Below are 72089 nucleotides of genomic sequence, written 5' to 3' on the forward strand. Positions count from 1 at the left end.
ATGTGTTGGTGAGAATGTGAACAAAAGGGAATACTTGTACACTATTAGTAAGAATAACCATTTTGGAAGATGGTATAGTGTTTACCCAAAAACTAAAAATAGAATTACCGTTTGATCCAGCAGATTCCACTTCTGTGTATATATCTAAAGGAATTGAAACTGGTATTTTGAAGAGATATCTACACTCTCATATTGATTTCAGCATTATTCACTATAGTCAAGATATGGAAGCAATCTAAGTGTCTATTAACAAATGAATGGATAAAGAAAAATGTGGTATGTATGCATGATGGAATACGATACAGCCTTAGACAATACGGATATTCTGTCATTCAGGAAACATTGATAAAACTGGACAGCATAATGCTAAGTGAAATAGGCCAAGCACAGAAAGACGAATATGGTCTGTATGACCTCATTTATATGATCTGATTTGCATGGCAAATCTAAAAACAGAGGAAATCATGGAAGCAGAGAGTGAAAAGGTAGTTACCAGAGGCTTGGGATGAGGTAGGGGAAAGGAGGAAGAAAGGGAAGATGTAGATCAAAGGGTACAAAGTTTCAATTAGACTGGAGGAATATGTTCTAGTTGCACTGCATGATGTTCATAGTTAAAAATAATGATTTTTATATTTCAAAATTTCTAAAAAAAGAGATTCTTAACATTACCACAAAAGTTGATAAATTAGTATGGTGATGAATATATTAATTATCTTAATTGTATCTTCCAATACTGTATATATACATCAAAACATCACATTGTATCCCATAAATATACACATTTATTATCTGTCAAAGAATGAATAGACAAGGAGTGTTTCACAAATCAGTAAATACAAATATATATGACTAAAAGGGGCTAAATGTATTTATATATATAAATCTCTTATAAAAAATAATTAGAAAACCACAGTGTCAATAAACATATACAAAAAAGGCAGACTACATAAGAGGAAATGCAAATTGATAAAACTAAAAAAAATATTCATTTATAACCAGAAAGCTCAAATGATAAAAAAAACAGTGAATTCATATTTCTGAGGCCTATCAAACAAACAAAATTGTGAGTTTTTAAGTAAGGTTAATGAGCACTGGACAATAAGGACATAGCACAATGAACATTCCCATCTACTGTTACAAATTGGTTTGACATGGAGCTGAAAAGCTATTATAAAAGGTTTATGCTCCATACAGAGGAAAACTACTCAAGGATGTTCACATTAGCGTTATTTATAAAAGCTGAAAATTAAGATCAAATTATATTCCAGTAAAGGAGAAAAACCATGAGAATCATGTTATATCTACTTACTGGAAAGGTATACATTAATTAAAAACATTGTTTATGACAGTTTTTAATAATATGGGGTAAATGCTTAGGTCAGTTTATGCATTCTACTGAATACTAATACTTTGGTTTAGAAATTAATGTTATAGGTATAAAGGTTTCCGTTATTAAATAATTTTGAGAAACTGGATTAATTACACAAACACATGCACACCACACCACATACACACACATACACACAGACACACAGAATGTTCCTTTTCTGGAAGGTTTCTCAAAGCCCCTTATATACCATGCATTTTATTAACAAAAATCACTGGCATAAATATCAATAAACTTATATTTTGGAAGAAAATGACATCACAGGAAATAAATAGAAAACTTAAAGCCATAATAATTATCATTTAGGTATTTTTTTAAGTTTACAAAGGATTTTCTCCAAAACAGATACAGTTTATTTATTTATTTATTTATTTATTTATATGAGCTTTGTAAATATTAATACATTTGTACTTTTTATAATTAACCGGTTGAGTGAAGTTTCTTAAGTTAGAGCACCCAGATTGCCCAGATTTAAATCTCTACTAAGAGACTAATCATCTGTGTTCCTTTGCTTCATTACTTTTTCTTACTTGTAAATTGAGAACAATAATAGTAATGTCTGTCTTATCTTTTATTGTGTTTTAAAAATTAAATGAAGACTAAAACTTTTAGCAGGAAGTAAATAATTTGTGTTGGCAATTATTATTATTATCTCCAATTACTAATGAAACAGAGAATTGAAGATTCTAAAGAACTTGGCCAAATATAAATAGCCACAATTCCAACTTATACCTTCTCCGATTTCAAAGTCATTGTCAATCCAATTGCGCATAATGCTTTAGAAAATTTTAGAATTGAAATGACCTAGAGGTAGAAAATCAGAGTTTAACCCAAGCATTTTGATATAACACTGAGTATTTTTCACATTTTTTTGCTTCTTCCAAATATCCTTTTCCTTTTCTCCATGACCAAAATATGCCTCTCCTAAACGAATTCTTAGAGTGGTACTCCTGCTCATCTTTATCTTCAGCACTTGATTTGTGGACACTAATAACCAGATAGCGGGTTTTAAGCCCATGGAATTAACCAGACTAAAGCAGTCTGAAATTAAATTAAACAAATTAAAGCATCTCTTCTGAAATGTGGTGTTTCTAAAGATATAAATGCTTCTTTAAATGTTTAAGAGAAGACAGTTAAGTTCTCATACTTGCTTCTGTGTTCAATCTGTTCTATTATCACATTATCAACATTATCACACATTGTGTAGTCTCGGGAAAACTTCACTGAATAGTTGTGAGAGAATAAGAATGAAAAGGACAAACAATGTCTTAGAGTTATTACGAAAATAATTTTTATATAAAGGATCCCCCATCTGCCATTGAGAACCACTGATTTAAAATATATGTAGGTAAGATATAGAACACAGAAAGCTTATAAATATGTAAAACAAGTTCTTTTTCCAGTAACAGTACTCTTTACTTAAAAATTTAGTATTAACCTCTAAGTATGTACTAGTTATTATTTTAGAAACTGTATATAAAGATTAGTTATACAGATTATCTAATTTTAAGGGATTTAATATTGTAAGAAAAGGGAATCACAGGCTTGAGGAAAAAATGAGAGAGAACGTATTAAATGCCATAAGATGGCCCACAAAATACCAGACAGGTTCAAAGAAAAGAAAAGATCACATCCATTTGGGGAGGTTAAAGAGGCTTCCCATTTCTGAAAAATTAGTAGAATTTTGACACTATGTAATGTTTCTTGAGAGTGTATTTTCAGCCACTCACTGTTGTAGGAGCTTTGCATGTACCAAGTCATTTAATTCTAGTAACAACTCTATGAGACAAGCAATGTGGTATCTGTGTCTTTAATAAATACAGTTATCATTTTTCCAATGGGAATTTTAAAAATGTGTATGTGTACATGAGTGTGTGTTATGATAGGTCAGTAAGAAGAGGATTGGGTAATGTAGTTCTCGTTAGATACATTATAAAAAATTCAAAGAAAAATGGTAAAACGTAAGCTTAAAAAGTAATTTCAGGCCAGGTACAGTGGCTTGCCCGTGTAATCCTGGCACCTTAGGAGGCCAAGATAGGAGGATCACTTGAGTCCAGGACTTAGAGACCAGCCTGGGCAACACAGTGAGATCCTTTCTCTAGGAAACGATTTTTTAAAAATTCGCTGGGCATAGTGGTGTGTGCCAATGGTCCTAGCTACTCGAAAGGCTGAGGTTGGAAGAACTGCTTGACCCAGGAGTTCCAGGTTACAGAGAGCTGTGATTGTACCACTGCACTCCAGCCTTAGCAACAGAGTGAAACTCTGTCTCTGAAAACAAAGAAAAAAATAATTTCAGATTATACTTTGGGGACTCTTGATCAATAGATTCAGGTGTACACAGAATTAGACAAGCAGTAGAAAGACACTGAAGACATTGGGAAGACTACTAAAGTGATGAAAACTAGGAATCAGGAACATTAATCTGACAACACAGTATAAAATGGATTGGAAGAACTGGGCACATTGAAAGTTATTTTGCTATAGAGATTGAGAATGAGCCAAAGGGGTCTAGAATGTGGGTTGAGTTGTGGCAGTAAGAACAGAAGTAAAGCCGTGGTGGAAGCGGAATGTACAGGGCCCTGTACTTAATGAGATATTCGATGTTTTTAATTATTTATTTATTTTTTATTTTTTAAATTTTTTCTAGACAGACTTTCACTCTTGTTGCCCAGGCTAGAGCGCAATGGCGCAATCTCAGCTCACTTCAACATCTGCCTCCTGGGTTCAAGAGATTCTCCTGCCTCAGCCTCCGGAGTAGCTGGAATTACAGGCATGTGCCACCACATCCGGCTAATTTTGTATTTTTAGTAGAGACGGGGTTTCGCCATGTTGGTCAGGCTGGTCTCAAACTCCCGACCTCAGGTAATAACCCCGCCTCGGCCTCCCAAAGTGCTGGGATTACAAGCGTGAGCCGCCGCGCCCAGCCGGATATTCAGTGTTTTTGTATGTGCTGGAAGGGGATGAATGGAGGGAGGTGGTGATGAGAACAGTGAAAAACAATATCCTATATGTTAATCTGAGCCATGGCTCTCCAAATCTCATTTGAAGCTGTTTGATCTCTGTTTGCAAGATTAGCAGTTTCTATTTGATTTTGTTATGTTTTATTATGTTGTTTTTCATAATCTATTTTTTATTGTGGTAAAATATACATAATACAAAATTTACATCTTATTTTTAAGTATGTAGTTCAGTGGTATTAAATACATTCAGAATATTCCTGCAACCATTATTACCATTCATCTTTATAACGCTTTTCTTCTTATAACAGTAAAACTCGGAACTCATGAAACAATAACTCCCCATTTCCCGCCCCTTTCCAGCCCTTGGAAACCACCATTCTATTTTCTGTCTGTATGATTTTGACTACTTTAGCTACTTCATAATATTAGGTGTCAACTTGATTGGATCTGAAGGATGAAGGATGCCTAGATAGCTGGTAAAGTGTGGTTTCTGGGTGTATCCGTGAGGGTATTGACAGAGGAGATTATCATTTGAATCAGTGGACTGGGAGGTGAAGACCCACCCTCCGTGTGGGTGGACACCATCCAATCAGCTGCCAGTGTGGCTGGAACAAACCAGACAGAGGAAGAAGGGATAAACTGGCTTGCTGAGTTCTGGCTTTCATCTTTTTCCCATGCTGGATGCTTCATGCCCTTGGACAGCAGACCCCAGGTTCTTTGGCCTTTAGACTCTTGGACTTAAACACCTGTAGTTTGCGGGGAGCTCTCGGGCCTTTGGCCACAGACTGAAGGCTGCACTGTTGGCTTCCTTACTTTTGAGGCTTTTGGACTCAGACTGAGCCACTACTGCTTTCCTACCTCCTCAGCTTGCAGACGGTGTATTGTGGGGCTTCACCTTGTGATCCTGTGAGTCAGTTTTCCTTAATAAACTCCCTTTAATATATACATGTATGCTATTCTGTTCTTCTGGAGAACCTTAACTAATACACTCATATAAGTGGAATAATACAGTATTTGTCTTTTTGCGACTGGCTTATTTCACTTAGCATGATGTCCTCAAAGTTCATCCACCTTGTAGCATGTGTCAAAATTTCCTTCCTTTTTAAGGCTGAATAATAGTTTGTTGTATGTATGTATAATATTTTGCTTATCTATTCATCTTTCAATGGATACTTCTGTTGCTTCCATCTTTTTGTATGTATCCAGATGTGAACTTGCTGCATAATATAGTAATTCTATTTTTAATGTTGTGAGGAACTTCCGTACTACTTTCCACAGTGGCTATACTATTTTACATTTCCACCAACAGTGGAAACTCTCCGTCCCCTGGTCAGCAGGAAGTAGCCAGAAAGAACACGCCCCCTGGTCCTGGTCCTTTGTATAACTATAGGGATGGATTGACAGATTGGATTGATAACCTCCTCTCTAACCAGAGACATTCCAACTCCGCCGTAAACTTCTCCCCCACACAGAAACGTTCCAGGCCTGGGTTGCAAGATAACTCTGTCACCCTGAAACCAATAAATACTCTTAGTCTGTAAGAGAATGCTCCTGACTGAAATCGGCCGGAAGTCCTCAGGAGTATTTGACTGTTGAGCCACTTTTTGTGTTTCTTTCCTCATTCTTTAACTCTTAAAACAAGCACATCATCCAGAGTAGGGTATCCATCCTCTCAAGCATTTATCCTTTGTGTTAAATAATCCAATTATATTTTAAAGTTATTTTAAAAATACAATTATTATTGATTATAGTCACCCTAATAGTAGGTCTCATTTATTTTTTCTTTTTTTTTGGACCCATTAACCATCCCCAACTCCCCTACAACCCCCACTACTCTTCCCAGCCTCTGGTAGCAATAGTTCTACTCTCTATGTCCATGAGTTCAATTGATTTATCTTTAAATCCCACAAATAAGTGAGAATATGTGATATTTGTCTTTCTGTGCCTGACTTATTTCACTTAACACAGTAATCTTCAGTTCCATCCATGTTGTTGCAAATGACTGAATCTCATTCTTTTGTATGGTTAAATAGTACTCTATTGTGTAGATGCACAATATTTTCTTTATCCATTTATCTGTTGATGAACACTTAGTTTGCTTCCAAATCTTAGCTATTTTAAACAGTGCTGCAACAAACATAGGAGTGCAGATATCTCTTTGATATACCAATTTCCTTTGTTTTAGGTATACACCCAGCACTGAGATTGCTGGATCATATGGTAACTCAATTTTTAATTTTTTGAGAAACTTTCAAACTTTTTAAATAGTGGTTGTACTAATTTACATTCCCATCCACAGTGTACCAGAGTTTCCTTTTCTCCACATCCTCACTAGCATTTATTATTGCCTATCTTTTGGATACAAGCCACGTTAACTGGGGTGGGATTATATCTCATTGCAGTTTTGATTTGCATTTCTCTGATGATCAGTGATGTTGAGCACATTTTCATATGCCTGTTTGCTACTTTTATAACTTTTATATCTTCTTTTGAGAAATGTCTATTCAACTCTCTTGCCCATTTTTTTGATCAGATTATTAATTTTTTTCCTATAGAGTTGTTTGAAATCTTTATATATTCTAGTTATTAATCCCTTGTCACAGGAGTATTTTGCAAATATTTTCTGTGGGTTGTCTCTTCACTTTGTTGATTGTAACCTTTGCTGTGCAGAAGCTTTTAAATTTGGTGTGATCCCTTTTGGCCATGTTTGCTTTGGTTGCCAGTGTCTCCTTTTATTTGCATTTTTCTAATGATTTATATTGTTGAGCATCTTTTCATGTGCTCATTGGCCATTTGTATGTCATCTTTGGAGAAATTTTTATTCAAGTTCTTTGCTTATTTTTTAATCAAGTTGTTTGCTTTTCACTGTTGAGTTTTAGGAGTACTCTATATATTCTAGGATTTTTTTTTAATAAAATGCATGATTTGCAATATTTTATTCCATTGTTTTCTGCCCCTTTACTCTGTTGATAGTGTATTTTAATGTACACAGATTTCAAAAATTTCATGAAGTTTAATTTTTTCTTTTGTTGCCTGTATGCCATTTTATTTTATTTTATTTTACTTTATTTATGTTTTTGAGATGGAGCCTTTCTCCATCACTGAGGCTGGAGTGCAATGGCATGATCTCCACTCACAGCAACCTCCATCTCCTGGGTTCAAGCAATTCTCCTGCTTCAGCCTCCTGAGTAGCTGGGATTGCAGGCATACGCCGCCATGCCTAGCCAATGTTTTTGTATTTTAATAGAGCTGGGATTTCGCCGTGTTACCCAGGCTGGTCTCGAACTCCTGACCTCGTGATCTGCGCACCACGGCCTCCCAAAGTGCTGGGATTACAGGCGTGAGCCACTGCTCCCAGCCCACTTATGCCTTTTTAAAAATATTTTTTAGGTATGAGCCACTGCTCCCAGCCAGCGTATGCCTTTTTAAAAAGATTTTTAAAAAGTATATCTTTAAAATAATATCCTAAACGTGATATCTAAGAAATCACCTTTATTTATTTAATATTTTTGTTGTCTGAACTCTTTTGTATTTTATTATTATTATTTTATTTTACTTTATTTATTTTTAATTGTACTTCAAGTTCTGGGATACATGTGCAGAACGTGCAGGTTTGTTACATAGGTGTACATGTGCCATGGTGGTTTGCTGCACCCATCAACCCGTCATCTACATTAGAAATCACTTTTAAATTGAATACTGTGAACCCTTTGCCCTTTTTTTAATGTAATTTAATAGTTTTAGGTGTTAAATTTAGGTCTCTGATCCATTTTAAATTATTTTTTAAATTCAATGTTATATAAAGATTCAACTTAATTATTTTGTACATAGATAACCAGTTTTCCTAGGACTATTTGTTAAAAAAGATGATCCTTTCTCCATTGAATAAGTTGACATTCCGTCAAAGATTATTGGACCATATATGTGAGAGTTTATTTCTGGGCTCTATTCTATTCCATTGGACTATATGTCTGTCTTTATGCCAGTACCTCACTGTTTGGGTTACTGTAGCTTTGTAGTAAGTTTTGAAATCACTGAGGGTGAATCCTCCAGCTTTATTCTTCTTTTTCAAGATTGTTTAGGCTGATTGGGGTCCCTTGAGATTGCATATGCATTTTAGGATGAGCTTTTCTATTTCTTTATTTCTGCAAAAAGTTCATTGACATTTTAATAGAAATTGTACTGAATCCATAGATTGTTTTGAGTAGTATTAACAGCTTATTAAGTCTTCCAACCTATGAACATGAGATGTGTTTATATTTATTTATGACTTCTTTAATTTCCTTTGACAATGCTTTTATAATTTTTATTGTAGAAGTCTTTCCCCTTCTAGGTTAATTCCTAAGTATCTTATTCTTTTTGATCCTGTTGTAAATAAATGTGCTTTTGTAATTACCTTTTCAGATTGCTTATTGTTAGTGTCCAGTAATACAACCGATTATTATTATGTGTTAACATTATATTATGTTGCTTTGTTAAATTTATATGTTAGTTCTAACAATTTTGTGAGGGTGTGTGTGTAGAATCTCAGTGAATTTCCTATACACAATATTATATCCATTTTTTACAAATGTAATTTTACTGTTTTCTTTCTAATTTGTGTGCTTTTTTTAAACTTGCATATTTACTCTGGTTAACATCTCATTTTATTTCAAAAAACATTTTGATTTTGATTTGTTCATTATGTGTGAGACATCATACCAGATGCTTCTAGGGAAATAAAGGCTAATAACATGTATTCTTATTCTTTAAGGAAGTTTATGTTTAGAAACTTATTTGAGTGGAAACTTCATGAAAGCAAAGATTTTCGTCTGTTTTATTAATTGTTATTTTCTTTGCATTTAGAATAATGCTTAATACATAATAAGAGCTTATTGCCGATATTAATAAATAAATTAATTAGAAGGCTACTTGGAAAATGAAACAATAAAGAAGAAAGCCCACGACTAGACGACTGCAAAATGGAAAAGGAAATAGCCAGCATCTTGATTTAACATTTGGTCACTGAATATTATAGGATAAAGAGACAATTGTAAAATCCTATCCTCCAACCTGGATCTGAGAGCAGGAGATAGGCATGGTAGAAGGAATACCTTTAAATAGATTTTTCAAAGGCATTTAACTTTCAAAGGCATTAACCAATTTAACTGATATAATTCAATGATTACTTTAATAACTTATTTAAACAAAAATTTATTGCTATCCTACATACCAAAAACTATGCCCTCTGATGAGAAAATAATGATAAAATAATACAGAAAAGTTTTTTGTTCTCATGGAACTTTGTCTAGTAAGACAAAATTACTTTGTTGGGGAATATGGGGCATATTTTGATGTATGGAAGGAAAGTAGGAGACAAGGTCTTAGGATAGAGAGTAGGGTGGGGTCTACTTAAGTAAGGAAGGTCGATGAAAGCTTTCCTGAAGAACGTGCATTTAGGTGAGGTCTGGTTAGTATGCAGGATCTAGCAAGGTGGAGCAAGGAAAGAGTGTTCAAGATGAATGGAAGAACCTGGGCAAGGGCATCATGTGGGGAGCAGCTTGATGTCTGTTGGGGATGTTGGCCAACCCATGACTGGGGCCTCATGACCCAGGTAGGGAGTGGCATTGGGGAGTTTACAGAGACAGGCAGATCCAGGTCATAGTGTCTTATGAGTTAGAGTAAGAATTTTAAAAATTGAAAGGGTCCCCAGAAATCATCTAATTCAATTTGCAATCAAACAAAGAGAACAAGATTCAGTAATGTCACTGATGAATGACAAATGTGGGTCTTGAAAATGTGAAGATAAAAGTCAGGATTGTACTGTGATCTATTTGAAAAAGAAAACAAAGGATTTTTTCAGTGATAGAAAACTCATTATGTTATTAACAAATTTTTAAAAAAATACAGTTTTACCAAGTCAGTTAATTGGAGTTTTAGGAGCAAATGATAAAAGGTGTTCATAAAAGCCAGAGTCTTAGCTGTGCATTGTCTCATGAACCACAAATTACTATCGTATCGGAATGTAATTAAGTTCTTTTGACTGGATTGTCATTGCCATTATCTGCAATAGTTGAGAGAGACTGTGGATTTCTACATCAGTGGAAAAATGCTGTTTTCAATTCTTTGAAAATATTATTTGTTTAAACTTCCTTCTCAAATATATTACTTCAGTTTCAAAGAATAATTTACTTAGTTGCTTAAAAACAATGACCTAATTAAGCCTGTGCATTATGAATAAGAGAGTTATAAATGTTAAATCAATGTTCATTTCAAAGTTATATTGAGGTAGCCATTACATGATTAATTTATAAATATAAGGACATTAATTAGTGATTAAATTTCTAACACTTCAGTGGCATTTTATTTTACATTGTAAAAATTTCCTCCTGTGTTAGGCCAAAAACAGATATAACAGTTGTTCAACTAAATTGATCTAAAGGAACAATTAAAATAACAAAGTAGTCTTCAAGGGTGACTTTTGGCTCTCAAATATTATCTGGAGTCTTAAAGCCTGACTCATCTAATATAACTCCTAATGTAATGATGAACTGAAGGAAGAACTTTTAAAAATAAGGTAGGAACAGGAGGAAAGGCACCTGAACATTAGCTTCTAAATATATTTGATGTTAGCCAACAAAAATACTATTTTATATTATAGCCATTATATATGTGTATGTGTATGTATAAAACACACAGTATAATACACATGCAATGATATCTAAAACTGTGTATACTCTAATAAGTGGGACACTAATATTTTCATATCTGCTCTTTTTAGATATATTGCATTCCATTCCATTAAAATAAAAGCTTATCTTCTTATTTTGATCAATGAAATTATCTAACCAATGGGGTGGTAACCCAGAACTTGATGATGGCACAGCATTCCAGAGAAGATAAAAGGTTAAACAAAAAGATAGAAAACACAAGAGTGTAACTGTATACAGTAAAAGGGATTTTGTGCATTTCACCAAGGATCTGATGGTGAATTCATGGAGTGCTCCTTTTCCTGGGGTTTAAAAGCCCACCTGTGAGGAGGAAACTGGATGGGCAACATAGAAAACTAGGCCAGTTGCTTCCTAGCGAAATCTTAGCAAAGACAGAAATAAGGGGAGGAAATAAATTGAGAGCCTTGTTTGAAGAACAGAGGAGTAATGAATATTTGTTTAAGGAAGAATTGAAAGAGCTCCTAGTATCTTGTAAGATCTTGTGTCTGAGGAAGAGTCCTGGGAAACAGAAGGTGCAAGCAGCAAAAAGTGACTTTATTCTAAGAAAAGGGAATAGAGTATCAGTCAACAGCTGTGGATGCCATGTATGGGTTTCCTAATGATGGTTCCCTAGAAATTTTTAATGTCTAAATTTAGTCTACCTACTTAAAGTTTGCTATATTGTTATAGAATAATTTCTGCTAATGAAGGCACGTTATATAATTTTGTAACAAAACTCTTGTTGAGTGAAAGAAAAGTAGATTACTTTCCATCTAATAATATTTCACCAAACTGGTTAACATGAGTTATCATGAAAGTTTGCATAAATATTTGAGCTACACTGAGGCTCATTTGGGGTATTTTTTATGATTGTTTGCTTTGCTATAAATCACATCCCTGCATCTCTTGTCAGAACTGAGGTAATATCAGAGATGTGAGCACTGTGTCGCAAACTGCAGAAAGAAGGATAATCAGGTGATACAGTTGTTAGAAGCCTGATGTAGTGGAAAGAATGTATATTCCCCTGAGACATGTTTGATCTTGAGAATACCCTTGGACTATGAGTGAGTAAGTATTGAGAAGATGCCACTGATCATGTTGGTACCTCTGCAGTTTAGGAGGACAAGTAATACAGGAATCCCTTGAGCCAGAGTTACCTTTAAGATCTCCTAAAGCAGGAGTGAGCAAACTTACTCTAAAAAGGGCTCCACAGTAAGTACTTTTGCTCTGTGGCTCATACAGTTTCTGTCTCACCTTCACAACTCTGCTGTTGTTGAAATGAGCCATGGGTAAACGAATAGGTGTGATTGTGTCCCAATAAAACGTTTTATTTACCAAATCAGGAAGAGGACTGGTTTGGTCTCTGGGATGTAGTTTGTTGACTCCTACCCTAGAGAAAATCTGAATGTAGGGAGAGCTACAATATTTTTGTAGAAAACTCTTTACTTATTTTTTTTGTTAAGAGAACTCTTATTGGCCATTAAATTGTCCAGTTAGCCTCAAGTCTTGCAAAAGCTGATAGAGGAGCGAAACAAGAGCAGTTAGAGGCATATTTGCTTCCTGAGAAGCTCCACACTTAACAGCTTGGGCATTGCATGCAGCTGAGTCAAAGCAATTGTGCCTGGAAAGCCTCTTTGATGCTGCCTGAGAGTGTATTCCTCTCTCCTTGGTGTTTAGCACCTTGTTTCTCTTTCTGTCACAATTCCGTATCTCCTCTAGGCCAAAGAGGTACTTCCTATAGCCATTAGGTCCTCTATTCGGTTCTTTATATTTCAGTTGTCCAGCATCCTCTATAAATCTTAACAATTTAAAAACTCAGAGGAGAAAACCACAGCCCGAATAAGTAGGCACAAGAGAAACTGGCTCCTGACTCCAAAGACAGCTGTCTTTCCACTTTCCTTTCTAAAGATTCATTACATTCCCAGTGAAAAACCCCTACCCACAAATCTGCTACAATCCAGTCTGCACCAATATCGAGCATGACTTTACTCTCTGCTTTGAAATGAGCGATAGACTTTCCAGTGTCACAGCAGAGAAAATGTTTTCTTCCAAAGTCCATCTCCACCTTCCTCAGATAACTAGGGCATTTGGTTCTTAAGAGAATCCTTCGGTTTCCACTTTATCCATAGCTCAGATTCAAATAACAGTTCAGTAAGAGCTTTCTCTCCATTCTGACTTTCAGAAAGTAGAAACATACTTTGGGGATATTATAGAGACAATTTTGGACAACTGTGGTGAAATTATTTATAATCTCTAGTCTTCCCTGAACTTTAGGTTGGATGTCTTCACTGGATAAAATGCCAGATACATCAGATTTCTGAGCATGCGTAACATAAAAGGACAAGTATAGTGGCTCAGAGGGTAGGTTCTGGAGCCACACTCCTTGGCTTAGTAGCTGAGTCCCTCCATTTCCTCATCTGTAAAATGGGGATAATTATAATACACCATTGGGTTGTTGTGAGGATTACAAATAAAGTAGTTGGAACAGGGCCTGGCATATCACAAAAAATCAATAAATATAAGAAAAAAGAGGTCTAAGATACATATAAATAAAGGAAAAGAGGGAGGAATAGATAGCACATATTCTCATGTAAAATTATACTAGTTTTCCTCTGTGGATCCATTAAAATTAAACAGTTCACAAGTATTATATCATTTATTTCCTCTGTCTTTGATTTTTCCTCTTTCTCCAGTGTACAGAGAAGAATCTTTGATTTTTATGATGTCAAAAATATATTCAGAGTGAGGTAGAAAAATTTTAAAAGTTTCTTGTGCGTACTCTTGGTTCACAAACCAGGAGATCTCAAACCAAAAGTGATAAGAAGCCCTGCTCAGAGCAGTTACAGCACAATTTATAAAGCAAGAAAGAGGAGGTATTTTGACCTTTTCTGTGATTGGCTGTTACACATTAATATTCTTTTTTAGGGCAAGTCGAGCTGTTTAAGCTGATCTGTCTATAGCTGATTGGTTTAATCTCACTGAATCATGCTGACAAGGATATAAAGCTTACATTTTCTGTTTCATTTATGATTAGAGCTAGTGTTTGGGGGAAGTCAGGACAAGTCAAATTTTAATTACACAGTTATGAGTGGTTGGACTTTAAATATATCTGAACTGTAGCCCGTACTTTTATTTTTGTTTTTTAACAATGGGCTTCATATCATTTGAGGAAGGTGATGGCTGTTGTACTGATTTGGAAACTTTGGTATTTGAGCTGTGAATTGCTTTTTATATGATGAAGTAGAAAATGGCATCATGATCAGAAGCCGATTCCCCTCTCTGTCTTAGTTTTCTAAAGTACAGAAAAGTTTTATAATATACACCTTGGAGAATTATTGTGTATATACAGTGGCAAACACAATAAAAAAAGTTCCAGTAGTTGCTCAGTAAATTAGGGATATTATGACTATTTTATTATGTTTTTATTCTCTGGTGACCACTACTTTTCATGTGAAACTTAAAGAAAAGAACAGTAAACTAGGAGGTTTTAATCAGAAATCTGAGTTCTGGATCCACCTGTGCCAAGAACTACCTATGAGACCTTAGGCAATTCACCTGTCTTGTCTGTATATTCCTTTTCTCTTTGAGAAGATGAAGAGGTAGTGTTAACCATGTTACCCTAAGTGAGGTATGGTGAGGCCAGATGCACATCAAAAGAGAGAAACCAGAAAGAGTTTCATAGTTTTGTTATTCACATTTCCCTGGGAAAAACACAGCCTTGCCACACTGGGAATGAGGGAAACACGAGGCAGGGGAAGAATGGGATGCTGTGAACAAGCACCTTTTTTTGTGTTTTCTGCAAGAAGAAAGGGGTGACGCAGGGCAAACAAGTTCAGTATTGGCTAATTTGCATAATATCAGCTGGCTCTGGTCATAAGGTTTGCCTCTTGTTATCTGGTACCTGGCCATGGGGCAATTAGGGCAGGTGCACAGTAGCCTGGACTGTGAGAGTCAGATAAGGGAAGTGGTTGAGATGTGAGCTTAATTGACTACTCAAGAAAGGTAACAACTGGCCTCTAGCCAGGGCCTCAAAGCTGGGTCAAGTCAGCACACAAAACGTTGTATTACGGAAGCTAAATTAGATGAATGTAAGATCCTTTCTAGGCTTATGTTCTGATTTGAGAATCAGTAAGTTGCTTGCTTGGCAATTGCTGGGCCAGAATATACTTGCCACACATGTGCAAGCAGGGATGACATGGTCTTTCCTTGGTGGGATCGGCCAGGACTAGTGCTTCTGCTTACAGACTTGCCCACAGGAAGCAATGAGGATCCTTTCCTCTGGGAAAATAACTAGTCAAGAAGATCTGGCTTGGAGACAATAGTCATTTTCCAGGTTACAATAAGTTCTAGTTTCTCATCTTGTTCTGTGTCCTACAGACTGTATTCCAGAAGGACTTTCTATTGACTTTCTAAATAACAGTAGAATCTGGCCTCAAGTGCTCAAAGGACGTTATACACTGATTACAAACTAATTGATATGTCAACCCATTCCTGAAACTGCAGTTCCCTTCAGGGTAGAAGGTAGCAAGCAGTAAGCACTGTGCAGCATCATAAAATAGCATCCTGGCTTGCAAAATAAAGACTACCTGATCTAACTCAAAAGTTGACAGAATGCAATTAATGACAATTTGAATCTAGCCTGGGGTGAAAGTGCAAAGTTTAAGAGAGAGCATAGCTTAGATAATTTCCAATTTACATTGGATCTTAGTATTTTGCTGGCATAATGTCTGCAATTTCCTAATTTCTGTACTTTGAAACATGTAACGTTGGCATTTTAACTGTTTTAAGTGGAGGAAATAAGCTTAAAATGAAATAGAAAAATAATATTAAAAGAGAGCAAAGGCAGATCTCTTTTGGGAAATTCTAATTACAGTAAGTCTGGGCTCCAAAATACAAATTATACTAATAATCACATTCTAACTCTTGGCTTTTTTTTCCCATAGTATCTTTTATTAGCTGATAAATGCTTATTGTTATCTATTTGAAGATTAGTTGAGTTCCCAAACTAGAATGAAAGCAGGAATTTTATTTGTCTTGTTGACTATGGCACCTTTACCACCTACCACTTAATCGATAATTCAAAACAGTTGTTAAATATTTATATGCAAAATAATATTTACACATTTTAGCTACCATTAACACTAATAAAAATCTTTATTTGCAATAACAAAATTTAACAGTGTTGTTGCTGCACTTTTATTAACATATGATTTTGCTATGAAGATAGTCATACATTTGTAGACCCAAACATCTAAGTGAGAGCCTGGCAAACTTCAGTGAGGCACACCCAGTTGTTTTGCAACTCTCAAGTCAAAACCAACCACACGTGATATCAATAGATGGCCATTCTCTTTGTTGACTCATTTAGTAGTTCATTTGCTTTATTTTTGGGAGAATTAGCCTCATTCAGTGAATATAATTTTCAATTTTTTAATCTAACTCAAAAAATAGTTTTTTCTGGAGAAATGAGGATGAACTTTTAAGTATTAAGGTAGAGAATATGTGTGAATGTTGGATACCTATCCTAACTTGTCCCATGGTAAACACATCACACTCAACATAATAACTTATTTTATTGATGAATCATGGTCACAGTTATGAGCAAGCAATGATATAATACATATCTATCTGGAGATGGAGATGAATATGATGTGATGCATTGGGATATAGCCGCTTGTTCCAGCAGTGGCCTGAAACTTAATATTTTCTAAGAAGACCTCCATGAAAACTGGTTCTTTGCCCATTTTCTTTTCTCTTGAAGATGTACAGAATCCTAACATCCTCGGAACTACAAAGTTGACTATATTTTTGAAAATGAATTAGCAAATTGAAGACTAAAATACTTATTGGTTTTCTTATGATTCAACAATTATTTTATTGACTCTCTAAAAACGATAATTTGGCAGCACCAGGGAGAGGCCATTTCCTGATAGTCCACACCTATTAACATCAAAATGTTAACTGAATGAAGACCCCAGGGAGAAGCAACTTCCTGGGCATGCAAATTAAGAGACAAAAATAAGGAAGTGTGATCTGGGTACATCCACCCGAAAAAGGAAGAAAGACTCAGATGGGCATGCATGTAACTCCCTAAACACACTGGGCATGTTCAATTCCCTAGGGTAAGGACGACACTGCACATGCAGGAAGCCTACACTAAGGGAAGAATCATGGGAAAGAGGTGAACTTATAAAGTCCCAGGATCAAGGTTAAAGGCTCTTCTCTTCTGTTTTCTCTCTTGGACCTCAGTGGCCATTTGGATCTTTTCCAAGCATACCTCCCTTTCTTTCCTGTTCTAAAGTCTTTTAAAAAAAACTTCCACTCGTGCTCTGGAACTCACCTGAGTCTCTTTTTCTGCTTTATGCTCTTCAGTCAAAGTCTTTCTTCTGAGGAGGTAAGGACTGAAGTTGCTATGGATTTATATGGACACACTGTCAGTAACTCAGGGTAACTCAGATCTCTTCTACCAGTAACATACTCTATTCTAGGACCTATGCCAACTGTTAAAGATGTTTTAATAAGCTGGTTTCAATACTATGTATTTTGTTGAGAAATTGGTTATCTGAGTTTTAAAAAAATGTATATCTCATGGTTTGATGATTGAAATAAACATTTAGTGTCATATCGCTGGATAAACAGTCTTGTAGAAAGAATAAAATGAGATCATTTATTGAGTTTAAGAAGATAACAAAATATGAGTGGATTGAAGAGAAAAGAAAGTGTATGAGAGACACAGTAGAGAATTAAGAATAAGTAGGTGATATGTAAAACGTTTGTTTAGCAACAGAGAGAGCCCAGATGGAGATAAAAAATAGATGAAATGAACATTTTTCTGTGCCTTTCTCTAGTATCTCTGTGCAATTAGATAGGTTTCTTATCTGGAGGATTTATGGGGACAAAAAATAATGTGCTTTCTTATCTCTCAGGGAATTAGACCCCATGAAAAAACTTGAGAATCTCATGAGCAACAGAAAGAGAAGGGGTTGAAATAGTGAATTTTTGAAAAATATTCAAATTTTTTGAAGTTCAAGAAGATGATAGATGTTGAGAAAAATTTCAGAGCAGACATGTGGAAATTTGTCTATCATAAATCTAGCATATACATGGCTTTGAGGGGCAAATCACAGTGGAAAATAACATAGGAAGTGATGAGGATTATTGGATGGAAATGAGAGTTCCAAGAATAGTAGGAACTTAATGATACAGTATTTTGAGAGGAAGAGCAGAAATACAGTCTGTATTATGGGCACGCTGAGAATAAACAGAATATTGGGGATGGCGAGACGTTTGGCAGAAGATGGGCTTGAATATATATTTTAAGCAAATAATCTTCCATCAGTGATGTCAAGAATATATGAGACTATGATATTTTGTTTCTGGGTTCTAGGAAGAATTCCTTAAAAAACAAGCAAAACAACAACAAGAGGAAATACTTGACATTCTGGTATCTGTCGCAACTGGCTGGATATCTTCTGTCATTCAAAATCAGGATCATCACAAGTACTTTTACAGGGGCTAATAATGAATGATCTTTATATTTCACTGTGACCCAGAGAAGGGTCTGCATTCAAAGCATGGGCAGCCGTAACTCTTAGTGACTCCTAAGGCACTACATCTCTCAATATGTAACTTGTTCTCTCTATTCCAGAAAATGCAGGTTGCATTAACACACCAATTTCTTCTTGTTAAATGACAAGTGCTTTATACTTGGTAGAAAGAAATTCTCTGTGTCAATGATAATTCCCAGTCTGGAGAGCATCAGATTGTTTTCAGCTTCCCCTGTTCTATTTATTCTACACAGTCATTTAGCCTTTAAGGAACAACTAAGAATACAAAACTAGAGCTTGGTTCTGGGCAAAGTCTAGACTCAAGAGACATCAAATAATTCATTATCTTTGTATTTACCAGTCCAGTCAGTTTTATAGTCCCTGTGCAACTGAGATTGACACTCATTAGACTTCTAGTTTGCTTTTGTAAAATATCCCTTCAGTTGTTAGCAAGCAAAGGGAAGAGTAGTGACATCAAGTATTTGTTGAACTCTGTAGGATAAAGGAAGTCTGGAATAGCTGTTGTTTTTGCAATATTGGTCAGCTTTCTGTTACTGGGACCCAAGAATTTCCCAGAGAGTAGAAACTTCATGTATCTTTGAAGGATCGGAAGAGTCTGGGAATGGGGCTACAGTTTTGGAAGGATTATTAATATACTTTTAAATGCATAGCTCGAATTCAAATGGTACAAAAAGGATATCATGAAAAGTAGAATTCTGCTCTCCATATTTCGCCAGACTTCTCTGCCCAAGCCTGTATCATCTTTCAGTTTTCATTTCATTTTATTTATCTCGAATTCAAATGGTACAAAAAGGATATCATGAAAAGTAGAATTCTGATCTCCATATTTCCCCAACTTCTTTGCCCAAGCCTGTATCATCTTTCAGCTTTCATTTCATTTTATTTATCTGTGTGATGTCTAGAGATATTCAATGCATATAAGTATAGACCATGTATTTATATTTATACCTTTAGTAATAATAAATGGCAGCATGACTTGTAATAATAAATTCTTTGTATTTAGCAACCTTTTTGGAGATTATTCTTAGTCATCACATAAAGTTCTGCCTCATTCTTTTATAATGGGTTAGAAAGAATCCTAATTTATTTTCCCGTTATCTGTTGGTGAATATTAGGACATTTCCAATCCTTGATGTTGCCTGCAATACTTCAGTGAATATTTTTGTATCTATATCATTTTCTCCTATGTGAATATACTTGTAAGCTAAAGTGCTAGAAGTCAAATTTCTGGGACAAATGTTATATGAGTTTGAAATTTTTGCCAAACTCTCCTCCATAGAAGTAACACAGGATTGCTGGGAAGGGAAGAGCGTGGTCCCTTTAAATGATACGGAAGTGGGGAAGGGAAGTGCTGGGTGGAGGAGGGCGTGGTCACTGGCTAGGGCTCCACCCCCATGGACCTAGCTGAGGTCAGGCACTTCTGCCTTCCACCCGAATATTGCATTTCCCAAGACCACCCTGGCCCTCCATGCCTCCATCCTGTGCCTATAAAAACTCCAGGCCCTAGCAGGCACACACGCAGAAGTGGCTGGACTTCGTGAGGAATACATCGGCGAAGAAGATGCAAGTGGCTGGTCATGGAGAGGAGTTTTTGAGGAGCACCGGCAAAAGAGCACAGCGAAGAAATCCCAGGATACAGAAAGCCTTCTATACTTGCAACAAGGTAAAGAGTCTAATTGAGCTGATTAACACAAGCCGCCTGTAGACTGCAAACTGAGAGAACGCCCTGTAACACACGCCCACTGGGGCTTCAGGAGGCCTACACATTCACCCCTAAACACTACCATGAGGTTGGAGCCCCACACCCTGCCCGTCTGTATGCTCCCCTAGAGGTTTGAGCAGCGGGGTGCTGAAGAAGGGAGCCACACCCCCATGGCATGCCCTAGGAGGGGGACAAGGGAACCTTTCCCGTTTCAGAAATAGCAATTCAAGTTTTTCACTAGCACTGTGTAAGATTATCTGTGAGTACATCCTTACCAACACAAGGTGTTTTCAGATGTTTTGATGTATTTTAATCTGACAGATTCAAAATATATCTCATAACTTTAATGTTTTAAACATCTTTTCCTATGTTAGGGTCACTTAATGTTCCTTTTCTATAATATTTTGTTCATTTCATTTGCCAAATTCAGGGAGAAAAACAGGGTGCCTTGAGAACAAAGCATTCTTTCTCCAAATTGTAAGAATTTAAAAATTTGCATAATTAGGCGTTTGCAACATTAACAAATATTATATTTATTAGGACAGTTTAGTAGATTGCTAAATTGAAGTTTTCAATAAACTCCAGTAGTACACAAAACTTTTTAAAAATGAATACCTAATTTAGTGGTTCTTTATGCCAATTTTATGTATTAAAAGCAAGTAACCATTTCAGACCTAAGACAAAAAGGAAATATTAGGAAGTGAATATCACTTGCTCCAAAGAATGAAATAAAAGGGTTGAATTGGGAATCAGTTTATACTTTGTTGATGGCTTTTCATTACCCTACCACTGCCTAATCTTTGAGAAATGCTATTGTACATGGAAATAAGATCAAAGTATTTGCCAGAATATCAGACCACAATTCCTGTTTTGTAGTGAAGTGACTTTATGGACATGACCAAATCATCTAAGTTTCCTGGTTCCTACTTTAGCTATAAATATACAGAGTTGAATTTTGATGCTTGAAAAGTCCAAAGTTGGCAAACTTCACAAAAAATATGTCATAACTCCAGATGTTCTAATAATAAGACATAAATTATTCAGTGGTAGTCACTAAACGTTAGAAATAGAACTAGTGTCATGAATATTCCAAACCCAATTTCTCCATACTCTAGGTAAATTTAATTATTCACTTGCTACTCTGAACCCCTATACTTGTACAATATTATTATAAGTTATCTGAAAAGTCTTTGTGCTTTGGTAGTAAGCAAAATGAATTCGCATACAGAATTTGTGTGACCGGATTAGTTGACTAGACACAAATGTTAATAATTATTCTTCCTCTAACAGTTTGTGTCCACACAATTGACTAGATTAGGATTGTCTCAATATGTCTAATGCAGTGATTTTCAACAATGAGAAGTTTTGCCCCCAGGGGATACTTGGTAAAGTTTGGAGAACCTTTTTGCTTTCACAAGGGCAAAGAATGGGGGTCCTACTGGCATCCAGTGCATGACAGCCAAATATGCTATTAAGCTGTCTACAATGCAGAGGATGGCCCCCCACAACAAAGAATTATATGGCCCAAAGTGTCAACAGATCTGAATTCTAATGACAGAAGATTCAACTAGTTCTTAGATTACTAGATTACTATGAAAGAGACTGATATAACTAAATATCAACTTTAACATAAACATGGAGAATTTGGGTCCAGTGGTTTTTCTTCCACAAACTGGGGCACATGTTGTCTTAAAAATGTGTGCCACTTTTTGCTTGCTAGAGTTGGTGAACTGAGATTTGTTACATTTGATGTAATGATACATTCTAGTTATTCAACCATTAAACATTTCCCCAACCTCAAGATGGTAAATTATGTCAGAGCCAATATTAAAACTCCAATCTGACACATATTTGCCAGTTATCCTGGTAGTTTATAATCAACCTTTGGAACTTTCTCTGGTATCCTTCTGACCTCCCAGCTACTCCTTTCCCACTCCTAACCAGCCTACCTCCAGCTGTGACTTCTTTCAGAAGATCTGCTTTCATTATTGCACTGTGGATGTCCTAGGGAAAGAAAAATATAATAATTTATTTAGTGAACCTGTAACAATCAGAGCATGTTTGCTTAAAGTGATAAAGTGAAAAAAGTTCTGTTTTTATTCTATTAACATAACAAACTAATGAAACAATCCAAAACAGGCCTAGGTAATACAGCCACTTGTAGAGGTAAATGTTTGTATGTGTATAATATATTGAATCAACTGTGTGTTTGGCTTCATGAAGAAACAGTGACAGAGCGGTAATGGAATTTGGTTGTTTAATGCATAGTATTCATATTGCTAATCTTTTAAAATTAACATATGCTTCAAGTGCATCTGGTTGTTTTAGAAATAGCACAGAAAATTCACAGTTAAAGCACATGTATGGTATGTATACTTGTAGAAGTGTGAAATCATTATAAGAGAATAATTGAGCAATTACAAGTTTTTTATGAGAAGTTCGATAAAAAGAATAGTTCTGTGCAATTATATTAGTCCATTTGCGCTGCTGGAAAGAAAGACCTGAGGCTGGGTAATTTATAAAGAAAAGAGGTTTATCTGGCTCACAGTTCTGCAGGCTATACATGAAGGATAGTGCTGACATCTGCTTCTGGTGAGGGTTTCAGGGCCCTTACGGTCATGGTGGAAGGCGAAGAGGAGCCATTGTGTCACATGGCAAAGGAAGGAGCAAGAGAGAGGGAGCAAGAGAGAGAGAAGGAGGTGCTAGTCTTTTAAACAACTAGATTGTGTATGAACTCAGACTGAAAACTCACTGATTACGTCAAGGACAGCACCAAGATATTCATGAGGGACCTACACTCATGATCTAAATACCTCCCATTAAGCCCCACATCCAACATTGGAGGTCACATTTCAACATGACATTTGGAGGAGACAAAACATCCAAACCATTTCAGCAATCAAAAGAACACATTTTAACAACATATGGCACAAATTTTCATGGTTTTGATTTTTCATGTTTTCCAACTCCCCATAGAAAGAGAAAAGAGAAAACTTGTTTTATGAGTTTTACAAATAATGGGCAGTTGAGAAAAAGTGTTTTTTTCCTTTTTTAAAAATTATGGTTAATACATTGTATTTGATAATAAAATTTCTGTTAACATATGTATCCTGCAGTTTACAATTTAGCTACATGTAGGTTCACAAGAATTCTAAACTATTGTTGCTAAGTTTTGTGCTTCTTTAGGAAATGATGGTGAAACTATGTATTGATATTAATAGTCTATGATATACCATCTGCATAAAAAATCACATTTTTAATAGCTTCTGGATCTCTCAGTAGTTCTGTTCATTTTATTACCATAGAAAACATCTTAAGGAAATGATGTTCAAAAGATTCTTGTGACCTCTGGGAAGACATATGCCTATGCATCAGAATCCCAGTGGGGAATTTGAACTACCCTGGTATTTGGAGATAGCTAAAATTTTTCTGAGACTTTCTACAATCCTTCCACTGTACATTTCATTCCCTTTTTAAGGATAAATGTTCAATGAACCAAGGAAATTTAATGTATGTTTTAACATGCTTGTTGCCTTTATCGTATTTGTATATTTGGCTAAATAGCATATTTGATTCCAGAAAATATCTCTTGAATAGATAGCAAAGATGCTTTGCAGAAAGAAAATAAAATTTGAGCATTGCAAACAATAAAATGAAAATAAAAAGCATATTAAAGGTAGAAGATTAGTTACTTACTTTGCTGAAAAATAAATTCCTAGGTCATAAAAATTTCGAGTGTGATATCATGATGCTTCATATGGAATTGAATAAAGCCTGCAGATGGTATTACTGTCAGAAGATTAGCAAACTGAGAAAAAAAAATCAAAATTCGTATGAAGTATCTATTCCAGCGAGGACAAATTGCTATCTCATGTATGAAAAAAAAAGTCTAGTATAATTAACCTTCTACTAGCTGGCTGACTGATCCCCTAGGGTTTGTTACTTATTAAAGGATCAGGTCAGACACAGCTACTGGCAAATTGAACATTCAACTGTACTAGTAGCCAGGTCAGTCTTGGAGAGGGAAAATCTATTGAGTCCATGCATAACATCTGTTCTTTTCAACATGGACCCTTTGCTAATAAGCTTAATGAACACTCACTGAGTTGGCTGTACAATGAGGTAGATTAATATCCACAGAGCAGATCATTATATCCATTTGATTATTGAAAGCCTCATTTGCAGTGGAGACATTTTTAGAAAACGTTCACATAGTATAAAAATATTCCTACATTTAAGACCCAGTATACTGTATAACTTGTTCTCAAACCACCTTGTCTTCAATCATCCAATCTTACTCATTCCAAGTTCTTGTTTATCTACCAAACTATTAATTACGCAGGAATCAATGAATCACAACTGTAACTATTGGAATTTCTGGTTACCATTAATATTTTCTAACATCAGTGTGCCCTTCATGGTCACATAAGCGGGACCGCTACATAAACCTGCTTCTATCAAGGGCCATTGTGTCCTGCTGAGAAACCTGAATAACTGGCTCAAATGTTTTCTTCTCAATTATCTGATCATAGGGAACCCCATGAAACTCAAGCTCGGGGTCAAGACTGGGTTGGCAGTGGAAGTTTAGGCACAACATTCACAGGAGAAACCTGCTTATGAAACTCCCTTGTGCATTTAGCACCTACCTATACTTAGTCTCATATACACTACATTCACTTTGTATGCTGCTGAGGACGTCACAGTTGTGAGGCTTGATAAGATAATACCCAGTTAATAAAGGTAGTTCAGGTTCATGATTGTCTCCTAGAAGCTAAAGATTCCATTTTTATTGGAGCTTAGAAGCAAGGCAAAAGCTGCCTATCAAAAGAATATTTACTTTCAAACTTTAGGGACATCTGCTGTAAATTTTTTACCAAAATGCGAGAGTCATTATTCAGCATCACAATCTGGCATAGATATTTCAAGAACATTGCATCTGTGGTCTAGTCATATCAGTCATAGCAGGGAGCCGTCTTCTGTTAAAGACCCATTCAAAGCTGGCAGCCTTTGGGTCATTCAACAAATGGGTTGTAACAGCATATCCAAATGTGCCATTTGTTATCTTGAAAATGGAAAAGAATTTCACCAAATACTGTATATCCTACTTTGAGTTAGAATTCGCAAGATAAATGCTTTCTGGAAGGCTTATATAAAATTTTAAGTAAACCGTCTCACATAGAAACAGAATATTGGTACTAAGAAATGAGATGTTGCTATAAAGATACCTGCAAATGTATAAGCAGCTTTGGAACTGGGTAATGGGCAGAGGTTGGAAGATTCTGGTATGTTCAAAAGAAGACTAAAAGATTAGCAAAGTTTGGAGCATCTTAGAAATTGGTTGAGTGGTTGTGACAAAATGCTTATAGAAACATAGTAAAGGTCATGCTGGTGAGGTCTCAGATGGAAATGAGAAACTTTTGGGGAACTGTTGAAAAGGTAAACCTTGGCCTGGCACAGTGGCTCACGCCTGTAATCCCAGCACTTTGGAAGGCCGAGGCGGGCAGATCATGAGGTCAAGAGATTGAGACCATCCTGGCCAACATGGTGAAACCCTGTGTCTACTAAAAATACAAAAATTAGCTGAGTATGGTGGCACATGCCTGTAGTCCCAGCTACTCGGGAGGCTGAGGCAGGAGAATCACTTGAAACCAGAAGGCGGAGGTTGCAGTGAGCCAAGATCGTGCCACTGCACTCCAGCCTGGGCAATAAGAGCGAAACTCCATCCCCCTCCCCCCCAAACCCCCCCCCCAAAAAAAAACAAAAACAAATGAACAAAAAGAAAAAAAAGAAAACAAAATGTAACCCTTGGTATACCATAGAAAAGCACTTCACTGCATTGTGTTCATGCCTTAGGGTTTTCTGGAAAGCTGAACTTAAGAGTGATGATCCAGGGTATCTGGAAGAAATTTTTAAGCACCAAAACATTTAAGCAGTGGTGTGATTACTTATAACAGCTTATGATAAGAAAGGGCAGCAAAGCAATGACCTAAAGGTGGAACTTATAATTAAAAGAGAGGTAGAGTGTATAAATTGAAAAAAATTTACAATGTGGTCATGTGGTAGAGAAGAAAAGAAAGTTTTCAGGAAAGGAGTCCAAGGGTGCTATGAAGAAACCACTTGCTAGATAGTTAGCACAGATAAAATGATGCCAGGTGCTACTAGTCAAGACAGTGAGTAAAAGACCCCCAAAGGCATTTCAGAAATCTTTGAGGATGTGCCTCCCATCAAAGATCCAGAGGTCTAGGAGAATAGAAGTGTTTCAAGAAACAGGCCTGTGGCACTGTTGCCTTGCACCACCTCAGGATGCTGCTACCTGCATCCTGGTCACATTGGCTCTATCTGCAGATGACCCCAGGTACTGCTTAGGCCGCCACTCCAGAGGATACAAGCCATAAGATTTAGTGGCATCCATGTGGTGCTACATTTGCAAGCACCCAGAATGCAAGAGTGGTGGATGCTTGGCATCTTCCATCTAGATTTTAAAGGTTGCATTGGAAAGCTCCACAGGGCAGAGCCACTCCAGAGAGCCTCTACTAGGGAAGTACCTAGTGGAGCTGTGAGAGCAGGGCCAGTGTCCTCTAGACCCCATAATTATAGAGCCACTGGCAGTGTGAAACCCCACTCCTAGTACCAGTATTCTGTCAGTCTGTTGTTTTGTTATAAAGGAATGCATGAGGCTGGGACATAATAAGGACAAGGTGTTTATTTAGCACATGAGTCTTCAGGATGTACAATGAGCATGGCACCGGCATCTGCTTTAGGTGAGGGCCTCAAGTTGCTTCCATGCATGGTAGAAGGTGAAAGGCCTACTGATGTGTGAAGATCACATGAGAAGAGAGGAAGCAAAAGAGAGGAGGAAGATTCCAGGCTCTTTTTAACAACCAGCTTTTGAGGGAACTAATACAGTGAGAACTCAAACCCAAAGGGAGGTATTAGTCTTTTTGTGAGGGATCCACCCTTATGATACATATACCTCCCAGTAGGCCTCATCTTTGACATTGGGAATCAAGTTTCAACATAAGATTTGAAGGGGGAAAACATTGAAACTATAGCATGCCTTATGGGAAGTCTATAAATAATTGGGACTGGACAATGCTCAATATATGCCCAAGCAGATAATTTTGAGGTATGTTTCAGAGCTCCACAGACAGCAGGACAGTACCATATATTTCTTACATCCTGTCCTGTGGCAACTCTGACCATATGGCATGGAACCCAGTGGAAACATACTCAGATTTCATGACTTCACAATTTCATGACTTCACAGCTACATATGTTGACCAATGGGAAATGGAGCTGGTAAATAAACTGTTCTCTTTCTATTCCTTAGGGAAACAGTTCAGAGGCACACTTTCTACAACTTAGAAGGTCTAAGGTGAATTGACTCACTCAATAAAATGGTTCTCTTTCCTTTCTTGTTTTACTTTTCCAAGTCCTTCACTTCTGTTTCCTTGGATCACTTTCTAAATAAGCTACCTGCATTCTTCAGACTCTGCTTCATGAAATGACACAGGCTAAGAAAAATGGGAGACATGCCTTGGACTCCTTGGCCATTAACTTAAGTGGCTAGTGCCATGTTATCACCTACTTTCTGACACCTGTCTTACAAAGGCATCTGGAGTTTCATTTTCTGTTTCGCTACATTTTCTGAGCATGATGTCATCACCAAAGAAGATCAGCATGATGCTTTGGAGACTGTGGGATGATCAAGCATCCTGTGGACTAAATTGTGGTCCAGTTGTGAAGAGCTAGTGAAAACCTGCTGTAGCATGCTAGGTGTGTGCAGCTGTCCCTGTCAGGTTAAAATAAACAGCTTCTCAGATTTTCTAACTCAGACGGAAGTGGAAAAAAAGAGTCAGATCAATAAATGCATATCAGGTACCCAGAACTGTGGTGATTTCCTCCAGGAAATAGTGCCCATCTGGAATAGCAGCTGTGATTAGAATCACTACCTGATTACGTTTATGTTAATTACATAAGATTTTCAAGAGCCCTCTGTCTGTACAGGCCAGTCAAGTTAAATGGTGATATGTTAGCAATCATCATGCCTATTTTTTCCAGTCTTTAGTGGTGATTCCCACAGAGATGTATAGTATTTTTGGTTATTATTTTGATAGGGGGTGCTCAAGAGGCTTTTCTTAGCTTTATTAAAATATTCTTAACTCCCTTAGTGAATGCTGGTTCAGAAGTTTATCTTTTTATCTACATTCTTGAAAAAAGCAAGATTTTAACACAAGTTGGGCTTGGGATCCCATTGGGCCCCAAATGAGATGAAATTTATTCAAGCTCCATTTTGCACCTGAAGCATGATTTGTTCCTGCTTCAGTATTGCTCTTTTCTGCCAGAGCCAAAACAGTATTCAAATGCTTATCCTTTCTCCAGCTATGATGATGTGACAGTTCTGGCTAAGGAGAATTCAGAAGCACTTGAAGAGGGCTGTACTTCCAGAATAAAGCTGACAAAGTCAAGTGAAGAAAATATTTGACTTTGTCTTTTGCCTTTCTTTTTCCTGCCTAAATGCAGATGCAGTGCACAGAAGTACAGATCCCTGATCTACCTCCTTCTAAACTGCTCATTACGTAAAACACATGAGAAAGGGTAGCCTCTGACATGCCATTTCACCAGTTTGGTAGATTTTTCTCATAATATGATTCACAACCCAATCATTTTGGAATAGTGTGTGTGTGTGGTTTTTTTTTTTCCCCTTTTACCCATTCCACAGTTACACCACTATAAGATAAAAGTTATATTGAAAAGTGCCAGAAGAAAAATTTACTATACAGACTGTTATTATTACAAGTCTTTCTTTAGCTTTATCTTTCCCTTCTTGTATCCAAGGAACTCTCAGTCCTGAACTGACTCAAATCTGGGATTAGGCAAGGGGCTGTGACTATTGTTACGGTATTAATATTACGTCTCCATCATCAGACTGAGAATGTATTTACTTATGTGAAGTGCATAGACCTTAATTGGCTTTGCATCTATTTGAACATGTTGATTTCATGGCAAATAATGATTTCAATAATCTCTATAGGTGGTATTATTTTGATTACCACACCATCCCTACTGAATGTTACAGGAGTCATGGTTAATTCTGCCTACTAATTAAGTAGCACAATTTGGCCTTTGCTAGCCAATAATTCCTTCATTATCTTTAAAATAAAGAAGACTGGCCAGGCACGGTGGCTCATGCCTGTAATCCTAGCACTTTGGGAGGCTGAGGCGGGCAGATCACATGAAGCCAGGAGTTCGAGACCAGCCTGGCCAACAGGGTGAAACTCCGTGTTTACTAAAAATATTTAAAAAAATAGCCAGATGTGGTGGTGGGCACCTGTAATCCCAGCTGCTTGGGAGGCTGAGGCAGGAGAATCGCTGGAATCCCGGAGGTGGAGGGTATGGTGAGCTGAGATCCTACCACTGCACTCCAGCCTGGACAACAAGAGTGAAACTATGTTTCAAAAAAAAAAAAAAAGAAGCCCATTAATATCAGAATCTTCTACCAGTATACTTATCTTACAAAAATTACCCACTATAACATTTTTCAAAGATTTAAGCCCTTCCATCTCCAGTGTATTTCTCAGTGTTATGGCGAAAAGATCATCTTCTGTCTTATTACTGGGACAAATTTCAATATGAATCAATATTCTTAGTTGTAAAATCATAGTAAGTTTTACATAATAAATTTACAGAACCTTTATTTCTCCATATACTATTGGATTACTTTAACTCTTTAAATTTCTAGCATCTCAAACTTTAGTTCACTAGGAAGTACATTTTTCAGTAAAACAATGGAGAAAATTAAAGCTACTTTCACCTACCTCAGCTAGTACACTGAAACCGAAATTTCTTATAAATATGTCTCTCTCAATAAATTCAATCAAATATAAAAGTGCTTTTTCTTCTTTATTCCCCTTCTTTATTTAAGATTGGTGACTCTTAAAATCCATTCCCACCACATAGTTTCCAAATATTAAATGATATCAATTAATAATTGTATTAGTTCTCACGCTGCTACGAAGAAATACTAGAGACTGGTTAACTTATAAAGGAGAGAAGTTTAAATTGACTCACAGTTCTGAATTGCTGAAGAGGGCTCGGGAAGCTTAAAATCATGATGGGAGGCAAAGGGGAAGCAGGCACCTTCTTCATAGTGTGGAGGAACGGAGTGAGTACAAGCAGGGGAAATTACAGACAGTTGTAAAACCAGCAGATCTTGTGAGAACTCAGTTACTACCATGAGAACAGCATGAGGGAAACTGCCCCCGTGACCCAGTTATCTCCACCTGGTCTCACCCTTGAAACATGAGGATTATGCAGATTATGGGGATTCCAATTCAAAATGAGATTTTGGGTGGAAACACAGCCAAACCATTTCAGTAACATATTGAGTAAATCTTTTCATCCCAGAGTCTAGAAACAAGGATGTCATAGGAGAGGGCAAGGAGAAATTGGACTGATTTTGTGTGGCAGAAGCTGTTAATTGTATATCACAACATTTATACCTTTCCCCACTTTTTAGATGGAAAACCATATGTCCTAAGGCAAATATTTCATTTCACCAACCTTTGCACCTAGACTTTCTGTATGACCAAATCTTGTCTATGAGAACAATATAGAAGTTACATGGTCTTTCTGAGAAGCTTCCTCAAAGTTGGAGGAGTTCATCCTTGTTTATCCCTTTTCCTCTCATGCAGTCTTGTGTTAGAACTAGGACTGGAGCTTAAGGTGTCATCTTGGACAATGTGACAGTACACTAAAGATGAGAAATAGAAAGATAATTGGATCCTGGGATGCTAGTGACCATGAAAAATCCATTCCAAGTTCTTGACTGTTTTTAGACTGCTTTTAGGTAAGGGGAAAAACAATTCTATTTTGATTAAGTAATTTAAGATGTTTTCTGATAATGAAGCTAGACTTAATTCTAATGGTTTCACTTTTCAAGCTAACTGTACGAATAAGGTTATCAAAGTGTCTTCAAGCAAGGCTGAAATAGCCACATCTACCATCTTCAAGCAAGACTGAAACAGCCACATCTACCAAGAGTCCAGAGGATAGTTCTGCAGTAAAGGGAAGCTCAGTCAAACTAGAGAGTTATTACACAAAGCTAGTGATTTCAACAGGAGTGCTACAGGCATTTTAGGTGGAGCAATTCTTTTTCGGGCAGGATTTCCAACCCCCAGACCCATATTTTAGGGCATTTAAAATCCTTAGTACCCAAGTGCTAAAGGCTAGTAGCATGCCCGAGTAGAAGAATCTCCACGTACTATAGGAGCCCTCTGGGTCTGGCAGTACCTCCAGTTGTAAACCATGCCTTTAAACTATGTGTATCTTTCCACAAATTCTGATTTCATTTCTTGGAAAATATACCATTCCCAATATGTCATTTTCAACATTTACATAAGAGATTTGGCAAAGTTGTAATTCAACTGATGGTATAAATTGATAACCATAGAGTTGTATGCCAACTTTTATTTTTTGCATTCTTATTCCTATGACTGCAAGTGATAAGAAATTCATTTAGCACAGTCACCGAAAATCCCTGATTTTTTGACTCTGCCTTGAATTAAAAAATTTAGAACTTTGAGTTTGCCATCCTCTTTCTATACTTCTCCAGTGCTGTCAGGAAGCCATTAATCCATTTCATAGTCCTCATGCTCATTACAGGGTTTTATATAATTAGACATTGAGTCTTTCAAACTCTTGCCATCAGTGGTCACTTAGTGCCAAGTGACCACAGGTGATAATAAATGAGAAATCTGTTTAGCCAGAGCATGTTATAGTCATGGAGTTCCAATTTGTAGTAGAAGTTATAATCTTACTACCTCAGGTCCAACAAAACAAGAAAAATAATCCCAGATTTAGATTTATTTATTTCAGAATCAGTTGTCTGCAACTAAACTAGCACCAACTTCTGAAATAATCAGTATACTTAGTTACAACAAACAGAATTCTCTCAAGATCATTTCAAATAAATAGTAATAACCAAGATTAATCTCAGAGAATATGAAGAGAGGATCAGTTCCCCAGTTATACCATAGGGGTTGCTGCAGCAAAGAAACCACCACAGCTGCAGGTGAGCACAGTACAGGTACATTAGCAGGCCCCAGTGAGTAAAGGGACAGGATGTCAAAGTTCCGCCATCACAATTCTTGATAATGGATTCCACGGTGTAACCAATTTCAGGTGACTGCTTCTTAGCTGAGGTCTTACATGAGTTTGTCTGATAAAATACACTATGACCAAATGCTTTTTCATAATGTTGATAGACTTGTTTCAAGTTTGTGGTATTTGGGGTGGTTATGGAAGCCCCTTTACCATCACAGATTATTATCACTTCATAACCATTAGAATCTCCATCAGCTAGATAGTAATAGTATTTACTGGTTTTCATGTTTCAACATCTTTGTTGACATATGGTATCTTTTAAAAAATATTCACTATTTTGATTACTGTGAATATTGAGAAATTGTTATATATCAATCTCTCATTTAAATTTTTCTCTAGGAATATTTATGCTTCTCTCACTAAATTTTCAATTGTAATGTTGCCTGCATTCTTTATCTATAAAGTATTTGTTTACTTATTGATAATATAAACTTTTCTCATCACATTTGCTGTAAATATATATCCCCAGTTCTTTGGGATTATCTATTTTTGATTAAATGTAGTTAAATCCATCCTTCATTTTCTTTATAAGATCTTCCATTGATTTTATTGCGAGCAAATCTTTCTTAATTCCAAACTAATTAAATTTTTGCTCATTTTGTTTAAAACAAATGACTTATTTCAATTAGCAATTTAGTCAAGGTGGATTTATTATTAGAGTACATGGTACAAATTGCAGTTATAGCTAAGTTCTTTCCCCCAAATTTCACAATTTTCTAGTAACCAATGATAAATATTTTATTGTATGTCTCAGCTTTTTAATTATTTATGTATTTTAAAATTTATATTTATTTTTTAATTTTAACTTTTAGTGGGTACATAGTAGGTATATATATATATATATATATTTATAGGGTACTGGGGGTGTTTTGATACAGGCATGCAATGTATAAGTATTACATTATTACATATCATGGACAATGGGATATGCATCCTCTCAATCATTTATTCTTTGTGTTACAAACAATTCAATTACTTTCTTTTAGTTATTTAAAAATGTACAATTAAGTTATTATTTATTATAGTCACCCTATTTGTACTATCAAATAGTAGATCTTAGTCATTCTTTCTACTTTTTTTAACCCATTAACATCCCTACGTCCCCCTCAACCCCTCAGTTACCTTCCCAGCCCTACTCTCTATGTCCATAAGTTTAATTGTTTTGATTTTTAGATTCCACAAGTTGGTGAGAACATGTGATGCTTGTCTTTCTGTGCCTGGCTTATTTCACTTAACATAATGATTTCCAATTCCTTCCATGTTGTTGCAAATGAAAGGATGTCATTTGTTTTTATGGCTGAAAAATGCTCCATTGTGTATATGTACTGCATTTTCTTTATCCTTTCATCTGTTGATGGACACTTAGGTTGCTTCCAAATCTTACTTATTGTGAGCGGTGCTGAAACAAATATGAGAGTGCAGGTCTCTCTTTATACTCATTTCCTTTATTTTGGGTGTATACCCAGAAGTGGGATTACTGGATCATATGGCAACTTTAGTTTTGTTTTTTTGAGGAACTTCCAAATGGTTCTCAATAGTCATACTAATTTACATTCCCACTAACAGTGTACCAGAGTTCCCTTTTGCCCACATGCTCACAAGCATTTGTTATTGTCTGTCTTTTGGATAAAAGCTATTTTAACTAGGGTGAGCTAATATGTCATTGTAGTTTTGATGTGCACTTCTTTGATGATCAAATGTGATCATAACAAGTTTAAGAGCTTCTACACAGCAAAGAAAACCATCAACAAAGTGAAGAGACAATCCACAGAATGGGAGAAAATATTTGCAAACTACCCATCTGACAAGGGATTAATAACCAGAATATAGAAATAGCTCAAACAACTTACAAGAAAAAACCTAATAATCTGAACAAAAAAAGGCAAACAATTTGGATAGACATTCCTCAAAAGAAGACATATAAACAGGAAACAAGCATATGAAAAAGTGCTGAACATCGATTATCAGATTTATCGAAAGTATAAATAAGTAAAAATGGAATGATAATTACAAGAGTGTTATTTTTCTACTGTTATGTGTATTCAATTTTGTATTCATACTATTTTATATATTACAATTTTATTGTATTTCAAGTGTTGATAAAGTAATTCTCTGTCAAGATATTCATTTTTTCAAAACTTTTATAATTATTTTATCTCTTAATTTTTCTTAGAACACTATTTACTTAATTTGCTATATTACTCTTCCCTATAATTTGATTGAAATTTTAATTATCTGAGGATTGAGTCTATAAACCAATTGGAATTGCTGTAATTCTAATACTGAGAAATTAGAAATGTCTACTTATGTAAATCACAGCTTTTAGTAATTAATAAATTTTTTTAAACTACAGGTCGGTTGCAAACATTTTGTCCAATTTCTTTCTACCTATTTTAGCATCTTTTAAAGTTTGTTTTTGTTACTGTAAATGGATTCTATGTTGCATAAAAACAAAATTGATCCTGACTGGCATAGAAAAGTGCCAGTCACTAGAAAAGTGACTGGGTTTTCAAAACTTATGACACATTCAAGACTTTATGCTCAACTCACTTGTTAATTCTAGGACTTTTTCAGGTTTTTTGGGGTGTTTTCAATATACCCATATTTTACATTAATTTCATCACCTTTTCTCCAATGGCTACTCTCCATGTTTATGTTTGGTTTTATCTAGATCTTTCAGAAAAAAATGTCATCAAATAATAATCATAAGGAATTTTTATGTGAATGTTGATATGAACTGGAATTTAGTTAGTGTTTTATTATGTATCTGTTATTTAAAAAAAGGTAATACTGGAGGCAGAGCAAGATGGCTGAATAGAAAACTCCATCAAAATTACTAATGCTATCCCTCCTTCATCCTCAGCAACAGTGACTTGGTGCAGAGGCATTGGACTGAGTGCAGTTCTGTTGGAGCAGAAAGAAGACCCAGACTAAACTCAGCTGATGCTCGCCCACAGCAGGCCCTGGGCAAGAACTAGCACTGTGCTAGCTTCAGGTCTGACCCAGCACAGTTATAGTGGTGATGGTCACAAGGGTGCTTGTGTCACTCCAACCCCAGCTTTAGGTGGCTCAGAACAGAGAGAGAGACTCTGTATGTTTTGGGAAAAGTAAGGAAAGAGAACAAGTGGCTCTGCCTGGTAATCCAGAGACTTCTTCTCTATCTTGTACAAGATGATCAAAGAGGTACCTGTACAAGTCTGCAGGAACAACAGGATTACTGAGTTTCGGGTGCTCCCTAAAGCGGAAACAGCTTAGATTGCAACACACTAGACATTTCAAGTATCTAAAAAGCCTTCTTAAAACAAATGGTTTGTATCCAAAAGACAAGCAATAACAAATGCTGGAAAGGATGTGGACAAAAGGGAATCATGGTACACTGTTGGTGGGAATTAAATTAGTACAGCCACTACGGAGAACAGTTTGGAAGTTACTCAGGAAGCTAAAAATTCCAACCATATGATCCAGCAATCCCACTGCTGGGTATATGCTCAAAAGAAAGGAATTCAGTATATCCAAGAGATAGCGACACTCAATAGCTATCAACTGGAAGCAATCTAAGTGTCCATCAACAGATGAATGGATAAAGAAACTGTGGTGCATGAACACAATGTGTATTATTCAGCCATATAAATGAATGAGATCCAGCCACTTGCGACAACATAGATGGAAGTGGAGATCATTATGTTAAGTGAAATAAGCCAGACACAGAAAGACAAACATCACATGCTCTAATTCATTTGTGGGATCTAAAAAACAAAACAATTGAACTCATGAAGATAAATAATAGAAGAATGGTTACCAGAGAATGTGAAGGGTAGTGGGAGGTTTGGGGGTAGTTGCAGATGGTTATGGATACCAAATATCAAAAGAATTAGTGAGACCTATTATTTGATATCACAGCCAGGTGACTATAGTCAATAGTCACTGTACATTTTAAAATAAGAGTGTAATTAGATTGTTTGCAACTCAATGGATAAATGCTTGAGGGGATGGATACTCTATTTTTCATGATGTGCTTATTTCACATTGCATCCCTGTGTGAAAACATCTCTTGTACCCCATAAATATGTACACCTACTATGTTTCTACAAAAATTAAAATTTAAAAAATTAAAAAATAGACAATTTTTTTAAAGAGATGATATTTACCAAGTTTAAATAGTAGTTTAGTTCCAGTTTTATCAGATTCCTTTTAAGATTAAGAATCAATTCTGATTTTATTGCCTTTTGACATGTATTGTCACTAATTATTACCAATTTATGAATATTATTGATCAATACATTGATACAATAAATAAAAATAATGTATTTTCTTCTCTTACATGATCATTACATTTCACTATCAAGGCCCATGTTATTTTATGAATATTCCATTAATGTGGCCTTAGTACAGTAAACATAATAGAGTTTTCTTAAATACAGTAGAATTTCAGATATTGTATTTTTTTTTTTTTTTGGTTTGTTTGTTTTTTTGTTTTTTTTAGATGGAGTCTCACTCTGTCGCACAGGCTGGAGTGCAATGGCGTGATCTCGGCTCACTGCATGAACCTCTGCCTCCTGGGTTCAAGCGATTCTCCTGCCTCAGCCTCCTGAGTAGCTGGGATTACAGGCATGCGCTACCATGCCTGGCTAAATTTTTTTTTTTTTTTAATACTTTTAGTAGAGACGGAGTTTCACCATGTTGGTCACGCTGGTCTCAAACTCGTGACCTTGTGATCCACCTGCCTCAGCCTCCTCAAGTGCCAGGATTACAGGCGTGAGCCATTGCGTCCAGCAGTATTTCTAAGTTGTAATTACTCATTGTTTTATACTTCTATGATTGGTTTCTGGTTTATTGCATTGTGGGCAACTATTATAGTTGAGATAATGTTTTAAGAAAATGCAAAAAAATTTAGCGGGGCGTGGTGGCAGGCACCTGTAGTCCCAGCTACTCCGGAGGCTGAGGCAGGAGAATGGCAAGAACCCTGGAGGCGGAGCTTGCAGTGAGCCCAGATCGCGCCACTGCACTCCAGCCTGGGCGACAGAGCAAGACTCCATCTCACAGAAAAAAAAAAAAAAAAGAAGTTACTGATACTGACCCTGTGGCCTAATATAGCATCCATTCATTTCAGAATGGGGATACTTGAAGAGAAAAGTTTTAGTGTTATAAGATATACATTTTCAAGATTAACACATTACCTTCATGCTTTATATCTATTTATTGTATGTGTATTATGTCAAAGTTGTTTGAGTATAGTTAAATCCATCACAAAACTATGCTTCCATTAATAGCTTATGTGTTTACAGAGTTTTTACTGTGCATAATTTGATGCATTAGTATCTTTGTATGACATTTCTTAAATTTTATATGAAGAATCCCACCTTTTTATTGTATACGGTTGCCCTTAAAAATATGTTGAATCATTGATTATATTTTCCCTTGAATTTGTTTTTTTTTTTTAATTTATTTATTATTATTATACTTTAAGTTGTAGGGTACATGTGCATAATGTGCAGGTTTGTTACATATGTATACTTGTGCCATGTTGGTGTGCTGCACCCATCAACTCGTCATTTACATCAGATATAACTCCCAGTGCAATCCCTCCCCCCTCCCCCCTCCCCATGATAGGCCCCGGTGTGTGATGTTCCCCTTCCTGAGTCCAAGTGATCTTATTGTTCAGTTCCCACCTATGAGTGAGAACATGCGGTGTTTGGTTTTCTGTTCTTGTGATAGTTTGCTAAGAATGATGGTTTCCAGCTGCATCCATGTCCCTATAAAGGACACAAACTCATCCTTTTTGATGGCTGCATAGTATTCCATGGTGTATATGTGCCACATTTTCTTAATCCAGTCTGTCACTGATGGACATTTGGGTTGATTCCAAGTCTTTGCTATTGTGAATAGTGCTGCAATAAACATACGTGTGCATGTGTCTTTATAGCAGCATAATTTATAATCCTTTGGGTATATACCCAGTAATGGGATGGCTGGGTCATATGGTACATCTAGTTCTAGATCCTTGAGGAATCGCCATACTGTTTTCCATAATGGTTGAACTAGTTTACAATCCCACCAACAGTGTAAAAGCGTTCCTATTTCTCCACATCCTCTCCAGCACCTGTTGTTTCCTGACTTTTTAATGATCGCCATTCTAACTGGTGTGAGATGGTATCTCATTGTGGTTTTGATTTGCATTTCTCTGATGGCCAGTGATGATGAGCATTTTTTCATGTGTCTGTTGGCTGTATGAATGTCTTCTTTTGAGAAATGTCTGTTCATATCCTTCACCCACTTTTTGATGGGGTTGTTTGTTTTTTTCTTGTAAATTTCTTTGAGTTCTTCATAGGTTCTGGATATTAGCCCTTTGTCAGATGAGTAGATTGCAAAAATTTTCTCCCATTCTGTAGGTTGCCTGTTCACTCTGATGGTAGTTTCTTTTGCTGTGCAGAAGCTCTTTAGTTTAATTAGATCCCATTTGTCAATTTTGGCTTTTGCTGCCGTTGCTTTTGGTGTTTTAGACATGAAATCTTTGCCCATGCCTATGTCCTGAATGGTACTACCTAGGTTTTCCTCTAGGATTTTTATGGTATTAGGTCTAACATTTAAGTCTCTAATCCATCTTGAATTAATTTTCGTATAAGGAGTAAGGAAAGGATCCAGTTTCAGCTTTCTACTTATGGCTAGCCAATTTTCCCAGCACCATTTATTAAATAGGGAATCCTTTCCCCATTTCTTGTTTCAAAGATCAGATGGCTGTAGATGTGTGGTATTCTTTCTGAGGACTCTGTTCTGTTCCATTGGTCTATATCTCTGTATTGGTACCAGTACCATGCTGTTTTGGTTACTGTAGCCTTGTAGTATAGTTTGAAGTCAGGTAGCGTGATGCCTCCAGCTTTGTTCTTTTGACTTAGGATTGTCTTGGAGATGCGGGCTCTTTTTTGGTTCCATATGAACTTTAAAGCAGTTTTTCCCAATTCTGTGAAGAAACTCATTGGTAGCTTGATGGGGATGGCATTGAATCTATAAATGACCTTGGGCAGTATGGCCATTTTCACGATATTGATTCTTCCTATCCATGAGCATGGTACGTTCTTCCATTTGTTTGTGTCCTCTTTTATTTCACTGAGCAGTGGTTTGTAGTTCTCCTTGAAGAGGTCCTTGACATCCCTTGTAAGTTGGATTCCTAGGTATTTTATTCTCTTTGAAGCAATTGTGAATGGAAGTTCATCCTGATTTGGCTCTCTGTTTGTCTGTTACTGGTGTATAAGAATGCTTGTGATTTTTGCACATTTATTTTGTATCCTGAGACTTTGCTGAAGTTGCTTATCAGCTTAAGGAGATTTTGGGCTGAGACAATGGGGTTTTCTAAATATACAATCATGTCATCTGCAAACAGGGACAGTTTGACTTCTTCTTTTCCTAACTGAATACCCTTGATTTCTTTCTCTTGCCTAATTGCCCTAGCCAGAACTTCCAACACTATGTTGAATAGGAGTGGTGAGAGAGGGCATCCCTGTCTTGTGCCAGTTTTCAAAGGGAATTTTTCCAGTTTTTGCTCATTCAGTATGATATTGGCTATGGGTTTGTCATAAATAGCTGTTATTATTTTGAGGTACGTTCCATCAATACCGAATTTATTGAGCGTTTTTAGCATGAAGGGCTGTTGGATTTTGTCAAAAGCCTTTTCTGCATCTATTGAGATAATCATGTGGTTCTTGTCTTTGGTTCTGTTTATATGCTGGATTATGTTTATTGATTTGCGAATGTTGAACCAGCCTTGCATCCCAGGCATGAAGCCCACTTGATCATGGTGGATAAGCTTTTTGATGTGTTGCTGAATCCGGTTTGCCAGTATTTTATTGAGGATTTTTGCATCGATGTTCATCAGGGATATTGGTCTAAAATTCTCTATTTTTCTTGTGTCTCTGCCAGGCTTTGGTATCAGGATGATGTTGGCCTCATAAAATGAGTTAGGGAGGATTCCCTCTTTTTCTATTGATTGGAATAGTTTCAGAAGGAATGGTACCAACTCCTCCTTGTACCTCTGGTAGAATTCAGCTGTGAATCCATCTGGTCCTGGACTTTTTTTGGTTGGTAGGCTGTTAATTATTGCCTCAATTTCAGAGCCTGCTATTGGTCTATTCAGGGATTCAACTTCTTCCTGGTTTAGTCTTGGAAGAGTGTAAGTGTCCAGGAAATTATCCATTTCTTCTAGATTTTCCAGTTTGTTTGCGTAGAGGTGTTTACAGTATTCTCTGATGGTAGTTTGTATTTCTGTGGGGTCGGTGGTAATATCCCCTTTATCATTTTTAATTGCGTCGATTTGATTCTTCTCTCTTTTCTTCTTTATTAGTCTTGCTAGTGGTCTGTCAATTTTGTTGATCTTTTCAAAAAACCAACTCCTGGATTCATTGATTTTTTGGAGAGTTTTTTGTGTCTCTATCTCCTTCAGTTCTGCTCTGATCTTAGTTATTTCTAGCCTTCTGCTAGCTTTCGAATGTGTTTGCTCTTGCTTCTCTAGTTCTTTTAATTGTGATGTTAGAGTGTCAATTTTAGATCTTTCCTGCTTTCTCTTGTGGGCGTTTAGTGCTATAAATTTCCCTCTACACACTGCTTTAAATGTGTCCTAGAGATTCTGGTATGTTGTATCTTTGTTCTCATTGGTTTCAAAGAACATCTTTATTTCTGCCTTCATTTCGTTATGTACCGAGTAGTCATTCAGGAGCAGGTTGTTCAGTTTCCATGTAGTTGAGCGGTTTTGATTGAGTTTCTTAGTCCTGAGTTCTAGTTTGATTGCACTGTGGTCTGAGAGACAGTTTGTTATAATTTCTGTTCTTGTACATTTGCTGAGGAGTGCTTTACTTCCAATTACGTGGTCGATTTTGGAGTAAGTACGATGTGGTGCTGAGAAGAATGTATATTCTGTTGATTTGGGGTGGAGAGTTCTATAGATGTCTATTAGGTCTGCTTGCTGCAGAGCTGAGTTCAATTCCTGGATATCCTTGTTAACTTTCTGTCTCGTTGATCTGTCTAATGTTGACAGTGGAGTGTTGAAGTCTCCCATTATTATTGTATGGGAGTCTAAGTCTCTTTGTAAGTCTCTAAGGACTTGCTTGATGAATCTGGGTGCTCCTGTATTGGGTGCATATATATTTAGGATAGTTAGCTCTTCCTGTTGAATTGATCCCTTTACCATTATGTAATGGCCTTCTTTGTCTCTTTTGATCTTTGATGGTTTAAAGTCTGTTTTATCAGAGACTAGTATTGCAACCCCCGCTTTTTTTTGTTCTCCATTTGCTTGGTAAATCTTCCTCCATCCCTTTATTTTGAGCCTATGTATGTCTCTGCGTGTGAGATGGGTCTCCTGAATACAGCAGACTGATGGGTCTTGACTGTTTATCCAGTTTGCCAGTCTGTGTCTTTTAATTGGAGCATTTAGTCCATTTACATTTAAGGTTAAGATTGTTATGTGTGAACTTGATCCTGCCATTATGATATTAACTGGTTATTTTGCTCGTTAGTTGATGCAGTTTCTTCCTAGCCTCGATGGTCTTTACATTTTGGCATGTTTTTGCAATGGCTGGTACCGGTTGTTCCTTTCCATGTTTAGTGCTTCCTTCAGGGTCTCTTGTAAGGCAGGCCTAGTGGTGACAAAATCTCTAAGCATTTGCTTATCTGTAAAGGATTTTATTTCTCCTTCACTTATGAAACTTAGTTTGGCTGGATATGAAATTCTGGGTTTAAAATTCTTTTCTTTAAGAATGTTGAATATTGGCCCCCACTCTCTTCTGGCTTGTAGAGTTTCTGCTGAGAGATCTGCTGTTAGTCTGATGGGCTTCCCTTTGTGGGTAACCCGACCTTTCTCTCTGGCTGCCCTTAAGATTTTTTCCTTCATTTCAACTTTGGTGAATCTGGCAATTATGTGTCTTGGAGTTGCTCTTCTCGAGGAGTATCTTTGTGGCGTTCTCTGTATTTCCTGGATTTGAATGTTGGCCTGCCCTACTAGGTTGGGGAAGTTCTCCTGGATGATATCCTGAAGAGTGTTTTCCAACTTGGTTCCATTTTCCCCCTCACTTTCAGGCACCCCAATCAGACGTAGATTTGGTCTTTTTACATAATCCCATACTTCTTGCAGGCTTTGTTCATTTCTTTTTCTTCTTTTTTCTTTTGGTTTCTCTTCTCGCTTCATTTCATTCATTTGATCCTCAATCGCAGATACTCTTTCTTCCAGTTGATCGAGTCGGTTACTGAAGCTTGTGCATTTGTCACGTATTTCTCGTGTCATGGTTTTCATCTCTTTCATTTCGTTTATGACCTTCTCTGCATTAATTACTCTAGCCATCAATTCTTCCACTTTTTTTTCAAGATTTTTAGTTTCTTTGCGCTGGGTACGTAATTCCTCCTTTAGCTCTGAGAAATTTGATGGACTGAAGCCTTCTTCTCTCATCTCGTCAAAGTCATTCTCCGTCCAGCTTTGATCCGTTGCTGGCGATGAGCTGCGCTCCTTTGCCGGGGGAGATGCGCTCTTATGTTTTGAATTTCCAGCTTTTCTGCCCTGCTTTTTCCCCATCTTTGTGGTTTTATCTGCCTCTGGTCTTTGATGATGGTGATGTACTGATGGGGTTTTGGTGTAGGTGTCCTTCCTGTTTGATAGTTTTCCTTCTAACAGTCAGGACCCTCAGCTGTAGGTCTGTTGGAGATTGCTTGAGGTCCACTCCAGACCCTGTTTGCCTGCGTATCAGCAGCAGAGGCTGCAGAAGATAGAATATTTCTGAACAGCGAGTGTACCTGTCTGATTCTTGCTTTGGAAGCTTCCTCTCAGGGGTGTACTCCACCCTGTGAGGTGTGGGGTGTCAGACTGCCCCTAGTGGGGGACGTCTCCCAGTTAGGCTACTCAGGGGTCAGGGACCCACTTGAGCAGGGAGTCTGTCCCTTCTCAGATCTCAACCTCCGTGTTGGGAGATCCACTGCTCTCTTCAAAGCTGTCAGACAGAGTCGTTTGCGTCTGCAGAGGCTTCTGCTGTGTTTGTTATTGTTTACTGTGCCCTGTCCCCAGAGGTGGAGTCTACAGAGACAGGCAGGTTTCCTTGAGCTGCTGTGAGCTCCACCCAGTTCGAGCTTCCCAGCAGCTTTGTTTACCTACTTAAGCCTCAGCAATGGCGGGCGCCCCTCCCCCAGCCTCGCTGCTGCCTTGCTGGTAGATCACAGACTGCTGTGCTAGCAATGAGGGAGGCTCCGTGGGTGTGGGACCCTCCCGGCCAGGTGTGGGATATGATCTCCTGGTGTGCCTGTTTGCTTAAAGCGCAGTATTGGGGTGGGAGTTACCCGATTTTCCAGGTGTTGTGTGTCTCAGTTCCCCTGGCTAGGAAAAGGGATTCCCTTCCCCCTTGCGCTTCCCAGGTGAGGCGATGCCTCGCCCTGCTTCAGCTCTCGCTGGTTGGGCTGCAGCAGCTGACCAGCACCGATCGTCCGGCACTCCCCAGTGAGATGAACCCAGTACCTCAGTTGAAAATGCAGAAATCGCCGGTCTTCTGTGTGGCTCGCGCTAGGAGTTGGAGACTGGAGCTGTTCCTATTCGGCCATCTTGCTCTTTCCCTTGAATTTGAATTGGTAATTACATACCAATGTAATTTTCTTTACGTTGGTATGCATTTGAGAAAGCTCTATGATTTTATGTTTAACAATTGTCATTTTATTGTAGTTATGTTTTTATCAGCAAGAAAGGTTAGAAATAAAATGTTGTTTATTAAAACTTTTTTTTGTTTTGTTTTGTTTTGAGACACAGTCTTGCTGTGTTAGCCAGGCTGGAGTGCAGTGGCACAATCTCAGTTCACTGCAACCTCCGTCTCCCGGGCTCAAGCAGTTCTCCTGCCTCAGCCTCCCGAGTAGCTGAGATTACAGGTGTGTGCCACCATGCCCGGTTAATTTTTGTACTTTTAGTAGAGATGGAGTTTCACCATATTGGCCAGGCTGGTCTTGAACTTCTTACCTCAGGTAATCTTCCCGCCTCGGCCTCCTGAAGTGCTGGGATTACAGGCGTGAGCCACCGTGCCCGGCCAAAAGTTTTCTTACCTTTAAAGATTTTTCTCTTACTTAAAAGTCTTATCTATGCTGTTCCAGCAATTAAATTATTTTTTATTTATTTCACTATGCCAAAGAAAATATTAAAAATTTATAATATAGTTTGTATGCTTCAAATCTCATATTACCACTCCTAAATTATTATTTTTATTTTTACGTTGCATATCTTACAGTGGACATACATTGTTTTATTTTTTAAGCACTGCTTCCTTATTAAAGAGTCTCTTATCTTGGCCAATTACTTCTTTCTACCCTGCAGATACATCTTTCCAACAGGAATGTTGTTGTAGTGTATTGTCTAGGGGGCCATGGTTAATTTGCACTGTGCTTGGTCCCTAAGAAAAGACAGGCTAACCTGAATTCTTCTTCACAAATTTTAGAAGTGTGTCAAAAGATGATGTTAAACTATATTTAACTTGTAATATATAAAATATATTATGGAGCAAAAATGTGAATTATGAAGTATAAGAAGTGCAAGGGCTTACGATTCTGATTCTAGACCTTTGAGAAGATGTCAGTCTAAGAGAAGAAATGGAATAATAATCGAAGAGAAACAGAGAGAGAGATAGAGATGTGGTCTTGTTGTTGTTTGAACCCCAAACTTCTAACATTCTTGAGCTCCAGTTGTTTGTCTTTCCTGTTGCTGTGTTAACCATCCAGTCAATTTCCTAGACTTCACATGAAAAGATGGCTTCTGATGTGGCCAGTGACTTCTGATCCAGGCCAGTGGAGTCTGAATAGCTCTCTAAATAATTCAAAAGCATTGAGGATAACCTCTTGATTAAAACCTTATATAACTAAACCCACTAGCAAACACAGGCAAATTCAGGAAAAAAGGTATGTATATGCCTTTACACATATACATACATAAATGTGTGTGTTTGTATTATCTCTATATATACACACATGTCATATATATATAACATGTATATATAACATATATAAACATATACATACACACATACTTTCTGTTAAACAAGCACACTTTTGTTTCTAGCATCTTAGAGCACTTTGGCCAAATTGTTAGCATATATTAAAGGTAATTTAAGATAAGACATTTACAATGAGTTACTATCTTATGCATTCTTTTTATTAAGGATACATTTTGTTTGTTCATAAATTTGTGTTAGCCCACACTTCCTGTCTCTCATTATATACATACACACACACGCACACACATATGTATGTATATATGCACAGGGTACACAGTTTAATTGTTCCTCCATTCATTGCATTGTGTGAAAAATCACTAGATAATTCTTCCTCTGAATGATTAAAAAAATAAAAGGCTGATGGGTTGAAGAAGTTTAATTTGGATTGATTTGAACTTATACTAAGCAACTTTATTAGGTGAACAAAATTTTGTTCATCCCTTAATAATTCTGAAAACATTTCTGAAAATAAGTAACACCACTTCTGATCTTAATGAAATCTTAATAAAAGTGGCAGAGTACTTTTATTTGAATTGTGACCTTTTCTAAAGTTGATCCATTGTAGTTCATCACCATTTTACATACATGATGCAGTTTCACTAACTAGTGTGAAGTTTAACTTGTTTCATTTTAATTTGGAAAAATGTGCCATATTTTCAAGACTTAAATCCTGATTGGCCTAGATCCGAATGCTATTACTTACTGCTTGTCTAATAACTGCAGCTCCATTAAGAAAAATAAAAAGAATAAAGAAAGCAGTATCCACTTCACTGTAGTGTAGTAAATGAGGATTTTTATCTCTAAGCAGGTTGTAATTGAGTAATTTGGGCAGCTTTGATAATTAATATCCAGAGTTATGTGTTTTTTCCACAGTTGTAAGTCCAATATCTTAGTAAAGTGTTACAGAAAATTTATATATAGATATAGAGTTAATTTTTCTGTGATTTTGAAAAGCAAAGACACAAATTATAGAAAGGTCAATTTATAAGACAACTATAATTTTTAGAACCTAGTTGAGCTTTTACTATTTTGGCTTTCTCATAATTATTTTAAACCAGGTGTCCTTAAATTGGATTCAGTCATTTAGAAAGTCCTTGAATTTGGAAAGGAAGAAATGAATTTTTATTTTCACTAATTTTGAATTGAAATTTAGATTTTTAAACAATTTAGGTAAAATATTTAAATAATATTACTAATAGTAAAATAGCAAAGACATGGAATGAACCTGAGTGTTCATCGTTGGATGAATGGATAAAGAAAATGTGGTACATAAACAGCATGGAATTCTACACAGTCATAAAAAACAATACGGTCATGCCCTTTGCAGCAACATGGATACAGCTGGAGGCCATTATCTTAACTGAATATATGCCGGAACAGAAAACCAAATATCGCATGTTCTCACTTACAAGTGGGAGCTAAACATTGAGTATTCATGGATGCAAGGATGGAATCAATAGACCCAGTGGACTACTAGCAGGAAAGGGAGGAAGGGAGAGTTGAAAAATTGCCCTTTGGATATTATGCTTATGACCCAGATGACAGGATTTATACAAACCTCAGCATCATGCAATATACCTATGTAACAAACCTGCATATGTATGTTCTGTATCTAAAATAAGGTTGAAATTATAAAATAATAATAACAGTAATATTATCAGAGTCTATAATTTTGTCATCAATAGAAATTATATTTCTCCATAACATAGAACAGAAAGTACTATTTACATTTATAGACACTTCAAAGTTATAGTAATTATTAGACCATCTCTGATGTCTTGCAATTTTGTGCTTTAATAAAGAAGCATATATATTACCATACCACAAATGCACATACATTTTGAATGTTTTGATACCTGCACTTCAAAATTACTGTTTATATTTATAATTTTTTTTTTTTTTTTGAAACGGAGTCTTGCTCTGTCGCCCAGGCTGGCGTGCACTGGTGTGATCTCGGCTCATTGCAACCTCTATCTCCCAGGTTCAAGCGAGTCTCCTGCCTCAGTCTCCCAAGTAACTGGGATTACAGATGCCCGCCAGTACGCCTGGCTAATTTTGTATTATTTTTAGTAGAGATGGGGTTTCACCATGTTGGCTAGGCTGATCTCGAACTCCTGGCCTCAAGTGATCTGCCTGCCTCAGCCTCCCAAAGTGCTGGGATTACAGGAGTGAGGCACTACACCCGGCCTGTATTTATAATTTATATAATTTATATGTTATTTTATGCATGTAAAAACATTATGGTCCGGCATGGTGGCACACATCTGTAATCCTAGCACTTTGGGAGGCAAACGTGGGCAGATGGCTTGAGCCCACAAGTTTGAGATCAGCATGGGCAACACGGTGAATCCTCATGTCTACAAAAATAAAAAAATTAGCCAGATGTGGTAGTGTACATCTGTAGTCTCAGCTACTTGGGAGGCTTAGGTGGGAGGATCAACTGAACCCAGGGTTCAGTTGTGCAGGGTGCAGTAAGCGGAGATAACATTATTGCACTCCAACCTGGGTAAGAGTTGAGACTCCATCTCAAAAAAAAAAAATAATAACAATATATACATAGATATATATAGAGCGAGCGAGCTATATAAACTATATAATATATATAATATATAGTTTCTATATCTATTATACTATATAATATAATGTATATTATATATTATATAATATTAAGTATATGTTATATATAGAGATCTATATATATTATATATATGGTATATATATATGCTGTGGTCATAACAAAACATTAAGAACCCTTGTTACAACTCATGAAAAATGAAAAAAGGAAAAGGGAGAATAAAAGATATTTTTCAAGGACCATTTCATTTTATTTTTATTTTTTATGAACATATTGCTATTTTTACTTCAAAAATGTTTATATTTTTATTAGAACTAGAATGCAAATGTTTATATTTTTATTAGAACTAGTATGTACATTAGTTACATACCATGATTTACATAATACATTCTATAAGTAAGATTACTTAAGAAAAGTTAAGATTAACAAACTACTCATGGATCTTGCCTTTACCAATAGAAGTTAAAATTCATCGATAAAAGCAAAAACACTCAAAACAATATTTACTCTTTTGCACTTATAGATACATTTTATTTGACAGTGACTGGGTGATAATCAATTTTAAAAGTCTGTTTAAAAAATGCACTGTAGATGTGCACAACTTTATAAAAACTCAACATTAAAAATTACAGTTTTCATAACGGCTACTTCAGGCCTGACTACAAAAGCATATTCTGAAAAGTTTTAAAAATGTCTTCTTTTTGTGTAACTTCTTATTTAAATCTCATTAAAGAAGGGAATGTTTATTAACACTTCAAGCTAATATATTTAATGTTTCTACCAGTTGAAGATGATATTTTCAGCAGAATTAAATGACAAATGTTTGAGGTGATAGGTATCTCAATTATGCTGATTTGGTCATTATACATTGTATGTATATATTAAAACATCACATGTATCCCATAAATATATACAATTATTATGTATCAATAAAAATAAAACATAAATTTATGATATTTCTACATCTAATTTAAAAATTACATTCAATTTTCACAAGACCAGATATATTGCATAAATCAGAGCATAACTCAAAACTCTTTTTACAACTTTCAATTACTACAAATACGTAATACTTAGACATATTTATAGGGCACATGTAATATTTTGACCCAAGTATATAATATGTAATGATAAAAATCAGGAAAATTGGGATATTTATCACCTTAAATATTTATCATTTTTATTAGGAACATTCTAATTCCACTCTTTTAGTTATTTCAAAATATACAGTAAGTTAACAATAACTTCACCTCATGTGCTACTAAACACTAGATCTTATTTCTTCCATCTAACTGTATTTTTGTACCCATTAACCATGCCCCTTTCCTCCCCTCCCCATTACTCTTCCCAGCCTCTGGTAACCATCATTCTACTTTCTATTTCCGTGAATTAAATTACATTTTAGATCCCATATGGGAGAGAGAATGTGTGATATTTGTCTATCTGTGCATGGTTTATTTCACTTAACATAATGTCCTCCAGGTTCATTCATGTTGCCATGAATGACAGGATTTCATTCTGTTTTATGGTTGGATAATAATCTATTGTGTGTATGTACTACATTTTCTTTATTCATTCATCTAATGATGGACACTTATGTTGATTCTGTTATCTTGGCCTACTGTTAATAGTGCTGCAATATATTTGGGAGTGCAGACATCTCTTCGATAATACTGATTTTCTTTCTTTTGGATACATACCCAGTGGTTGATCATATGGTAGTCCTATTTGTAGTTTCTTTTAAAAAAATTACCTGCTGTTCTCCATAGTGACTTTATTAATTTACATTCCCACCAACAGGGCATGAAGGTTCCTTTTTTTCTACATCTTCACCAGCATCCATTATTGCCTTTTCTTTCCCTTTAGGATTTTACTTTAGTTTTAATCGACATTTTGCACAAAAACACAGAACAGTAAATATTTCAATGGTAACATTAATGGTTTACTGTTACAAGATTACAGAATTCTTAAGTCAAACAGTTACAGTATCCTACATCAATTATTTCACATTGAATACCTGATAAATAAATCTCAGTGCTTGAATGAAGCACAAGAGAAGCACTTCAATTTAATAACACATAAAATTGAATCTAGCATGTTAAAATAAATGTCGATAACCACTTTAAGTATGAAAGTATCATTTCAATAGGGGGAAAAATCCAGATCACCAAGGATACAAACTAATAGCAGTATTTTCAAAGCTGAGATGAAATTTGTGTCAACACACACTGGTCCATACAGTGAACATGTACTTCTGTTGGTTGGGCCCTCCCAACATAGGGCTGAAAGGAGATCCTGCTGGCCCTCTCTTACATTCCAAATATGAGAAAATCTGCCTCAGGTTGCAGACCATGGGCTGGAAACACTTAAGTGCAGCATAAAGAGATTAATGTGTCTGAGCAGGTTGGAGCCCTTTTTGTGATGGGCCGACTAGTATCATTTCCAATGCATACCTACAGTCTTCCAAGCCAAGGGTGCACATAGTAATAGGTCATCTACCTGATGTGACCCTGACTTCAGGGAGAGACCTGAGTGTAGGACAGATACAGATGAGGATTGGTTGATGGCCCAAGTTCCCCACAGCTGACACCACTTTTCAATCAGAGCATTCTAGGCCAACCCAGATGGAATAAACACACACACACACACATACACACACACACACACACACACACCCATTTGTGATGACCAAATGGCTCTTAAATAGAGAATGTCTACATTGCAACTCTCCCTTTTATTAGTATTTTCAAGCATTAATGATTAGTTCTTTCCAGTGTGATTCTTATAGATACTCACAAGCTAACCATATTTTCTTTCTTGTAAGCACTCCATCTTTAACACTGAACTTTGGCAACTTCAGGTCTTACTTTTAACAAGTACAGTTAGAAAAGAAACACCAAGAAGCAGACTCAGTGGTAAATTATTAAGGTGATGCAAAAGTAATTGTGTTTCTGTCATTGTTTTCAATGGCAAAAAGTGCAATTACTTTTGCACCAACCTAATATTTATATTACAGTGTTAGGAAAATTAATTGCTAGTGGATTGTTTTTTTCCTAGATAATTTAGGTTTTAGCATTTAGCAACTGTTCAGACCAAAGGGCATTTCCGAGTAGGAAAGCTCTTTATCCAGCTTCTCCACTGGCACTTATGCAATAGAACTTAACCTATTCCCAAATGCTTATGGAAGAACTTACTTACTTGGCTGTTACTGATGCTAAATGGGCTTATAGACCCAAAATGCCATAAGGATAACTGTTATAAGGAGGATGCTAAAAATGCTTCCTATCAACACCAGGTTCTGCCTGCGCAGCACTTCATATGGCCAGCTCTGCTCTGGAGGACCCACAGGGCTCAGGGCATCTGCCTGCTCCAAGAGGCTGCGTAGGTCAAGGCATAGCCACCATAACACTAGATGCAGCATCTTCCCTGTCCCCTTGACTTTTTTGGATAAAAGCCATTATAACTAGGATGGGATGATATCTCATTTGTAGTTTTGATTTGCATTTCTCTGATGACCAGTGATGTTGAGCACCTTTTCATACGCTTGTTTGTCATTTGTATGTCTTCTTTTGAGAAATGTCTATTCATATATTTTGCCCACTTTAAAAATCAGATTGTTTTTCCATGTTGAGTTGTTTGACCTCTGTATATATTTTGACTTTTAATCCATTGTCAGTTGGGTAGTTGGTAAATATTTTATCTCATTCCATAGTTGTCTCTTCAGTTTGCTGATTGTTGTCTTTGCTCTGCAGAAACTTTTTAACTTGATGCGATTCCATACTTCTATTTTTGCTTCTGTTGCCTGTGCTTTTGACATCTTATTCAAGAAATTGTTTCCTAGATCATTTTTCCAAAGTGCTTCTCTAATGTTTTCCTTTAGTAGTTTCACCAAGAGATTAAAGGACAAAGTCCATATGATCATTTTAATAGATATTGGAAAATCTATTTTTATAAAATTCAACATCCCTTTGTCATAAAAACTCTCAAAAACCAGAGTGGAAAATGGACATACACCAACACGATAAAAGCCATACACAACAAACCCACAGCTAGTGTCATACTTCTTTGGGTAAAACGGTCAGAGAGCCTTTCCTCTAAGACAGAGACACACACTTCTACCACTTTTGTTCAACATAGTATTGGAAATCCTAACTAGAACAATTAGACAAAAGAAATAAATAAAATACATTCAAATTGGAAAGGAACAAGTCAAATTATTCTTGTCTGTCCATGACATAATCTTATATTTAGAAAAACCTAAAGACTCTGCAAAAAAAAAAAAAAAAAAAAAGAAGTGATAAACAAGTTCAGTAATGTTGCAGAATAAAAAAACATACAAAATTAGTAGTATTTCTATATGCCAACAGTGAACAATCTGAAAAAGAAATCAAGAAAGCAATCCCATTTACAATAGTTACAAATAAAATACCAAAGAATAAACTGAACCAAAAAAAAAAAATCTATACAATGAAAACAATAAAATATTGATGAAAGAATTTGAAAAGGATACACAATTGGAAAGACATCCCATGATCATGGATTGGAAGAATGAATATTGTTAAAATGTTTATATTTCCTAAAGCAATCTATGTATTCAATGCAATGCCTATCAAAATACCAATTACATTCTTCACAGAAATAGAAAATAATCATCTTAAAATTTACATGAAACCAAAAAAGACGCAGAATAGCCAAAACAATCTTAAGCAAAAAGAATAAAGCTGGGAGGGTTCAGCGGGATGGTGGAATGGAAGCCTACGTCATTTATCACCCTGCAGGAACACCAGATTTTAACAACTCTCTGCACATAGAAAAGCACCATTGCCATAACCAAAAATCAGGTAAAAAATCACAGTATCTAGTTTTAAATGAAAATCTCTAAAAGAGGTATTTAGGATAGGGTAGACAGTTTTCAATTGCCACTACTTCCCCATCTCCTGGCAGCAGCCATGTGGCCTGGAGAGTTTGTGCACTTAGGAGAGGGAAAGCATAGCAACTGGGAGACTTGACGTTGAACTTAGTGCTTCCTTGTCATAGCAGAAAAGAAAGCTGCTCTGGGTTCAGCCAGTGATCACACACGGGGGGAGCATTAGGACCAGACCTTGCCAGAAGGGAATTGTCTATCCCAGTGGTCAAAACTTGAGTTTCTCAGCAAAGCTTGCCACTGCACGCCAAAGTGCTCTTGGGTCCTATGTAAACTTGAAAGGCAGTATGGAACACTAGGACTGTAATTCCTAGGCAACTTTTAGTTCTGGACTGGGCTCAGAGCCAGTGAACTAGGCTGGCATGTGACCTAGGGAGATAACGAGCTGACATGGTTAAGGGAGTGCTTGTGCCATTTCACCCCCTACTGCATGCGGTGCAGACTTCTTCCTTCTGTTTAAGGAGAGGAGAGTGAACAGTAAAGAGGACTTTGTATGTATCTTTGATACTAGCTCAGACACAGTAGGATAAGGGCACTGGGCAGGGTCATGAGGCCCCCATTCCAGGTTTTAGCTCATGGACAGCGTTTCTGGACACACCATAGGCCAAAAGCCAAAACGGAATCTGCTACCTTGAAGGACAGGAACTATGAATAGTTCTGGCAGGATTCATCACCTGCTGACTAAAGAACCCTTGGACCGTGAATAACCAGCAGCAATATCCAGGTAGTACACCATGGAACTTGGGCTCTGAGCTATGCTTATTTCAGGTATGACCCATCACATTCCCAGCTGTGGTGATTGTGAAGGACTCCTTCTGTTTGAGAAAAGCAGAGGTAAAGGGGACTTTGTCTTGAACCTGAGCTACCAGCTACAGTGGGGTAGAGCAACAGGCAGGCTCTTGGTGTCCCTGAGTCCAGCCGTAGCCTCTTGGAGAGTATTTCTGGACCTGCCCTGGGCCAGAGGGGATTTCACTGCCCCGAAGGGTGAATCATAAGCCTGGTGGCATTCACCACAAACTGGCTGAAGAACTTCAGCAGTGTCATGGCAGAAGCCCCCATGGGCTGGTGGTGGTGGTGGCCACAGGGGGAGGTTCCTCTGCCTGTGGAAAGGGAAGGGAAGGTCAGGAAGGACCTTGTATTGTGGTTTGGATGCCAGTTTAGCCACAGTAGCATAGAATATCAGGTAAATTTCTAAGGTTTTTGATATTAATCCCTGGCTGCCAGGCATCATCTCTGAACTTGCCTGGGGCCAGAGGAAGCTTGCTCCCCTGAAGGGAAGAGCACAAGCATAGCTGGCTTCATTACCTGCTAATTATAGAGCCCTAGGGCCTTGAGTGAACATATGTAGTAGGGAGGTAGTGGTTACAGCGAGCCTTGTGTGAGAACTAGTGCTGTGGTGGCTTCAGTTCTGAATCAGCTGAATCATTGGTGATGGCCACAGGGGTGCTTGCATCATGACACCACCAGTTGCAGGCAGCTCAGCCCAGAAAGAGAGACTGTTTGTTTGGGAGAAAGTAATGGAAAAGAAAAAGAATTTCTACCTAGTAATCAAGAGAATTCTTCTGGATCTTATCCAACACCAAGAAGGCTGTTCCTCCATGAGTCTGCAAAAGTCACAGTGTTAATGAACTTGGGGCCCAAGTCTCTTTGAATACCTGGGAAGCCTCAAGAAGAAAAGACACAAAACAGCCCAGTTTGTGAAGACTACAATAAATACCTAACTCTTCAATGCCTGGACATATGCGCATCCACAAGCATCAGGATCATCCAGGAAAACATGACCTCACCAAATGAACTAAATAAGGCACAAGGGACCAATCTGAAGGAAAGAGAGATATGTGACTTTTCAGACAGAGAAGTAAAAACAGATGTCTTGGGGAAACGCGAAGAAATTAAAGATAACACAGAGAAGAAATTCAAGATTTTATCAGATAAATTTAACAAAGAGATTGGAATAATTTTACGAAATCAAGCAGAAATTCTAGTGTTTAAAGTGCAATTGGCATACTGAAGAATGCATGAAAGTTCTTTAATAACAGAGTTAATCAAACAGAATAAAGAGTTAGTGAACTTGAAGACAGGGTATTTGAAAATACACAGATAAGGGATATAAAAGAAAAAAATAATAAGATACACATCTGAGATCTAGAAAATAGCCTCAAAAAGGCAAATCTAAGAGTTACTGGCCTTTAAGAGGAGGTAGAGAAAGAGATTGGTGTAGAAAGTTTATTTAAAGGGATAATAACAAAGAACCTCCCAAACCTAGACAAAGATATCAATATCCAAGTACAAGAAGGTTATAGAACATCAAGCAGATTTAACCAAAAGAAGGCTATCTGATGGGGTTTAATAATCAAACTCCTGAAGATCAAGGATAAAGAAAGGATCCTAAAAGTAGCAAGAAAAAAGAAACAACCTGCAATGGAGCTCCAGTATGTCTGGCAGCAGACTTTTAAGTGGCAACCTTACAGACCAGGAGAGAGTGGCATGACATAAAGTGCTGAAAGGAAACAATGTTTACCCTAGAATAGCGTATCTGATGAAAATATCCTTCAAACATAAAGGAGAAATAAAAACTTTCCCAGAAAACAAAAGTTGACGGCTTTCATTAACACGAGACCTGTACTAAACTAAATGTTAATGGGGGTTCTTCAGTATGAAAGAAAAGGTTGCTAATGAGTAAGAAGAAATCATCAGAAGCTACAAAACTCACTGGTAGTAGTAAGCACACAGAAAACCATATAATATTATAACATTATAATTGTTATATGTAAACTACTCTTAGGCAGAAAGACTAAATGATAAATCCGTAAAAATAATAACTACAACGTTTTTAGACACAGTACAATAAGGCTAAAGAAAAACAACAAAAATTAAAAAGGAGGGACAAAGTTAAAGTGTGGAGCTCTTATTAGTATTATTTTCGTGTATTTGTTTATGCAATCAGTGTTAAATTATCAGTTTAAAATAATGGATCATAAGATATTATTTGCAAGCCTAATGATAGCCACAAATCAAAAAATATACCATGGATATAAAAAATAGAAGTGAAGAAATTAAATCATGCCATGAGAGAAAAATTACGTTTTCTTAAAGGAAGACATGGAGGAAGGAAAGAAAAAAAGGCCACAAAACAACCAGAAAACAAGTAACAGAATGGCAGGAGTAAGTCCTTACTTATCAGTAATAACACTGAGTTTAATTTGACTGAATTCTCCAATCAAAAGACATAGAGTGGATTAAAAAAAAAAAAGACCCAATGATTTATTGCCTACAAAAACACATTGCACCTAGAAAGATACACATAGAATAAAATTAAAGGGATGTAAAAAGATAGTTCATGCCAATGGAAACAAAAAAAAGCAAGAGTAGCTATATTCATATCAGACAAAATAAATTTCAAGACAAATTTGTAAGAAGAGACAAAGAAATTCACCATTTAGTGATAAAGGGGTCAATTGAGCAAGAGGATACAAAAATTATTACTATATATGCACCCAACACTGGAGCACTCAGATAAATATATTATTAGTAGAGTTAAAGGGAGATAAATCTTATGAGCCCAAGAATCTGAGACAGGTTGCAATTAATTTAGAAAATTTATTTTTCCAAGGTTGAGGAAACACACGCCCATGACACAGCCTCAAGAGGTCCTGATGACATGTGCCCAACGTGTTCAGAACAGAGCTTAGTTTTATACATTTTAGGAAGACATGATACATCAATCAACATATGTAAGATGAACAGTGGTTCAGTCTGGAAAGGCAGGACAACTAGAAGCAGGGAGGGGGGCTTACAGGTTGTAGGTAGAACAGAGAAAAATGGTTGCATTCTTTTGAGTTTCTGATTAGCCTCTCCAAAGGCAGCCAGATATGCATTTATCTCAGTGAACAAAGGGGAGACTTTGAATAGAATGAGAGGCAGATTTGCCCTAAGCAGTTCCCAGCTTGACTTTTCCCTTTAGCTTAGTGATTTTAGGGCCCCAAGATATTTTCCTTTTACAATATCAATACAATAATAGTTGGAGCCTTCAACACCCCACTTTCAGAATTGGACAGATTTTCCAGACAGAAAATCAACAAAGAAATATCAGACTTAATCTGCACTATAAAAGAAATGGACTTTATAGATATATACAGACTTACAGATTCTTTTCATCAGCACATGGATCACTCTCAAGGATAGACCATATGTTCAGTCAAAAAACAAATCTTAAAACTTTCAAAAAATTGAAATAATATCAAGCATCTTCTTTGACCACAATGGAATAAAACTAGAAATCAACAACAAGAGGAATTTGGGAAACTATACAAACACGTGAAAATTAATATGTTTGTGAATGACAAGTGGGTCAATAAAAAAATTAAGAAAATTTTAAAATTTATTGAAACAAATTATAATGCAAACATATCATTTCCAAACCTATGGGATACGGGGGAAAAGTCCTAAGAGGCAAATTTATAAGTGCCCAAATAAAAAAGAACAAAAACTTCCAATAATCTAATCATGCATCTTAAGAAACTAAAAACGCAAGAGCAATCCAAACCCAAAATTAGTAAAAGAAAGGAGATAATAAAGACCAGAGCAGAAATACATGGAAATGAAGTGAAGGAAACACTATAAAAGATCAACAAAACAAGAAGTTTATTTTCTGAAAAAATAATCAAAACTGACAAATCTTTATCTAGACTAATAAAAAAAAGTGAAAAGACCCAAGTAAATAAAATCAGAGTTTAAAAATGAGACATTACAACTGATTCTGAGAAATTCAAAGGATCATTATTGTCTACTATGAGTAACTATATACCAGTAAATTGAAAAGCCTAGAAGAAATAGTTAAATTCATGGAAACATACAACCTACCAAGATTAAACAAATCCAAAACCTGAACAGACCAATAACAAGTAATGAGATTTATTCTGTGATAAAATTTCTCCCAGGAAATAAAAAGGTCAGGACCCAATAGCTTCACTACTGAATTCTACCAAACATTTAAAGAACTAATGCCAGTCCTACTCAGACTATTTCCAAAAAAATAGAGAAGGAAGGAATACTTGGAAACTCATTCAACAAGGCCAGTATTACCATGATACCAAAACTAGACAAGACACATTAAAAAAAAAAAAGAAAAAGAAAAGAAAACTATAGGCCGGTATCTCTGATGCATACTAATGCAAAAGGACTTTAAAAATACTAGCAAAACAAATTCAACAATACATTAAAAAGATTATTTATCATATCCAAGGGTGATTTATCCCAGGGATGCCAGAATGGTTCAATATATGCAAATCTATCAGTGTGATATATCATATGAACAAAAAAGGACAAAAACCACATGATCATTTCAGTTGATGCTGAAAAAGCACTTGGTAAAATTCAACATTTCTTCATGATACAAACCCTTAAAAAATGAGTGTAGAAGGAATATACCATAACAAAAAAATGCCACATAAGACAGACCCACAGGTAGTAGCATTCTGAAGGAGAACACTGATAGCCTTTCCTTTAAGATTCAAAATACAACAAAGATGCCCACATTCAAAACTCATTCAACAGAATAGTGGAAGACTTAGCTGGAGCAAACTGACAAAAGAAGGACAGGGCATCCAAATTGAACAGGAAGAAATAAAATTATCCTTGTTTGCAGATGAAACAATCTATATTGAGAAAAACCTGAAGACTCCACAAGAAAGCTATTGGAACTGATAAACAAATTCTGTAATGTTGCCAGATACAAAATCAACACACAAAAATTAGTTTCTTTTCTATATATCAACATTGAGCAATCTGAAAAAGAAATTGAAAAGTAATCCCATGTACAATAGTCATATATAAAGTTAAATACCTAGGAATTAACCAAAAATTGAAAGATGTCTACAACTAAAACCATAAAACAATGATGAAATAAACAAGACAACACAGAAGATTGGAAACATATTTTATGTTCATGAATTGGAAGAATCAATATTGTTAAAATGTCCATGGTACCCAAAGCAATCTACAAACTCAATGCAATCCGTATCAAAATACCAATGACATTCTTCACTGAAATAGAAAAAATAATCCTAAAATTTACATGGAACCACAAAAGACTCAGAGTATCAAAAGCTATCCTGCAGAAAGAGAATGAAACTGGAACAATCACATTACCTTACTTCAAATTATACTACAGAGCTATAGTAACCAAAGCAGCATGGTAGTGACATAAAAACAGACACATAGACCAATGGAACAAAATAGAGAACCCAGAAACAAATCTGTACCCTGACAACTAATTTTTGACTCAGGTGCCAACAATGTATAATGGGTAAAAGATAATCTCCTCAGTAAATGATCCTGGGAAAACTGTATGTCCATGTGGAGAAAAATGAAACTAAATATCTATCTCTCACAATATACAACAATAAAATCAAAATGGGTTAAAGACATAAATCTAAGACCTCAAGCTATGAAACCACTACAAGAAAACTTTGGGGAAACTTCAGTGCATTGTACTGGGCAAAGATTTCTTCAGTAATATCCCATAAGCACAGGCAACCAAAGCAAAATGGGCAAATGGAAAAATGAGAATCCTTGTACACTGTTGGTGAGAATACAAATTATTAAAACCATTATGGAGATCAGTGTGAATTTTCCTCAAAAACTTAAAAGTAGAGCCACCATGTGATCCAACAATCCCACTGCTGCATATATATATATCCCCAAAATGAAGGAAAACAGTACATTAAAAAGATACCTACACTCACATGTTTTTTGCAGCACAACTCACAACAGCCAAGATTTGGAAGCAAGCTGAGTCCACCAACAGATAATGGATAAAGTAAATGTGTTACATATACACAATGGATTATTATTCAGCCATAAAAAAGAATGAGATCCTGTCTTGTGATAACGTGAATGGAACAGTCACAGAATCCTTAGGATATGGCTTTACCAGCCAGAAACTTCTATGCCTGGCGGCACCTCTGCTTGGGTTTGCTTATGCCCCCAAGCTCAAAGACTCCAGGATGGTCGACCCCCAAAGACAGTGTTACAGTATGTCACAGCCCAGGACTGGGAAGCCCCAAGGTCTGGACCCCAAGAAGGGCTACAGCTCTTCTCTCCTTCTTGCTGCCTGCAGCACAGTGAGCTGGAGGGCATGTTTCAGGGGGGTGTGTTTCAGCCCATTTGTGTTACAGCTCTTTCAGTCCCACCACCCAATTCCAGCCTGTGGCTCCTGGGCTGGCCTGGCCCTGTCACTGCTTCTCATCGTGTGGGTAGCCACCTGGCACCAGTGGAGGGCAGGAGGGCTATAGTATTATAGCAGCTCTTGCTCAGGGAACTCTGAAGTCTGGGCCCATGGAAGGGTTGCCATTCTTCACTGCCGCAGTCTGGGAGTGTGTCACTACTTGCAGCTCAGTGAGCTGACCAGGTACATGTTACAGCTCCTTTCACTCCCAGTATTCAGCAGGTCTCAAGTTGTCCCATGTCCAGGAAGAATGAGGTTATGCAGACAACTGGAGGGTGAGCAAGGTGGAGAGGTGCTTTATTGAGCAACAGAACAGTTCTCAGGAGATGTGAAGCGGATAGCTCTTTTCCTCAGGCAGGTCATCCCAAAGAATGTCTAAATCTGGCTGAATGTGGGCTCTTTATGTGCTCAGAATGGAGGAAGTGTGTGCTGATTGGTTCATGGGCAGCCATAGGCAGGCCTGGAAAAAGCACCATCTGATTGGCCTAAAGGCGTCAGTGAAGTTCTGGCTCCAGTCCCTACTCCACACAAAACTGGCAGGCTGGCCTCCAACCTTCAGGCCATCCCAGAATGAAAGGTTGAGTTTCACTGGGGACCCACTCCTTCCTGCCTAAGAATCTTTCTGCCTCCCACCACCATCCACATGCCATCCATGGTGCCTAGGCTGTCTGCACCAAAGGGTACCCTCAAGCACATGCCAAACTGCCCCCAGCACCCCTTACCTCCCTTCCCCACTCCTTGGCACCCAAAGTTCAGAGGGGACCAGGGCGGTAGGGGGCTAGTGTTTCAGCACTGCCCTGAGTGCACTTAAACCTGGCTATGTCACAGCAGCACCCAGGCTCGACCACAACTTTGCTCCACACCTGTTTGGGGCCACAACTTTGTTTCACACTTGTTTGGGTGCTGGGAGTGGAGAGAAGCCAGACAGCAGGAGCATGCACTTACGAGCCTGCAGGGGTCAGAGGCTTCTCAGGCCCCCGAGAGTACAGGAATGCCTGGGGCCAGAGGTGTGGCTTGGCACTTACAGCTGTGCCCAAGAGCATGTTCTCCTGACCCACTCGGTAGAGTGGGGGGGCTCCCACTGGAATCACCTGTTCCCAGCCCCTGCTGGTCTGCAGAGCGTGCAGCCCAAGTGGTGCCTCCGCCACTGCAACTGGAGTCCTCGCAGCAGCCACTCCAAGATGGGCCACCACCGCCATCAGAACTGGAGGTCATTGTGTTAAATGAAATGAGCTAGGCACAGAAAGATGAAAGTTCTCACTTGTGGGATTCAAAAATCAAAACAATTGAATTCGTGAACATAGAAGAATGGTTACCGGAGGCTGGGAAGGGTAATGGGAAAGTGGGAAGGAGATGGGGATTGTTAATTGGTACAGAAAAAAAAAAAGAATCATTAGGACCTAGTATTATTTGATATCCCAAAAGGGTGGCTGTAGTCAATAATAATTTAACTATACATTCTAAAATAACTAAAAGAATATAATTGGATTGTTTATAACACAAAGAATAAATTCTTAATTGGAAGGATACCCTATTTTACACGACTTTATATTATGCAATGCATGCCTGTATTAAAATATCTCATTTACCTTATAAATATATACACCTAATATATACCCACAAAAATTAAAAATCAAGAAAAAGAATAAAGCTAGAGTATTCACATTGCCTGTATTCAAGTTACACTGCAAGCCTATAGTAACCAAGGCAGTGTGGTATTGGCATAGAAACAGACACATAGACCAATGGAACAGAATAGAGAACCCAGAAATAAATCCCTGCATTTACAGTCAACTCATCTGTGTTAAAGGCACCAAAAATGTACATTAGGGAAAGGACAATGTCTTCAATAATTGGTGCTGGGAAACTGGATATCCACCTGGAGAAGAATAAAATAAGGTCCCTATCTTTCTTCATATACAAAAATCAAACCAGAATGAATTAAAGACAAATCTAAGATATGAAACTACTAGAAGAAAAATTATATTTTAATATTTCATGAAAATATAAGTAAATTAATGCTTTAAAGACAAGCCATTATAGTATTTTAGTTATGCTTTCTAGTTTGCCTGATAGAGTCCTGTTTTATGCCTGTTTTCCTAGAATAATTATTGAAGTATTCTTTTTCACTCTCAAGTCTCAGGTTGATGATAAATGATATAAGTATGTGGCATGATATGTTCCTAAATGCATAAGAGAGAAAGTTTGACATTTAATTTATTATAATATGAAGGAAGAATAAATAGAATATTTAGTTTACTTTCACTTTTTTCGCTTTCCCAGTTTCTTTCATTTGTTAAATGCAGGAAAACAACCAAATAAAGTTTTCTTTGATATTTTCTTTTAAACTCACAAGTGTCAAGATGTCAGTTTCTTTGGTACTCAAAATATTGGAAAACAATGGAGGATTTTCAATAAGTTTCTATGATTAATTAAAAGCCCTCTAAAGTAGAACAGAAATATTCATTGACTTACCCTGTCCTGTCTCCTTTTTTTCTAGTTTAATATAATCCACACAATAATTATAATCTAAAATCTAGAATAAACATAAAAAGTCCATGCAGTAGAATATAGACTGTTATTCACATTGGGATATTATTCAAACATCTAAAAAGTCATCCAACGTTGACTTTATTTTGAAATAGGTTTCACTCAAGAGTGCATGTGAAACAAGTTCTTACCAAACAGGAGAATATGAGGATTGTATATGAATAAAACATTTATTTGTAAAACTGTAGAATAGGGTTGCAAGAGTTCATGATATAAAACTTGAGAAAACCTTTTAAAAAACAGACTCCTAAAAACTATTTTATAATCTAGTTTTATCATGTTTACAGATTAATAGAAAATTTCCATGGTAAGCAGAATAAGCAATTTATGCAACAATGGTACTATTTTATTGGTAAGAAAATACTCAACAGCGGAAATTGGCAAATGTTGACTCAAGTAAATGTAAAAGCTCAGTGTGCTTTTTTGTTAATCATTAGTGTTTTTGTTCTAATGCTTGTAGAAAGAAACTACAAAGCATTTATGATCTCTCAGCTGGCTTGTCTTCAGAAACAAGGGTATTCACCTTTGGCAGGTGAATCATAGAATTCACTTTCCATATTCTTTGGTTGCCTTAAAATAGACTTTTTGTTCTCACATTTTTGCTTTAATCAGGAATGGGTCAATTGTGTTTTGTCCTTGCTTTCCTTCTTATTTAGATGGCGGTTAGCAAAGATTTTGTAGTTGTTATTGTTCTCCTAATCTATTTCTTTGTAAATACCACAAACTTCCAAATGAAAATCTATATACCGCTATTACTTTAAAAGTGAAATAATGTCATTCCAAAGAGTGAAATTTCCTTTATGAGTGATTTAAGACAATTTTAAAAAAGACAATAGCGTGTTATGAAAGGCATATAAGAAGCAAAGTTGTCTTTCCAAAATAAATTGAAAGAAAAGCAAAAGTGTGTGTTTAAAAAATCAAAAGCAGCCATAGCAAGGTGTAAACCAAATATTCTATGGAGTCTAATCTGAAATACTGTGATGAGGTTTTGTAGAAATATGCTTTTGAGGGACACTCTTAGTAAATTAGTGGACTTTTGTTTTGTTTTATTTTTGTATTTGAATCATTAAATCATTGAGAAACAAGTGAAGTTAAACATATCAGAGAATATTACAAAATAGAATAAATTTATAACATACACACACATCAAAATATGTTTCAAAATATTTGTACAAGGTCAAAAGAAAGATTTCCTATTAAGTAAAAATTTTAAACATTACCCAAAAGATGAGTTAACCAACAAGCATAGAAAACAGAGAGAGAGAGAGAAAAAAGGTATAACAAAATTACTACTGGAATAATGCAGGAACCAGATTTTTTCAGTGAGTTAAAACAAACAAACAAAAATTGGTGTGAAAGATACTTCGTATACTATGTAAATTCATCTAGAGTATAAAATGATAGATGTAGAAAATATTTTCACCATTATAAAGTAGGTTTGAGAGCTTGAAACAAAAACAAAACTAGAGATAATCTTTTATAAAAATTAAAGAATCTTAAATATGCAAATAAAATTAAATCCAACTGCGTACTTTAGAATGAATTAAATGCAAAATCTCAGTATGTTATTAGAGAAAAACTTCATTACTGTCTACAAAATGGATAGTTATAAAATTTTACATCCATAGATGCTAAAAATATTTTAATGCAAGAATGGGAAGAAGATAGTTACACACATACACACATATATATTCTTTTACATATATTTCTTTTATACACACATACACATATACTTATATGTAATCCAAAAATATATGCACACACATATATATACATATACACAGTGTAAAGCTATATACATATAATACTTTATATATACATAGTATGTGCTAAATTTGAAAGGTGAATGACTAAAAAGCTACAAAATATTATAAACTCATCAAAGTGAGCTTGACTATTTGCAGAAACATTTCAATGGGATTTCAATAGAATTCAATAGAATGGACCATTCAGTAAAAATGTGAACTTGGACAAGGGACTTTTGCAAATTATCTGAGAAAATACATGGATAGAGGGCACAAGACAATTCTGAAAAACTAAAAAGGAGATTTATGTTTCTTTTAGACAGTCACATATTTTTATAGAGGAAAAATAAATGATGTGATGTTTCTGAACAAATAGACAAAGTATTGGAACAGGCCAGAAAGCCTTAAAATATTCTTTATTTATACTTAAAAATAGTATTTGTAAAGAAGGATTCATCAATACATGGAGCTGGAGTACTTATAAATTACCTGAGCACCAAAATATATTCCAGATGGATAAAATACTTAAGAGCAGAAGGTAAACCATAAGAAAGTAGAGATACATATGATTATTTTTTTATCTAACTTTCTTAGCTTAATGGGTAAGAAAATAAATAAATAAAAATTGATAGGTAAATCTAGTTCAAACTTTAAAATGTTCTCTTTAAGATGTAACACAAATATTTTAAGAAATTAAAAATCTAAATTGTGTGTTATATATACTTAGTATATTTAATATATAAAGAACTGTTATTACACATTAATAAGAAAATTATGAAACTCCAGAGAGAGATTGTGAAAGGCAATTCATAAGGGAAAAGTAAAAATTGCTAAACTTTGATTTTAAAATTACTATTATACAAACATATAAATTAAACATAATTTGTATTTTTTTTTAATTAAAAAGAAAAATTATAGTTTTGGTGTAGTTGTGCTGAAACTGGAAATATAATACCCTGCTCTTAGAAATGTAAACTACTAGAACCTTTCAGATAAGAAATACAATACTCAGTATCAAAAATGTAAAATTGTTCATATCTTTTCTGAGCATTTGAATCTTATCTTAAAAATAAAAAAAAGAAAAAGGAAAGAAAATAATATAACAGGATCTTTATCCTATATTATTTGTCATAATACAGATAAGCAATAAAATGTTCAATCAGAAAATTATACTGTATCCACATGAAGTGTGAGGTACATATTATAGATCATAGTCTTTAAAACAGGAAGGATAAACGCTATAATGCAAAAATTTTATATACATTTATACACATCAAATATAATCCTCAAAATTGCATATATTATCTCAAAAATGTGTACATACATATTTATATTTAAATGTAACCAGAAGTCTACTTTATTAGAGTATCATAAATTAACTATGAATAGTATAATAAAGTATATTATTTTCTTGTTAAAATTATCTCAACTTTGGGAATTTTCTACATTAATATATTTTATAATCAGAAAATGTAATGTGATACTGCTTGTGGCTATTATTCTCTTTCTAATATGGTGTTAACTTTGCAGAAAATGATTTGGCCTATCACAGGATGGTTAGAGGATATAGTGCACCTGTTATAAGCAATAGTTTTCTACCACTTGGCTAAAGTGCTGTAGTCGGTCCGGTGGCTTTCTGACAAGAAATTAAAATGATTTTGAAATGACATTTGGCTGTGAATAGAAAGAATTATAAATTTCTGGTGGATAAAAATCGTATTTAAATAACCAGTTTTCCTCTTTTAACATATTAAAAGACAGTTTGCCACCTCCAATCTTTCTAAAAGTTGAAAATACTATGAATGAATATTTTATTTAAGCAAAAATAAAGTTCAAGATTTCTATCAATAAAGTTGGAGAGAATACAAACTAGGCCCTCTTTACATAAAATTTTAATTAACTATATTTCTCATTTAGTGAGATTCATTTATTAAAAATTCCAAAAAATTTTTAAATGTGGTTATTTTGGCATAATTTACAATTTTCTCTGTTTTCAAGTTTGGATATACTCCAAAATATGCAATTTAAATTCCAATGTAAACAAAGGTTTAGCTGATTTTATTGTTCAGCATATCTTAGTTTTGCTATACTTTATGACATTCTTGAGTGAGTTTTTGTTAGCTATATATACGTGTGTGTGTGTGCATGCATGTGTATATGTGTAGTTTTGACAAAGTGAAAAATTAATTTGAAATGTCTAAAGTTGTTATATTTATTTATAAAATAAATGCAAATACCATGTCATCCTTAAAATTAATATATGTAAAGCTCATAAAATATTAGGAAATATGAGTCAACGCTTCACCTGTTCCAATTCAAAACACTCCCTCTTCCAACCTCAGACTTCCAAACAATAACAATTACAACAAAATGCATGTAGCTAAAACAATGCAACTATCACTTATACGAGTAAAATTTTGCATTTGTTTGTCTCCAAATGTTGTTAACAAAAATTGCAACAATTAATGCCATCTTCTTCAAGTCCAGATTCTCATAGTGGTTTTATTCCTCCTCTGGTTGTTGCTTTTGGGTATTCTCTAAACTATGACCTAAAAACTGTTAAAACTAGCTACCACCTACATACCCTGCATCTAAGAAGAAAGGAACAGAGAAAGGGAACAAATATAAACAAGTTAAAATCACTTAAATCGGATCATGACACTGAAAGGATACAGATACAAGTAGATACCACAGCCCATGAGTACACGATCAAGTCTATGTGCTAGTACATTCAGAGGACATACCTGTACTCTAAGCCTTCAGGACTGATAAAGTTTGACTGTGTCCCCACCCAAATCTCATCTTGAACTGTAGCTCCCATAATTCCCACAGGTTGTGGGAGAGATCGGTGAGAGATAATTGAATCATGGGGGATTTCCCTCATTCTGTTACCGTGTTAGTAAATAAGTCTCATGAGATTTGATGGTTTTATAAGGGGAAACCGCATCCAATTGGATCTCGTTCTGTCTTGCCTGCTGCCATGTAAGATGTGCCTTTCACCTGCCTCCATGATTGTGAGGCCTCTTCAGCCACATGGAACTGTGAGTCCACTAAACCTTTTTCTTTGTCAAGTTCCCAGTCTTAGTTACGTCTTTATCAGGAGCGTGAGAACCGTTTAACACAAGGACTTACCATACATTAGGATAGAATAGCTCTGAACACCCACTAAGCCCTGTCTATTATGGACTTCACATCCTAACATTACAGATAGCGTCAGCCTCCTTCAGTTCAAGGGCCGGGTTTTTGTCAGGCTCTACTGAGTCTACCTGCCCCAGCGCCCAGGTTCATTACAAATGAAACCACTAAGTCTCTGACGTTTCCAAAGTTAGTAAGGGGCTGATTAACACAAGCTGGAAGAGAGGGGCTGTTATCTACCCATGGGTTGAACTTTGACCAGTGAAAGAAAGGAGGGTGTGAAGTACCCAGTAGATTCATTGTGTCCCCTTCCTGCCTATAATGGACTATTCCTAGAGGTAATGGTTTTATATGGTTTCTCTAAAAAATCCCTTAACCTAGAAATAAGCTGGGTTCTTTTAAGAAATTGAGAAAGTTATAAAATGCGCTACTCTTTTTTTGCTTCTCCTTCTTTCTGACTCATTTCTCTTTTTTTCGCTTCACTATTGCTTTACTGGAATTGAACACTCATCCCTAAAACATTAGTATATAAACTGTGCCTTAAGCTGTACTTTCTAGAGAACCCGAATTAAGACATTATGTTTCTCCTGTTGTCACAAGGCTACTTCTGATATTTATGCTTTCATTCTCCATTAATCGTTTAATATTTCATTTTCCCTCATCAGCCAACACTGCAGGCATTTGAGGCTTTTTCCATGATGAGGTAAATCCAACTATGATTTCTGAAGAATAGAATGTATTGGCAGTACTACCTGTATGAAGTTTCTGCAGTCTCTGAGGTTCCCGGAGTCTTCCAATAAATTTTACTCCTATATGTATCAGAGTAGGAGGCACCCAAGAGAAGACCTTGGGGTCTAAATATACTACAACCCTATCCCCAGCAAACCTGTTTCCATACCTTCTATTTTGCATCTTTGTCCTGCAGCATGAAGAGCTTGAAATGGACAAATGGCAATTTGAGACTCCAATTCAGTGAGACCATTGTAGGGTCCTCTGATGGAGTAACTTATCCTTGTGTTCTAAAACTTCTTGTCAAGGCCCTAAGACAGGCTAGCTAGCAGGACCCAGAAATGGAAGAATGCAAACATCTTGTGAGGGTTTCATTAGGTATGAGAGCGACAGGTCTAACATACACTCTGGCCTGATTCAGAGAATATATACATTTCACATTGGATAGCAGTCTAATTTATTAGATGTTACCTATGGTCTTACTTCCATTCAGTTTTCAGACAATTTCAACTCTGTAAGGCCAAGTGATTCTATGGGATAAGGTACATGGTAAGACAGTAAATTGTATGATTTTTAGGCCATTATCTTAATTGTATCCACATAAAATTAGTTATTTTGTCAGAAGCAACATTGTAAATAAAGCGTTACATAAGCCTAGAGAGGGAGTTGCTGGAAAAAGCATGTCAGGAATGGAAGAAAAATCCTAATCCAGAGTAAATGCCTAGTCTAGTTTGAATAAATTATTATCCTCTTCATGATGGAAGATGCCCAGTATTTTAATCCAAAATCATGTGTTTGGCTGGATCATCAGAGGTTAACATATTTAGGTTTGGTCTCTTTTACTGGTGCTGGCGATTTAAATATTCAGCAGAGGCGAAAGCCAGTAAGCTGTGGAGTAGGGAAGTATTTGTTGCCACATAGCATCTGACTCTGCCAGCAAGATCATGGAGTTAATTGGCCAAGCAGTAAGGAAGCTTGGAAGAGAGGCCAACTGAGAACCACTAGAGAATTTAGAGTCCCAACTAGTTTTAGTGAACATTCAAATTTTACATGTTGCATAAAATTCTCACACTCTGAATCCATTTCAAAAGTTCCATCTATATACTTCTTTCTAAAACATGCTAGTAACAAACCCCAATATACCAGTTTTTCCAGGGTCTTCTCCGTTCAAACAGTTGTCCACCCCTAACTTATGTCGATTTTTATCTTTGTTTTATCCAGCCGTTTTATCTTTTGCCAGAAGAATTAGATGCTACATAATTTAACTCGTGAGTGGGACTGAAATGCTACAACTCTTCTTTTCCTCTTTCCGATGTACTATGAAAGGTCTTCAGGAAATCTTCTGGCTCTGGTTTACAGCATGCTCCTCTATCTGCAGTTGTGTGTTGAGGGAGGGGTAGAATTATGTCAAGTGTAAATTCACTGGAGGCATTAGTTATTTATTAAAGTAACATACATGTGCTTTCAGATTCTGTTCACATTTTTGCTTCATGATTTAGGTCTGAAGAACATGCTTGATTTCTCTGGCTCATACAATCTGATAACATCCAGACGTGATACGCAGCTCAGTTTACCTGCCTACCGAGTTTTATAATTAGGCATTCAATCTCTACCAGGACTCAGGAGTAAGCCAAGAATTGTTTTTCTAAAGGAGAATAATTACTTGTCAGTGAAGGGCTGACTTTACTTTAAAAACATAGAAACTTTGCTATGATTCTCTGAGTATGGGCTTACCACAAATGCCATATGTTATCCAGGTATGCTACAGACACTTTGAATAATATTGGATTCCTTAGGTCGTAAGGTTTCAGTGAGAGGCTACTGGCATAAAGCCCCAATCAGTTAGACTGTCTTTTCTTTTGTGTTTTTCTCTCAATACGGGTATCATTTTGAGCTTCTCTGTAAATGAATCAGAGCAACACACAGAAATCAATTATATTTTTCCCTGAAAAATCCAGAAGAATGTACTATGTGTTATTTTTCATTCTTTGTGCTATAGAGTGCAAGGTGAAGCAAACTATCTTTCATTTTGAAAGGAGTATTCCAATATTTCTAGACTTCTAAATTCTCCAGAGTTTCACTCAGGAATCCTGCTCCTGTGTTTTTATAATGTTTATTTCCCATCCCCTAGCAATAGTGTGTTCCCAGTCATCTGGCAGACCTGTTGTTTTCTGTTCATTAGGTCTTGGGAACCTGATATTATCAAGGTAGCAGAGTAGTGTACAGCCTTGGTGAGAAGATTGAAGATGAAAATGTCTTGAGTGACACAGAACCATGCAAGCAAGTTAATAAAGATACAATGTTACCCTTACTAAATAAATCCTGATTATTTTGATAACTTTTGGGATAGAGGAAGAAAACATATTCAAGATTAATACTTGCATATAACTTGCTGGGAGTTACGTTGATATGCCCAGGAAGACACCATGTGAATACAATGTGATAATGAATATAATGTGAAATAATATCAGCAACTGGAATCACTAACTTATTGCATTTATCGTAATTTACTCATTCTCCAAGATCCGCCAACCTTCTGCATGGAACAACAGACATGTGAAATCATGATATGATTGCAACTAACACCGCTATATCTCTTGCTTTTATCAGTGGCACTAATTTTACCCAACCATGAGATTTTACAAATGTTTTACTTTTTTGAGAGGAAGAAAGATGATCAGGGTTTTCCTATTGGCTCTTCCATACATATTAGCCTTTAGACCAGAGGACAGAGAGTTATTATGGATACCCTCTCAGGTTCTGATAATGTTTATTCTTGTCTTAATTTGGGAATCAAGGTGACAACAACTTGTTTGGTTCAAAGATTCACTGGGCCACATGAAAAGAGTTAGTTAATTAGCCATTTATTACCAATTTCAATAAACTACCACTTGGACCTGTGGATTCAAGTGTTCTGGATTCCCAAGTGTTAGTATTAGGATAAAAACAGTAGAACCCAAATAGTCCAACAAATATCAGGATTTTTCCATTTCCTCATGTATCCGTGCTCTTGTAAATGGCTGCAAGTCCCTTTGGGGAAAGACAGAATAAATTTATAGCACATGCTCTGATATTGCAAGGTCTTTTTCAAGTGTGTTCACTGTATTACATCTGTTGTCCTCTTCTCTATGTTTCACTAAGAAGACAAACATACTACACGAGACAAAATTTATTGCAAGATAAGCAAAGTTTTAATAAACATGCCTCATACCAATATTATTTTTCATCTACTACAAAAAACTTGTTTGAATTCCAAAGAGTTAGCTAGAATACACTGCAATGAGATATTTATGTTCAACTACTGGTATCTCATAATTTATTAAAAGTGATTCCAAATGGGATTAGGAAAATTTAAACTTTCTTTCATGTGGTCATAAGAAAATACAAACTTTCTTTTAGATGGTCATAATACACATAAAGCATTTTTAAAAATTCTATTCAGTGTTTTGACAAGGTTGACAAACAGCAAAGCAATAATTTGTTAATGTTGATTTACCAATTTTCTCTAACAGGGTTCCATTCTGGCCTCTAGAACTTGCTGTTTGACCATGATTAACTACTGAATGAGACTTTCATCAGTGATTATTAATTGAAAAACGAAATTTTCATTCACTTTTTTGGATTTTTTCTTTGTTTTATCCAGCCATTTTATCTTTTGCCAGAAGAATTAGATGCTACATAATTCAACTCGTGAGTGTGACTGAAACGCTACAACTCTTCTTTTCCTCTTTCCAGTG

This window comes from Macaca mulatta, chromosome 4, assembly GCF_049350105.2.
Source record: "Macaca mulatta isolate MMU2019108-1 chromosome 4, T2T-MMU8v2.0, whole genome shotgun sequence".
NCBI lineage: Eukaryota > Metazoa > Chordata > Mammalia > Primates > Cercopithecidae > Macaca > Macaca mulatta.